Here is a 69,590-nt window from a genome sequence, read left to right as displayed (position 1 = left end):
AAGGGCCAGATGGTGCTCAGCTTTGCTCGCCATGCAGGCTGTAGCTACTGCTCCACTCTGCTGCTGGAGCTGGAGAGCAGTCAGGCATAACAAGCACACCTATGAGCATGATTGTCTCAATAAAACTTTATTTATAAAGACAAATGGTGGGCCACTTTGAACCAGTGGGTCATTTTGCTGCCCTCTACTCTAGAGTGTTCGTGTGAGCTCCCCCAAGTCTCTGCTTTAATGCTGAGAGCAGAAAATATAAGAGTTCTTAACAGAAGCACTTAACTAAGAACTTTCTCCAGACAGTGGAAATGCCACTGGCACCCAGAAATACAGTCTTCGTGCAACAAGAGTTTTGGGGAAGGATGGGTGGCAGGTGGGCAAAGGAGTCTGTGCCTGTGGATGACTGCCCACCAGCACTGAGCAGCAGAGGGCACAGGGCAGGAGGGAGCTGGGAAGCATACAGCGGTCACTCCCTTGAAGCCCTATTTCCGACAAAGACACTTTCTCCTCCTGCACCTCCATCTCCAGGAAGAACACCATGACACACTCCTTGCTGCCAGCCAGGTGACCTGCCCCATCCTCCTCCAGGTCCCCACATCCAGGTGATCCTGTCTCAGAAGACGTCTCTAACTCGTTCTCTCCATTGGCTGCCAAATTCCTGTCCCACCTGGACGTGAGTCTCCAACCCAATTCTCCACAGTTTCCCCATCCCCGGGGGATCTTTCTTAGAGGCCAACAGCATCATTGCCTTTCTGTTCAAAAGCCTTTGATGGCTTCTGGTTGCTTCTAGATTAAAGCTCAGCCAAAAGCGAGGAAGAACGAAGTGAGCCCCAGCCTGGGTTTAAGCCCCTTCCCCCTCCTGACAGATACATTCAACCCCCACCTCCAGGGGCCCCCCATGTGACCTTGTTTCGAAAGGATGTCTTACAGACAAACTGTTTTTTTTTTATATATATATTTTTAAGATTTATTTATTTATTTATTTATTCATTTATTTATACAAGCACTGGGTACAGTCAGAAGCGCGGGAGGGTGAGAGGATTCACCAGAGCCAGAGCGGGGAGCAGAGCAGGCAGAAGGACCGAAGGACACTGCTGAGGGGAGCAGCGGGCGGCAGGAGAGGTCTGCGCGCCATGTGGGACCCTCCTCTGGTGGCCGGGGAGCAGCCGGGAATCGAACCGGCGCTGCAGAGGCTGCGGGCAGCTTTGCAACCCAGCGCTCAACTGCTGCGCCACCGGGGAGGCCCCAGACATGCTGTTTTTGGAAAGATGAGAGGCCCCCCTGGTTTTGACCCGCGTTGTTAGGTAAGGAGGGCCGACCCGAGGCCCTGGAGGGTCTCCCCGCTGACCGGGAGCCAGCGCGCACATTATCAAAATGTGGGGCAGGGGCGGAGGTCCCACCGCTCAGGGCACCGTGAAGCCTCCAGGACTGCGTGTCTCCGTGGGAGGCTCTGTCTGACCCACAGAATTGGCCCAGATCACAGCAGAGGCCCTGGCACTGTGGCTGTGACCGCGTCGCCTGCCGGTCTCTGGGAACAGTGTCACTGGCTCAGGCCCTCCTGTTTCCACGACTGTGATTAACCCATTCATGGCCTTTGTGACCACTCCATTGCACTCCTGCTTCACACAGCACCCGGCACAGCACCCAGCACAGCGCCCAGCACAGCGCCCAGCACAACACCCAGCATGGCGCCTAGCACAGCACGCAGCAACGGCACCCAGCACAGTGTCCAGCAACGACGCCCAGCACTGCGCCCAGCAACGGCACCCAGCACAGCACCCAGCACAGTGTCCAGCACAGCGCCCAGCACAGCACCCATCCTCTCGCAGTGTGATGATTCCTCCCAACTCGTAACCCACTTGGGAACCCCCAGGAGCTGTGGCTCGTGACGCTCTCTGCAGCGTCACGGTGATTGAGAGGGCGGGTGGAGTTAAGGTGGCCAACACCAGTCCTTACATGGACACCTGGCCAGGCCAGCGTAGCTGTAGGTGCCGACTGCAGGAAGGGGGTGCAGGGGGTGTGGGGGAGAGGAGACCTGAGGGGGCTTGGCTGAAGGGGGCCTGAGGAGAGAGGGGGTGAGCTAAGGAGGCGGTGCCAAGAAGCGCAGGGTGAGCGGGTCCTCCAGCACCGGAGCTGACCCAGAGCCGGTGCTGCCCCGCGTGGTAGGTCTTGGAGCCCTGGATATGTGCGGCTGCAGGAAATACAGCACCCGTGTCTATTCCCCCTGAATTGATGAATACGGAGCGACGAGCAGCCTCAGCCCCTCGCCTGCTGGTCCCTGCCGCGCATCTGGGCCCCTCAGCACATGGGCCCGGCTTGGCCCCTCGGCACCCCGGCCCCCCGCACTGTCTGGCGGGCCAGGCGGCGCATCCCATGGCCTCTCACGGGTGGCCCAGACATTAAGGCACACGTCCGGGTGTCCACACCCGTCCCGCCACGTCCGCCCAGGTGCCATGTGTGTCCCCTGAAGTCGAGCTACAGTCATGTCAAGCCTTTCCAGTTTGCTGTGAGCATCATCTGGACACACTCTCTGGGGAGCATGAGCGCAGCCATGGGGTCCGCAGGACAGGGATCCATCAAAGATGGTCACGCAAGCGCCATCCCGCAGCTCCGTGACCGCCGTGGTTGTCTTAATAGCCTCACTTCACACAAAGGGGCCGACGTGTCATTTATTGGTTTATTAGCTAGTTCACTCGTTCCTCTTCCCTTTACTCACCCCTAGTGAGTCCTCCTGCCTGCCCGGAGTGAGTCCTCCTGCCTGCCTGGGAGTGAGTCCTCCTGCCTGCCTGGGAATGAGTCCTCCTGCCTGCCCAGAGCGCTGAGTTCAGAACATCCCACCCTGCTGCTCCCTGCTCGTGCCCAGCAGCCACAGACAGCTCTGGCGCCCCAGCTGTCTCCCCCAGCCCCAGGAGACGAGCAGGTTGCTCAGACAACACCACAGCTGCAGCGACAGAACACAAGGCAGTAACTCACCGGCCCTGTTCTCGGGCGAGGACTCGGTGCTGGAGCTCCCCTTGGGGAGGGCATCAGTGGCCATGGCCACTCGGAGCGTAGACAAGCTGCACTTTGGGCAGACGTCGGGTGCCAGGCTCCTGCCACCACATCCGGGAAGGCTGGTCTCGGGGACTTCCTTGAAATACCCCTTGACAGTTAGAGTGACATTGTCTCCTGACCTGTTTTTCCAGTCCCTCAAACAGCTCCTATGGCTCCCTCCAAACCATGAGGTGCTGATTTCCTCAGCGACTCAGGAAAGCCCCGTCCAACCCAGGGCTTCTTGACCTTGACCTTCGACCTGACCCTGTCTAGGCTGGGTCATCCTGGGCATTGTTCAGGGCATCCGTGCCCCTCTGTGCACACCATGCTGGTGGCAGCCTCGCACCCCCATCCCATGTCCTCACCCCCCCACCCCATGGTGACAACCAAAAATGCCTCCAGAATTGCCAAGTGTCCTGGGGACAAGGTCACCAAGGGTAATTGCCATCTCTGCGCCTCTGATTGGATTAGACCAAGTGATGTGTGTTCTTTCCTCCCAGACTGAAACCCCCGCGTGACTGTAGCATCCACTGTCTGGCCCTCGTTTTCCAAGGAATGGGGGTAGGATGGTTGATTAATGGTTGTGTTGAAGAAGAGGCTGGTTTTCATTATGGCCGCGTATTAGCTTCCAGAAAGGCAGGCCCAGTAGGCTAGAAACACATGGCGGCGTCCCGGGAAATCTGTGGAGGTCCAAATCCACACTGTGCAGGCTGGAGACCCCGGGCATCGCTGCAGACTTGCCTCTTGCTAGAGAGAGGTCTCTTTTCTCTGCACACCTTCCCCTGAGGCTCACCCACACCAGGGAGGGCAGCGTGATTTGCTCAAACCCACAGAGTTAAGCACTAATCCCATCCCTAAGAGACCCACCTTCACAGAAACATCCAGACACTTGACCCAACACCTCGTCTCTGTGGCCCAGCCGAGCTGACACATCGAGTGAGCCATCACAGGAGCAGTGGATGGGTGAATGTGTGATAAACATGGAGGCTGTGCTGAGCTCACCTGGAGCTCCCGGCCAGGCACACAGGATTTGGATGAAGTGTCGAAGGTATAGACGCTGCACTGGGGCCGCGTGGGGGTCAGCCGTGCCCCTTACAAGAAGCTGGGAGCTCTGAAAGGTGGGATGTCAGGTCGCCTGGAGGAGCCTAGCCCCTTGGGTGGAGATGGGTCTTGGGCTTGCCGAGCTGGTGAAGGCGCTTGGCTGTCCCTGTGTGCGCCGGGTCCAGGACCCTCGGGCTGAGCGGACGGCCGGTCCTCCCTGGGGCTGACCAGCAGAGACGAGCCCAGGTCTGGCCGCAAGGCAGGCTGACCTGGAGTCACACGTCCCGTCGGTGAGTGGCGGGCTGCTGGGACAGCCTCCTCCCTCCCTGGGCTGCAGGTGACATAAGAGATGCTCGGCGAACCCCCAGCAGTCACCGCGCGTGGGAGACACGCAAGGTCACAGGTCAGCTGGTTTTTGACAACCGGGTGTCCCTTCCCCGATGTTTTCATGTCAGTTCCTGTTAAGTAATAATTATGCTTAATCCACGATGTGCTGAACTTTGAGACAGACTCTGTGCTAAAAGCAGATACTGGATCTGTTCCTCACAATGACCTTATGAGGACGATTCTCTGATGACCCCAGGTTATGAATGAGGAAACTGAGGCACGAAGTGGTTAAGCAACTTGCCCAAGTAGATGCTGACAGTCTGAGCTTTATCTGACTCTGAAGGGACTTGCTTCTGGAGACATAAATCAGGGCATGGAACCAGGGCATAACAAATCAGTGTATAAATTCACTAGGAAGGAGGAAACAGAAGATGGCGTGCCTCCCAGACGCCGCCATTGTGTACCAAGAAACCTAAGAAAATAGGAAATAAGAATTCTTAGAATTAATATGGGAGTTTGACAGGATCAGTCATTTTCCTGGTTACTAGCAAAAGTCAGTAGAAATCATATTTAAACACGAGTCTTTTTACGACAGGAACAAAACCATGAAATACCTAGGAATAATTTTGATACATAAATGAATAAAACTGCCAAACTTTATTAAAGCAGATTCAACCCTTGGTAGAGGTAGTAAGAATGTCCATTATTTGCAAATTAGTTATAGGCTAAAATGATTTCTTTCTTCTTTCAAATCAAAATTAGGCTGTGAAGTCATTTCTAAGCAATTAAAAAACCCCAAGGTCGTCGTACGGGGAGCCGTCTGATTCACGGAGACATCATATAGCTCAGAAATAAAAAGTCACCCTTCTGAGTCACTTCCAGATTTCATTTCAGACATGACTACCTAAGGCACTGAGATTCTTTTTGCTTGGCAGAACCTGGGCACAGATCCAAAGTAACTTTTCCAAAAGCACTGCTTCAGTTAAAAAATTTTAATTATAAAACATAGGTTTAGAAACATTGTGTGTGTATATATAGCATGCACATATGTACAAACACACACACACACAAACAACTTCACAAATAATTGAGCATCCATGAAACCTGGGGTGGGCTGACTCTCACGTGGCCCTGTGGCCTGGTTCTCAGGTACTGGCATGATCCCCTCGAGAACGGTTTGGACCCATCTGTGCTCCGGACTGTACGCTGTGCTGTGGGTCTCCCAACGGAGAAAGCTTCCTGTGGGTAACTGGCATGGGGCGGGGAGCAGGGGGCGGGGGTTGCTGCTCCAGACACTGCAGGACGCCAAATGCTGCAACAATCACTCTGCTGGTGCTGGGGAAAAGACCCTTCCCCAGCCGAGCCTCAGATGCGACCACAGCCTGAACAGGCACCTTGACTGCAGGCTCCCAGAGGAAACAGCTGAGCTGCGCCAGGATTCCTGACCCACAGGTGCATGAGATGATAAGGAGGCATTTTTTAAGCTGCTGAGTGTTTGGTAAAACTGTTATTCAACAACGGATAACCAACGAGCCACGGCCCAGGGGAAACATGGTTGACTACTTCCTTTGGGCTCCCCCCTCTTCCCTTCCTTTTCACAGAGTAACACCCTCCACCAGCACCTCTTTGGAACAAATCTCTGCAAGAGAAGGGATTAGGGTTACAGAGACAGAGAGTGAAAGAAAATCTGAGGACAGGGAGGGGAAGGTGAGAAGTCAGGCTCCATCACCAAACCCCAAACCCCCACCCCTCCAAGCTCCAGCCACCCAATGTCCACGTCTTTGCCGGTAGAAGGGCCTGTTTGGACCTTGGGCTACCCCCAGGGGGAGCACAGTCTCTTCCGCTCATCTTACAGTGTGCTCGTTCTCCTACCGGAGGAGGTACTCGGCGGAGAAATATGAGGTGGCGTTTCTCCCTGCTGGCCCAGCAGCCCGACAACCAATGCTAGTTATGGGGAAACGAACCGTTTCACAAGGACTCGGCCAGGTTCCCTGAGCTCAGATGCTCCGGACCTGGGCCTCCTCCTGGCAGGGGCATGGCAGGAAGAACTGCCCAGTACATTGGCCAGTGTGTGGCCTCCTCGGGCCCTCTGCCAAATTCCAGATGCCTGCCTCCAGCAGGCTGACTCAGCCTCCGGCCGGCTGTGATCTCTGCTGCTTTGTGCGAGCACTACACCAGGGGTCTCAGGAACAGATAATAGAGGGTCCACACAGAGGAGAGGGTTTCCACAGGCAGGCAGTTGACAGAGGATGGCGGGTCTTAACAGTGCCAGGTTCTGCCAGGATCTCCTGAAGCCAGAAAGGTGGGTTATAATCCCCACCCGCCCCCCCAACCTGGGACCAGGGCTCATGGCCCTCATTCAGACCCTACAGCTCCCCAAGTGTCTTTTTCCCAACACCACTCCACTGGGGCCCCTGTTAAACTCTGCCCCCTACTCTACAAACCCAACGAGACCAGCCAGGCGCAGGTCAGAGCAAGCTGAGGGTGTCTCCAAAGCTGGAGGTGCTAATAAATGATGGAAGACATGATGGAACGTACGAGACTCAATGTGCTTCAAGTGGAAACTGCCCAACTGGCAGAAGCAGAGAAGAGCCTGGCATTCGGGGATTCTCACCTGGATCCCCCTTCCTTCCCCCAGAGAATGTCCTGGAACAAAGTGGAGGAAATGGTCAGAAGAAGAGGTGATGCAGGCTTGGCATTGAGTGGCTCCCGAATTCCCTGGAAACGGCCTTTATTTCTCACCCAGCACAATAATTATGTTCTTATTTTTAAATGGCGGCACAGGTAGTAATCGTATGAAACTCTTTTGGGGGGCTAGAAATTCGAACAGGAAACGTGCCTCCTCCATGCTCAGCCACAATCTGGCAGGTAAGACAGGCTCCCAAGGAACAGCCCAACCAGGGGCCTGGAATATTCCTTAGCAACTGAGTGCAGTGAGTGCAAGAGCACTCACATGCCGTTCCTGAGACTAGCGGTCGTCCGAACACATTTGACTTTTGAGTATTGTACGAAATGTGCAAACTCAGCAAACCAGCACATTTCAAATAGTAAAAGAGTGTAACAAAATCATGCCTTGCTCAGAGCCCCTTTTAAGGTAGAATTTAACACAGTGGAACACACAAGGTTCAATGCTAGTGGTTTCAAGTTCCACGTTGCAGGCAAGTAATCTTTCCGAGGTTTCTATTTGTCGGTGGGCATGGGTGGATGTTGTTGGCTGGGGTATGCTGTCTCCTCCTCGAGGTGGTGACAAGGTGGTCCTGGCCAGGCGTTTCTAATCAGTTTAGGTGGTAGTCTTGACCAGGCATTGCTAATTGGCATCAGATCCAGGCTCTGGCCCAGGGCAGCCGATCTGGTCCCAGATCCTACACAATGGTCCTAAGTCAGAGAAGGTCTGCAAAAGGAAATGGAATGGGCAGGAGCAGGGAGGGAGGGGCCTTCAGTGTCCTGCCTGCAAAGGCAGCTTCTCCCCTCCCCAAGCCAGGATGAGATCTGTGGTTTAGGTTGTGACCGAAGATGACAGCCAACTGCGAGCTCGCAGATGCTACTGCATCCTCCGCTTGCTAGAGAGAAGTGACTTTTCTTTTAAAGTTAACTCAGAGACCAAAGATCTCCTTCCTAGAAATGGGGGGGGCGGGGGGGGGGCGGGCAGTGGGGCGAGCAAGAAGTGTCCCAGAGCCGGTGGTCTGGACAACACCCTCCTTCCCCGGGCTGACTCCGAAGCCTTTGCTTTTCAAGTCCAAGCCTGAGGCCTTTTCATAACCGTGGTTGCTCAACTTGCATTATTCTGTCAGTTTTAAACATAGGCACGGACACACAGTCCCCTGCAAACACCCGGCTCGTGCAAGGAGTCACAGCAACCATCACACACACAGCCCTTGGTCCAGCGTGTTGGCGCATTTGTGCCTTTTGGCACAGTTGACAAGTTTATGGCAGGCTTTTCCTCCTTGAATGCAGATTAAAAAGTCACAAGCAACCCACCTCCCTCAGTGCTCCGCGCCCAGCACGCGGAGCTGCTGTGACCCGGAGCCCTGGGTTTGCCGGGGTTCTGAGTCCATTGCTCAAGTCCCAAGTTGGATCTACTTTGTTTCCTGAGGGCACGGTCAGCAGCCTGTTCTCGGGCCGTGGCCCAGCCTCACCGGGTCGGCTCCCGGGCCTCCAGGTCTCCGAGCGCGGCTGCTCCGTCGTCCTGGCTGAGCACAGGACAAAGTGCGTTTCCTGTGCCCCGAGGAGGCCTGTGGTGATTGTGGCCTAACGTTGATTTTTTTCCCTTTTTTCCGTCCTCCAGCTGTAGGAGCAGGATTAGGCCGGCGGGGAGAGCGTGTCCCATCGGGGCCAGGCTCACAGCCGCGCACGGCTCTCTCCAACCAAGACCTCGTTCACCGTCGCTTGGGCGCCTGGGAATCCAGCGTTTCCCAGCACCCCGAGGCCGCTAATCCCTTACTTTTGAAGGCAGTGCCAGAAAGCTCGGACTGCCATAGAACTTCACAATCGGGGGTCTAGAGAGCACGTGGTCCACTGTTAATTTGCAAATGGAAGGAAATTTAGGTCCCAAGAAAGGGGTGACGTGGCCCCGGTCACATGGCGCCGGGGCGGGAGGGTGCGCTGATGCTGGGGTCCCGGCCCTCCTGAGGCTGCTCTCCACCTGGTCATCTCACAAGCTGGGTATCCCCCACTGAGTCTGCAGGCTGGCGAGACACCCGAAGCCAGACGACCTGGGGCAGCTTCCCACGTGCCCTGCCCCCCGCATGCCCGCGCCACAAAGCCAGCCAGCCACGGTCAGGAGAAAAGATATTTAATGATTTCTCTCTAATCTCTTAACGCGCTTAAAGTGTTTCCACAAGTGCAGGGAAGGGGGGATTGCTCTCAGCTGACACGGACCAGCAACTGACACACACAAAAAAACTCCAGATCACCGTGCTTTATACTTACTTTTAATTTCTGCACTGGAAAAAGAAAGGCGGAAACAACAGGTTAGTTGACAGTGACTCCACCTTCGCCTTTAAATTAAACTTTGCTCTCGGGGGCAGAAGGGGGCAGAGAAACAGAACAAAGTCAGAGCGGGAGTGTGACGTGGCCTCCGTCTAGTGAGCTAGGGCTCTAGCCTGCCAGGGCGCCCTCGGGAGCTGTCAAGGCAGACAGGCAACAGTTAAGATACATAAAAATAAACCCAAACCAGAAGAATCCCACGATTCCATTGCGAAAACCAAGCACAAGAACTGACAGGGAAATACGAGGCAGACGAGGGTGCACCCACACCCTGGAGGTGGCACAGGCACGGCGCCCTTGGAGCGCGGGACACCCACCCGCACGCGCCTGTGGTGGGTGGCCTGGGGCCCCCTGTGGCCCCAGGCCGGTGGGGACTGGGCCCTAACCTTGGGGTAGACAGCAAGCGCCGCGGGGCGTGGGGGCTGTGTGCTTGCGAGGCAAGGCCTCTGGAATGTTCCGCCCCCCCGGGCAGAGCTGAGTGGTGGGATTTCAGTGATGCTCCACGCGTGGTTTAAGTGCTCGCTTTATTTTTCATGTGCAAACTGTCACTGTCTAAAGCTTTCAAAGGACATGTATAGGTCTGAACACCCTGTAGAGACGAGGATAATTTCGGTTAAGGCCCCTCCCTCTGGGGTGGGGGTGGGGCGGCGCGGTACAGGAGTATTTCAAGAAAGGACGTGTTCGGCGCGGGTAAACTCTAGTCCCTGATTCGGTCTGTCCCGAGGCGCGGCCCTCAGTAGGCGATTGTCCACTCTTTGACGGAGGCGTCGTGGGAGGTGGTGACCAGCGTGTGCTCGTCCAGCCAGGCCAGGCTGCTGACGTGGTGGAGCCGGTGTGCGTCTGCAAGACAGCGCTCAAGGTCAGGGGAGCCACTTCTCGGGTCTCGCATCTTTCCCGGAGCATGGGACCCTGTGCCCTGCTCATCAACGCCCGAGGCCCCAACACCACACAGGGGGCGAGCAGGAGTCTGGGTGATAGCGGGGGGTGTCAAACGGCTGTGCCCACCAAGGACCGGGAAGCTATCAAGTCAGGAGAGGCCACCCCCATACTGCTGTCTGCAGGACCAAGCAGTCCTGCCCCGCCCCCTTCCCGGCACAGTGGTCTCTTCTGCAGCCCCACCAGTCCCATGAAGCCCAGGGAGGGAGCCCCCGGAGCTGCCGTTTGGGCGCTGTAGAAAGGTTGGACCCAGTGGGTATGGCAGTCACCTTGGATCTTGACCCTGGTCTCAGGGTCACTCAGGGTCCAGACGTACACCATCATGTCCATGCCGCCGGAGGCAAAGTGCTCGTTGTCTGGGGACCAGGCCAGGCAGACGATCTTTGCGTGGTGTCCGTAGAAGATATTGTTCTCCTAGACGCAAGCCAAAGCAGAGGTGGAAGGTCAGGGCTCAGCAGTCAGTGCCCCAGCTCCGCAGGCTCAGTGGTTAAGTGCCCTCTCCATACAGGTACCTCCACCAGCTCACTGGCCACTGGAAGGCCCACCACTGCCCGCTACTTGAAGGCCAGAAGGTGTGGCCTCTGATTAAGCAGCCAGCACTGTACCCAGGAGCCCTGGCACACAGGGCTGCACACGACACCGGCCTCCAGGGCTCTCGGCCTTGTGAGGGGACAGGTTACCCCCACCCCACATGCCCAGTGTGGGAGCAGGTAGGCTCTGCCCGGGGGATGGGCGTGGCCACGGGACACATCTCCAAGGCTTTCCTTCAAAGCGCCTCTTCTCCACAGCGGTGGTCAACGTGGCCACGACTTCCTTCTCAAGGTCTGCCTATTCTGTCCTTCGCCAAGTCTGCCCTTATAGGTGACATGACGTGTCCTCAACGAGACCCCTGCTGTGTGCAATGAGGCCACTCAGCATGACACGTGCAGAGGCCGACACGTGTGCGGGGGCTCGGGCTCTGGGTGCACACGCCGTCAACGTCTGACTTTGTTCACTTGGGCTTTTGTTACACGTGACACTTACAAAAGATAAAACTAAGCAACGACTGAATGAACTCTGGCTCACGGGGGGTGGACGGGTCATGTCACGCAGCGAAATGTTAGGGCGGAATCTGGTCCCTAGTTCTCCCAGCTTCGCTGTAGGTTTCAAAACCGTCCCAGTGAGACGGTGGACTGGGCAGAGCCAGGAGCCTGTGCCCTCTGCCCCTGCAAACCAGCTCCTCACACCCAGTCCCTCCAAGGCCGTGCCCCTGCTTGTGAGAAGGGGCCGCCCCACAGTTCCCATGGAGGGGACGGGAGTGCTGGCCACCTCAACCCCCACACCCCTTTTTGCCAGGAATGGGCAGCTCCTAGGTCTCCCTGCTGCTGGGGCCTCCCTCACCTGGCACAGGGCAGGGTCTGGACAACCAGCACTACAGAGGGTCTTAACTGATGAGGCAAGAGGTAAACTGAGTCTGAAACCTTGTCAGAGGCGAGAACTCTGGCCCAGAGCCGGGAGCACCTGACCTGGCCGCCCAGGCCAACCCGGCGCCTGTCTCCACAGGGAGCCTCGTGGCTGCCGCACCACCCATCCTCCTGGAGTCACTCGTTCCCAGGAGCAGGGCAAGAGTCCTCGACCCGGAACTCCCCACCTGAGAGCAGGGAGCCACCGGTCTCCAGCCTGTGGGAGGGCGGCCAGAGAGAGCCCACCCGCCACCTGCTCTGTCCGGTGCGGGGACGAGGCAGGCGGCTCGCTCACCGAGTAGCCGTCAGCAACACTGAAGACTGTGACCACTTTGCTGGCGTCGGACACGGCCAGGAAGGCGCCATCGTGGGAGAACGCCAGGTCGGTCACGGGGCCCTTGGCCTCCAGGAGCTTGCCCTCGTCCTTCAGCGTGGTGCCCAGGATGGAGTAGAGGCGGACGTTCCCATCCTGCAGGGGCCAGGGGCAGTGGTCAGCGCATGCATAGGTAGGCACATGCGCGCGCACACGCACACACACACACACATGCACACTCTCTCTCTCTCCCCCCACCCTCCCCCGCCCCTTCTCTGCAGGGAGGGCCTGGCCCTGCAGCAGCTCATGGGCTTCTCGGTGTGGGGACAGCAGTACAGTGAGTCACGTTTAACAACATTAACTCAACACAGAACCCTCGCCGCCCCCATCTGATCCTGTATGGCTGGGTCCTCCTCATGAGTCTGCATTTTCCACCCAACTCCAGTGAACCCCAGGGCAGGTGTGCACAGCACAGCCCTTTCCAAGACGCCCGCACACGCGTCAGTGTCCAGCAATGTCCTGGCCTGGCAGACCATCCCTCCACCCTCAGGGCCTGGGCAAGTCCGCTGGAGGCCCACACTGAGCCTGGGTGGGAGCCAAGAAGCACCCTGCTTGGACAAGCACCCTGGGGGCCGTGGTACCAGGGGGGCCTCTGCAGGTCAGTGAGGGCAGCTCTCACCTCCTGCCCGGCCGCCCCAAGACAGACGACACTCACACAGCACATGTCACCCCAGTCCCCCAGAGCCCCAACAGAGGGTGTGGGGAGGCACCTCACCGAGCCCCCGACAGCCACCGTGTCTCCACTGGGGTGCACCGCCACGACCTCAGGCTCATAGCCAGGGTTGTCGATGCTGAAGCACTTCTTCTGGTCCTTGAGCAGGACGATCTACGAGACACGGATTGGCCATGAGAGCCGCAGAGGCCCCTCGGCTGCTGCTCCCTGCTGGGCTGGGCTCTGGCCAGCCCTAGCCCTGCTGGGGGACATGCAGGGGCCAGTGACTCCGAGCCTGCAGCGCTCCTCAGCAGTCAGCCAGGACACTATTGCAACAAAGGCAGGCTGTCGTCGCCACCGCCAGACCCCACAAAGGGCCTCTGCCAGCCTCTCTCGAAGCTTCCCCGGAGCCTCGTGTCATGCCGGCTGCTCCACACAGAGACCTGGGCCTGGTCTGCGCATGCCCCAGCCCAGCCCCTCCATCCTTCCAGAACATCTCCTTCCAGTCCCTCCTGTGCCAAGCCATCTGGTCCTTTGCACCCTTGACCATCCGGGGTGTCTGCAGTAATTGCTTGGCAGCAAGCATTCGTACCTAGGATGCACAGAAACGTGCCCTCCCCCAGGCATCCCGTGTGCAGGAGGCACAGGGGCAGTGGGTCCTGAGTGGCAGCCTTCCTGCGGGGGTGTCACTCCTGTCAAGTGGGGGCTGGGGTATCCCCGCCTTTTCCACTCTATACCCCGGGAGCCAGGCCTGCTGACACGACATCTGCTCGGGGGTTCTGTACGAAGCGGGTCAGGTCTGGGCCTCCATCAGGGCGCTCCCAGAGAGGAGGCAGCACTGGCCTCGCCGTCTGGACAGAGAACCCAGGCTTCAGACGGGGCCCCAGCTCCCTGCCCCAGGTGGCTCCTGGCCACCCCCTGCGCCCTCCATGAGCTGTGAGGGACAAGGAAACAAGCTCAGAGAGGGTAGGGAAATGCCTGCAGCCACGTGGCTGCACGGCTGCCGGGCTGGATCGGGACATGAGGGGCCAGGCGGCTGTGCCGCACACGCCCCAGCACTGATGGGCGGCTCGGGCGCAGCTGACAGAGCCTGGCCATGTCCTGCTCTGCCTTCTCGCAGCCAGGCCTCAGCAAGTGCCAGACCCGCCCGTGCCTCTGCCTCCCGGGCTGTGAAGGGGCATACTGCGCCCAGCTACAGCGTGGCTGAGGCTCAGCTCAAGAGAGCACGAGGAGCTCGGCAGAAGCCTCGGGTGGAGAGAGCAGCCCCGCACGCCTCGAGCATGCATTGCCCGCCTACCAACCTGCTGCGCGGGAGCCTACCTGCCCGATGCACACGACCACGGTGTACCCTCCAGGGCCCACGGCCACGCACTTGGGCTGGACGTCCAGCTTCACCACCCCCTGTCCGCTGTTAGAAAGAAAGGAAAATGCTGGGATCGTGCGGGCGTGAAACGCACGCTCGAGCCAGGCCACGCCGGAGAAAACCCTAGAGCAAGCTACAGCAAGGAGCGACTTGCTGGAAATGACCCCCGAGCTCAAGAGTGGAACCTGGAAGGGGTGGCGAGAGGACGCCGCGTCTGTGGCAGGCACCCCCGCCAGTCTCCGCCCTGCCCCCGTCTGCTGCCAGGTTTTGGTGCAGACCTGCCCCAGCCAGAGCCCATCCTCGCAGCAGGGCGACCTGAGGACGCTGCTGACAGCCACGCGTCCACTTTGGGCCAAGGCGAGGGCCACAGCCCGGACAACCGCGTGCAGCAGCAAAGCAGGCCGAGGGCAACGCCACGTGACCAGGCCTGGAGGCTGACGGACCGGGCCCTGCAGACAAGGTGAGGGTCGGCCGGCCCAGCCCAGAGGGTAGATTCGCGAGGGCTGTGCTAATGCCCGGGGTCACCACGAGGCAGCCAGAAGAGGGCGGAGCCTGAGTGTGGGGTTCCGGGGCGCTCAGGGACAAACTCCCACGGGCCGGGCAGGTGCCGTCCTGGTAGCGGGGGTTGTCCGCCGCCTCACCTGTAGTCCCTCAGCACCAGGCTGGTGTAGCGCACCGTGTCATCCATGCTGCAGCTCACCAGCTGCCCTGACTCGTCCACGGCCATCCTGGACACCTGGTTGGTATGTCCCTTCCCCGCGAAGGAGTCGTTCTCCCCCGTCTCAGAGTCCCAGTAATGTGGGCGGGTTAAGGAGCAGCCTGGCCTTGGGGACTGGGGAGGAAAGTGAGTGCCCAGCCTGAGGGGCCGCCTGGTCACCTCCAGGTCTGAATCTTAAATTCTTTGAGAATCTCTTCTCAAAGGGGGACTGTGGGTCCATCAGGAGGCCTTTCCCAAGTCTGGCAGGTCCTGGGGTGGCACCCCGACACCGAACTGGGGACAAGTGGGGAGAGAAAGGGTAGTGTGCTGGGGGTGCTGCTCCAGGAGGTGGTTCCAGTGCTTTCTCTACCCCTTCTTGGGGTTGTGGGGAGCCCAGGCTGGCCTGGAAGCTGCGGGGACGAGGTGCACTGGACGCCCTTCAGCAAGGCCACAGCATGGAAGCGTCTGCACAGGCCAGGCCCTTACACAGAAGGCTGGTCCAACACTGGAGACAGTCCCATGAGAGGGGTAACAGGCCCCAGACCACAAACAGCAGAGCAGGGTGCATAAGGTTGCCACACACGCCTCCAGGGGCCATCTCAGACCCAGAGAACCTCACAGAGGGAGCAGGCGACCAGCCCTAGCCCAGCAGTGATGTGGGGAAGGCGCTATGGCAATCTGAGCTTGACCTTTCATTTTTAGAACTAGGGGGCTCAGCCAAAAGCTCCATGTTCTCTTAGATTCCAACACGAACGGATTCTGCAGCTTGGGCACGAGCAGCAAGGCTCCGGGGGCTCACGGACCATGCAGCCGAGGCCGCAGCCCAAGCTGGAGGCTCAGGGGGCAGCTCTGCAGCCAGGGTTGCGTGTCTGTCCCACGGCCTGGAGCCAGAGCAGGGAAAGGATATTAATGTGCCCGTCGTGGCTCCCAGAGTAGATGTAGGACTTGCCGTCATTTTTGTGCACCGTCAGACACTGGATGGACTTGCTGTGACCCTGTGGAGACAGACGGGGGTGCAGGGTGAGCCCCAGCCATCCAGCCTCCTGATCGCCCGCTCCAACACCGCAGCCCTTCCCCATGACTGGAAACACCTTCCCTGAGCCCCGCCAGCTTTCCCCCAGCACCCTAGGGCCCGGCCCCCCCAACCTCACCCCAGCCGGGCACCCACCCTCCTCGCCAGGCCGTCTCACCTTGATGACACGCAGGGGTTTGCTGGGGTTGTTCCTGTCCAGGTAGTTGATGTACCCGGACAGCGAGATGCTGAGCAGATGGTCCTTCTGCCACAGGCAGCCCAGCTGCTGGTCCAGGACATTGGAGCCCATGGGAAACGTGCTGACCACTGAGTTCACGTTGACGTCCCAGATTTTAGAGGTTTTGTCTCCAGAAGCAGAAAGCAAGTGGGTGCTGTCAGGACTCCAACTGACCTGGTTAGACAAAGAGGCGTGTCAGAGGTCACAGCCCTGTGGAGCAGGGAAGGACCCCGGGAAGCAGCAAAGCTGGGAGGGGGTAGGACTCGAGGGGTACACCCCTCTGCAGCCAGGGCTGTGTGGCTTTTTTAATATCCTTTCCCTGGTCTGGCTCCAGGCCGTGGGACAGACACACAGCCCTGGCTGCAGAGCTGTGCCCGATGCCCCCTGAGCCTCCAGAAGCTCTGATGTCCAGGCTGTCTGTCCAAGCCTCGGCACCCTGTCCCGCATCACCTCGAAGTGCCCCGACCACCACCCCAAGCTTCAACCTCCATTTCAAACTTCAAAACCACAAACGGCCCCACAGCGCCACGCCAGGAGCGCCCCGACTCACCGCGTAGATGCCCCCGTCGTGTGCCTTGTCTCCCCCCAGAGCGCACACCTTCTCTCCGGTCTTGCCGTCATAGATGTAAATCTTCAAGAAAAAGGAACGTGTGTCACCATGAGCGGCGAGCCTGGGAGCCGGCCTGTGGCTGGGCGTGGCCCCACTGGGCCGCTCGGCTGTCCGCTGTGTGACAAGGGTCTTAACAGACAGGCGGCCAGGCCGTCCCAGCTCTGTCTGAAAGGACAGAGGGTCCAGAGCGCCTGCTGATTCAGCCGGGTGAGGGCCGTGTCCGAGGGGGGCAGACTGTGTTTAGCCAAGTTGGTGCTGGGCAGCTGCAGGGGACAAGGAGACGAAGCCGCCTCGCCCTGCCCTCACCTGGCCATCGGCGCTGGCTGTGGCAAATCGGTTTCCGTCAGGAGAGAATCGCACACAGTTGACGAAGCGGCCGTGGTCCTGGGGGAAAGCAGACAGTCACCACGGGGTGACGGGAGGTGGGAGGTTCCCAGAGAAGCCCACGGCCTGCTCTGAACACCAGCTCAGGGCTCCTGGGAGCTGCCAGCCCACAGGCGCCATCAGAGGTGACACAGCAAATCCCAAGCAGCCTGGTGTGGGGGCAGGCCGAGCTGTCCTCTGCTTGTGCCCGGCCCGTCTCCCGGGGGACGTGCCCCATCCCATGCTGGTGGCCTCCCCTCCCCCTGGGCCCAAGCCAGCTCAGCCCTAAAGCTCTGATGGCAGGAGACTGGTTCCCTGGCCTGCCCTGGCTCGGCGCAGTACACGGCAGGGACTGGAGGGCATCCGCGGAGGGAACAATGAGGTTGTGAAGAAATTAAACAACGTTTGTGACCTTCCGGGGGCAAGAGTGAGCAGCTGAGGGGAGAAGCGCGCCAGGGGCGACTGACTCACTCACCGAATACGAGAGTGAGCTCATCCTCCCCAAGTGAGGAGGACTTGGCGTCAGAGACTGAGCCTCTAAAAACCCCAAATACAAGGCCCTAGGCACAGTGCTGGACCACCCACGGGATCGTCCACTGCAGGTAACGCTCACCGCTCCGAAGGGGCGAAGTTGGGGTGAGCTGTGTGGCGGGGGGACCTGCCCTGCAGGCAAACTACCCACGGACGCTGTGTCTCCAGGCCCCGGCCATGGTGGGAGCTGCTCTGAGGTCGGGCCAACTGCTACTGCTCTCGGCCACCCAGGGCCGGGTGGGGGCGAATGAGTCACGGGCAGAGCTCCTGGAGGCTGGAGCCGCTGCCACTGCTCCGGCCGCCCACGTGCCCTTCAGGCTGCAGGCCCAGCTGGTCCTGACCTCGCCCGTCCCCGCTGCTGCTGCTGCTGCTCGTGGTCCCTCAGGCGAGGGACAAGGGTGGTGGCGGGTTCCCTGTGTCTGAGCGAGCCCTGGGCAGCCCAAGGAGAAAGGGCTCCCTCAGAAATGACGCCAGAAGAACCCCCAGAGCCCAGGTGCAGAAGGACGTCAGGCTAAGGGGGTGCTGTGGTGGGGGTACTGATTTCTCTCAGAAAAATATTCAGTCGCCACCCGATTCCAACTTGCGATCAACTCGAGGGTCACTGGTTTGCTGAGACAGCAAGGGCCCCCTTCCCAGCCCAGCTCAGGACCAGTCTCCTGGGGCAGCCCCAGCCGTGACCCCGGGCCACCCCATTTCCACTCTCCAGGAAGGCCCCCCTCCCCACCAGCCTGCTGCCCCTGTCTCGGCGGTACAGCGAGTCCCTCCTGCCAGGACTGTGTGGCTGCACCACCGTGGCCCTGCACCAGGAGTCCAGCTGCGCGGGAGGCTGATGCCTGGCCTGAAACAGCCTGTGTGAGGGTGGGGCAGAGAGCCCCGTGCCCGAGGCGGTGAGCCAGTGCGCAGAGGAACGGGCTTGGGGAAACATTGTGAGGGGCCCCAGATTGGGGGCTCTTTATGGCTGCCAGCTACGGAGCTGGAGCTCCCAGGTCTGCCCCACCCCAACAGCCCAGAGGACCCACACCTTGGGGCGTTTCCTGGCCCGGGGGCCCCCGGGAACATGTCTGTGGATTTTAACTGGAACAACCCACCCTCACGACCTCCTCCACCATCACCTCCTGTCACCGTCGAGAGCCTGTGGTGTAAAACAATCAGGCGACAATGAAGCCACCACTGGGTCCAGTCACTGACTCCAGCCTCAGCTGCCCCGGCGTGGAGGACTAACCCTCAGGCCCAAGTGACCTGCATCCAGGTCTGCTCAGCTGCGCAGCACCATGGCGCCAGCCTCACTTGCCCCCCCTTACAAGCCCCAACAGAGCTGCCCACTCACCACTGTCCCCGGTAGAGACAGGGTCAGATGAAGGGACAAAGGCTCACTCTGGCCCTCCTTGGGCCTCGCCCTGGTCCCCACACTCCTGGGCACCCTCAGTCAGCACATACCCCACGGGACCAGTGAGGCCGAGAGAGGCCAGCTCAGTGCAGGTGCCCAGCACAGGTACCCAGCGGCACTTGGCAGACACCTGAAGAGCCTCTGCTGTCTACCCTGCCAAGAGTGAGGCAACAGGAAACTGCCTGAACACCTGGCACGCGAGTGCCCAAACTGACTTCGCTGTCTAGGAAAGCAGCATGTCTAATAATAGCCCAGATGGAGATTTCTCGCTCACGTTACCCCCAACTGTTCAGAAGGAAGTGGGAAGGCCCGTTTGGAGGTGACTGATGGGGAAGACCACAGGTGGGGTGGCAGGCGCAGCTCCCCTCCTGGGGAACAGACCAGGGTGCCCGTCCCTCTCGAAGAGGCGAGCCCTGACCTTTGCTCCTCCGGAGTCAACTTCTATTCCACAAAAACCACCTGCTGATGGCAACACAGGGGGCCTGGGGCGTGGACACAGCTCTCAGAGCGGGCGGCACCCCAAGAGGCGTCCTGCTCATCCATGGGCCCACCGGCTGAAGAGGGCGTGGCGCCCAAGTGCAGGACGGGTGGGGCGTGGGCAATGCTCGGTGGGGCCTGCTATTGCGCCTCCGACCCCGATCCCAGAGCGTGCGGGCAGGGGCCGACCAGGTACAGTGGACGCTAGGGAGGCCACAACCTGCCCGGGAATGCTGTGCCAGACTGGGGAACAGCTCGTGACCAGCCCACACCCGGCCTCCTGTGATGCTGGGAGCCACCTCCTGGGCCCACCGCCCTCCCAGGCAGCACCATAAGCCCGCCCTTTGGGGCCACTGGCCCTAGAAGGTCAGACAGCCCCCCACATGCTAGCTGACTGTGGAGTGTCGAGGGCTTAAGGCAGGCTGACCCCCATAGTCGGCCACACCTTACATTTGGGGTGAGTGTGGGGGGCTGAGCACCCCCTCCTTCCTATGCTCAACATGAGTCGGCAGAAACCCGAACGCCTCCTCATGGTCTCAGGCCCCATGAGCAGGTGCCCCCGGCCTCGCTGAGTCTCACACGGGGTGCAGAGGCCTAGGGGGTGAAGCATGGCCCGTTTCTCTAGGAATAGGAAGGACCCTTCCGTGCCTAGCCATTATGCGTGTCAGGAACCTTGCCCGCAGGGGAGCTGGGGCACTGCCCTTTCTGGCTTCACCCTGCTCACAGTGTATGACTCACTGGGAAACCACCCAAGTTAGCAGCAGCGCCCTGAGCCGCTTTTGGGATACTAGCTCATCTCATCCTGAGGTGGCCACCGGCCCGCCACCACTGCCGACCCCAGGGACACAGTCGGCCACAGTGTTCTGTGTCTCTCTCCCACCGCTGGTGCCAGAGACGCGGGAAGAACCAGGAGGGGCGGTTCAGAACCTGCCCTGCGCTGGGGCCCCAGGACAGGAAATGTGCTGGCAGGGGGGGGTCCCTGGGCCTGCAGGTGGTTGTGTGGGCCCCAAAAGCACAGCTGAGGGGCTCTGATGCCAGATGGCCCCACCTACTTGGGCAGATAGAAAAGTGAGGCTGTAAGAGCTTCAGGCCCTTGTCCCTGTCGGATAGGCAGGGAGCTGGGTCCAGACCCCGGGTCACCTGCCAGGGAGCTGAGCGCACACACTTCACAGTCAGCACCCACTTCCCTCTCGGGTCCTTGCCCTCCCATATGCTGGGGCCCGCAGCAGACCAATCCAGAAGCCCGCAAGCTCTGCCCTCACCATGTGAAATGTGACGGCCCCGGGCTCCCCATCCCGGCAAGGCACCTCCAAGGCCAGGGTACTCGCCAGGTCTCGCAGCCCCTCAGGTATGTTCCAGGGAAGTCCTGCCCTGCACGGGGCCCCTTTGCACTAGGACAGTCAGGACCCCCGGTGTGGGACCACAAGGCCGGGGGGACGGTGCGTCTCCCACCCAGGGAACCTCCTTCCGCCTATACGCCACACTGTGGCTGGCATCGGGGTCTCCTGCCCAGCGCCAGCATCTAACAGGCACGGGTGCTCAAGTCACCAAGATGACCAGAAACCCCCCTTCAGAGCGAAGTGCACTTACACCAATGGTGAACTTGAACTTGAACGGTGGCCCCTCAAAGAAGGCGGCGCAGTTGTCGTCGCTGCCAGTGGCCAGCCGGTACGGCCTGCTCTGCTTGATGTCCACACTGTTGATGACTTTGTTGTGGCCTGTGATCTCGCCCACCGAAGAGCCGCTGTCCCACAGGAAGACGGCGCCAAACCTGCAGAGAGAGCAGTCCAGCGGGTCAGCCCTGTCCTGGGAGGGGCGCTGGGCAGTCAGAGCAGGGGCAGCAGGAGGCCTTGGTCATGACCACACGCCCCGCACAAGACACGCTGGGTCGGCTCGGCGCTTGAGGAAAGGCCCCGAGATGGTGCCTCTGGGAAGGGACTGGACGTCTGCGTCCAGTGGCTCAGCGCTATGAGCCTCTGCGGGGAAGGGCAGGGAACGGCCTGTGGCCTCCTCCATTTGCCGACAGTTTTACCAGGGGACCAGGAAATAGACCCGTTACCCCAGGGGGCAAGCGGCCTCGCTCTCGGGTGGCGGCTGCTGAACAGGACTGTTGTGGCTGCCATTTGCAAACCAGCCATAAGGACTGTGAAGGCACACGGGCGGCTTGGGCCACCGGGGAGGGGATGCCCACAGAGCCTCCGGGTGAGGGAAGTGAAGAAGGTGCCTGCCAGGTCAAGTGCCGAAAGGCCGTCACACTGCCCTGGAGGGGCCCCGGCTGCACCTGGGGCAAGAAAACCAGGGCACACTCCCCGAGACCCAAGAGTGCAGCAGACACTCAGGGCCCCCACCCAAGAGCCCTGACCCCTTCCCTTCTCCCTTAGTAAGAGGCGTTCGGGGATGTGCCATCTCGGGGTGTCTAGGCTCCCTTGCAGCCAGGTTGGCAACTGTGGGGGGCACCAATAATGCTTTCCTGAGCGCCCTTGCTTCTGCCCTTCCCCTTCCTGCTTGCTACTGCCAGGAAGCGTCCAGACCCACAAGTGGAGTCCCAGGAGGAGCAGGGGCCAAGGACACCCGAGATTCCTGGGCCCCGGGGAGCTGAGGGTGGGGGCTACCCAGGCCTGTGTGGAGGGAAGCTCGACACCCACCAGCGTGAGCGGCTGGACATCACCCCCCGCCCCACAGGGCACCCAGAGGGAGTGAAGCCAAGGGCACGGGCAGGGAGGGCTGGGCACACTCACTTCTCCCTTCCTTCCCCGACCACTGCGATCCTCTTACTGTCTTCTGTCCAAGCAATGTCCTTGATCTTCCCGGCGAAGGGCTGGTACTCATACTTGAGGAGGTGCTCCTTCTGCGTGGTGTCCCAGATCCGCAGCTTCCCAGACACGTCTGCGGGCACAGCGGGCAGTGAGAGGTGCTCAGGCCTGGCAGGGCAGCCCCCGGCGCCGGCTCAGGAGAGACCTGGGCTGCAGCTGCGCGTCAGGCCGGGGGCATGGGTACAGCTCAGTCAGAGGTTTCCGCTTGCACCAGAGGCCGCTGAGCTCAGTCAGAGGTTTCCGCTTGTACCAGAGGCTGCTGGGACGGCCAGCTGGGCCAGCACCCCACACCAGGGCACAGGCGGCAGCCCCCTAGGCCCTGGGGGCGGTTCTGTCTTGCTAGAACCTGCCTCCACCGAGGCATGTGGGCTCGGGCACCTGCGAAAGGGGGAGCCAGGCCTTCACTAGTGAAACCTGATGGTGCGAGCTCGCACCTCCCGCCACGCGCAGCCGCGCCCGCCCCACTGGTGCGCACTGCTCATCTCATCCCAGCAAGCTCGCTGCCCACGGCGCCTGACTGAGGCACGAGGCGGGAGACGCGCCGTGGGTGTGGAAGTCTTACTACAGAGCGCGCGACACCCAGCTCGAGCAGTGGGGACCACGCCCTCCTTCCCCGCCACGATCCTGTCACTGAGATCCAAGCACCAACGCCTACACGCCCCTTCCCAGGGAGCACAGACGCCACGTCAGGAGAGGTGAGAAGAGGTGCAGCACTTACGCTCACTCTGGAGTCTGCCAGTGTCCCAGGACCCCGGCTCACCACCACAGCCAGCCCCGGGCAGGGGCGGAGGCTCGCAGGCAGTCCAGGGAGAGGTGGACCTGCCCTGGCCTCTGGCCACCTGGAGGGCTGCCCCCAGTGGGCGGTGCCACCAGGAACGCGCTGTGAAGGTAACACGAGCTGGCACAGAGAGACCTAGATAGGCCCTCAGTGCACAGAGGGCACTGGCCACCAGTTAGCCCCAAGTAGGCTTTGCAGAGCCACGGCTCAGAGCAGGCGTCTCCACTGGGCAGAGGCTTGGAAAGCAGGTGGGGTGGCGTCCAGTTGTGGGGCAGACAGGACAAGCCAGCTTCCACATGAGCACAGGAATGAAGCACAGGGAGGCCCTGGGAGGCCCTGGAGGGCTGCAGGGCAGGGGCTGAGGTGAGCAGGGATGGGGACCTGGGGCTGGCTGAGCACCCTCTGTGAACAGCAGGCCAGCTGGGGAGGAAAGGGCGTGGCAGTGAGGCGGAAGCCTCCTCCCTCCAGTCTCTTTCTACACTGGGAGCCACATCCCCGACACAAACAGCATTCTCAGTGCATCTGCCCCTCCCTGCTGCAGTGCCACGGGCACCAGCTGCTCACCAAAACCACTGGGTGGGTCGGGCCACCAGCCTCATAATCTCCAGAGGAAAAAGTTGCTAAAAGGGACCTGGGTTTGTCCCAGAAACAGCCCTGCCCTGAGCACCTTCACAAAGACTGTGGACTCCTGGAGAGGCAGAAATGGACATTTTGCCCAGGAAGGGCCCAGGCCCTAATATGTGCTCCTCACATCGCAGGGCTTCCCGAAGGTTCAATCTCTCAGCAGACAGGAGCCCGTCTCCCTGGCACCTAGTGAGCCCACAGCGCGCTGGACCCCACCTGGGAGTAGCTGCAGGCTGCCCGAAGTACCAGACCCTGCACTTGGCACCCAGGGACCCGGCCCTGCCCCCTCCAGGTGCCTGGTAACCCACTTAGCCGGCCGCTTCAGCCGCTGCCGCCTCTTCACCACAAGCCCCGCACACGGCACTGGTTTGAGCCCAGGGTCCTAATTGCCACAGCCAGCGCTTCCTGGTCTTCCCTCGGCCCCAAGGACCGCGGGGAGCTCCGCGGGCTGTCCTTCATGGCCCCGATTTCTGGGCGCTGCCCCTGCCAGCCAGGACGGGACAGGCAGTTGGGCACTGTGCCAGGCCAGCCGCGAGGCCTGCCAACCACACCGCTCTCCTGAGAAGAGAAGATTAAAAGGCACCGGGCCCAAACCCTGGGACTTTAAATGAAGAGGCATCTTGCTGGCAGAGCAGGGCCAGACGGAAGAACTGACAGGGTGAGAGACCCTGGGACACGAGACGTAGCAAGTTCCACAGACGCAGGTGGAGCGGACACCAAGCCTGGCCTGCCCTAGCGCTGGTCACGGCCGCCGAGACAGATAATGAGTCGTCACCTGGTCCACGAGGACAGGGTGCCCACTCTCACACACACTGCCACACTGGTCCCCCCAACTGCTCTGGAGGGCACCAGAGGCCTGGAAGGAGGCTACACGGCCAGCAGGGGAAAGCCCCTGGGGAGGCGCAGTGTGGTCAAAACACCCCGAGTGGGTCCTGCCCCCCGACCTGTGAGAATAGATGAATGAAAGAATGGGGGGAGCGGAATGAGCGCCTCTAACGTCTGTCTCCCCCTTCTCATCTGCAGATGGTGAGAGATCTGCTTCAAAGGGCCAAGCGAGTACAGCACCCTACAATGCCAAGGTCTTCGTGCTAGGAGGGCCCCCTCTACCCAGCCCCCATGGAGCTGCGCAAAAGCCAGCTGAGCAGAGGCCCAGCCCACAAGCGAAAGGGCCTGAGGCCGGCCTTGTGCTGGACCAGGACGGGAGCAGCCGGTGCAGGTGACCCGAGACCGGGACGGCCCAGGTGTGTGTGGACACTCATGTGCACAGCACGAGGCCCCACACGTGACAGCACAGCCCCAGAGGCCTCTGGCCAACCACACGAGAACCACTGCTGACCTGAGTTGGAGCTCCCTTGTTCTGGATGGAGCTTTCCCCCGTCAGCCCCACCCTGTACTCAGCACACGCTGCCCCGCCCGCTGCCCGGGCCCCAGCCCCGCTCAGCACAGGTACCTCCAGACGCGATGTAGAAGCCGCTGGGCGCATACTTGGCCACCACCACCTGGTGGGCGTGCTCCGTGTAGATGTCGGCGATGGCCGGGTTCTGTGGGGAGGAGACCAGGTGAGCACGAGGGGTAGAGTAGTCGCGTAGAGCCCAGACCTCCCCAGAGAACATCCCAGAAGCACAGCTGGTGCCCGCCTCTCTCTGGGTGGTAGAATTCTAGGCAATTTAAACTTTCTCTTTTAGTCTAAGATCATAGAACTCGGGGTGACTTCCTTTCCGTGGTTTGTTTTTCTGGGCTTGCCCCAGTACAAGCAAGTGTTTGCAGGCCACACACAAGATAAATTCCACTGAAGAATCAGATTCTGGCCTCCCAGGTGATGGGAGATGCCCATGGTGGCCTGTGCCCAGCCCCACGCAGCCGCGTCTCCCCGTCACGCCACCTCTCCACCCAGGCCACCAGGCGGAAGAAGCTCAGCTGTAAGGTTGGAGAACATGGTGGGCGTGGAGTGAGGGGCCCATCCTTGCCACCTGTACCTGTCTCCCCTCTGTGCCACAATGCCATGGACTCGCCCTGAAGCAGCTATGACATGACGCTGGACCCCATGTCCCTGTCACCCCCTGCAGCTGAGCCCCCCGCGGGTCCACAGCCAGCACTGAGCAGAGTCCACACAGTCCTTGGCTTCCCCCGAGTGGAAACTCAGCACCAACACGCACAGTAACATGTGGGGCTTACAGATGAACCCCTCTCCCTGCACAGGCCAGCGCACTAAGGAAGCAGAAAGCTACCCATGGCCACCATGCCTGGTGAGGCTGGGCAGCGCAGGATGCCCGTGCTGCTGGCGGAGGGCAGAGGATGGACGGGGAGAGCCCAGCAGGCTATTTATGAAGCCACGCACACCACCTGTGGCCCACTACTGGGCATCCACACAGTCCCCAGAAAGATGCCGTGTCCCTGGAAAGCACCCTAACCTGCCCACAGGTGGGGAGCAGACCTCTTGCACCCAGTGAGGGGGCGGTGGGAACAAGGCCCTCACATGCCCACAGCACGAGGCTCTTGAGAGCAAGCTGCCTGGGGAAGACACACGGCTTCTCGGACCATCTATGAAAGGTGCCCCAAAGCGGCAGAGGGAGGTCAGTCCTTGCCGGGGACAGGGGCTGCAGGGAGGCGGCTGTCCATGAGGGTCAGAGTGCACTTTCTGGAATGTTCTATATGGTGGTGATGACAAGGCTAGGCTGACTGTATCTGTCAAACCTTAAGGTTTAAACTTATAGCAGATGAGTTTTTTGTACCTAAGTTACACCCCTGTAACGTGTCCCTTCACTCCTACTGGCCCCTGGCTCCCAGTGCTAGCACACTACTGGGGCACAGCCCCGTGCCCAGAAGCCTGTGGGTGCCCCCATCCCCGAGAGCCTTGCCCAGGCCTGTGGCTACCCGGGGGTCTTACAGCCCACCAAGTGAGACATACTGGACACACCACACCCAGGGCAGTGGGTTCCCTCCCTGGCACTCACTGTCTGAAACCACCAGGCACCCACTCAGAAGGCCTTGGGGGAGGGACGGAAATGCACAGGCAGAGGCCCCAGGAGTAAGCTCCGCCCTTACAAGTCCCTCCCCACAACGGGCAGCAGACCCCAAGGCCCAGGCTGGCTGCAGTGCGGTCCAACCCGCACGGGCCACGGCAGCTAGGACCTGCGGCGCCGGAGTGCCCACCCAGAGGGGGAGACACCACCAGGGAGCGCGGCTCAGGCGCGATGCAATGCAGGTGACGCTCCGCAAGGGGCTGGAGGTGATTAAGCCAGAGGCCGGCACTGGGCGACTCCGTGTGCAACAGGAGGAACCAAGAGGACGAGACACAGTGAAGTAACCACAGAACTGAGGTCACAGCATGAGAGGGGGACAAGGGTGTCTAACTCAGACATAAACCAATGGCAGGGCAGCAAGTGTGGGGCGGCGGAGGCCCCACGGGATCTGTCTGGGACAACTCCTCCCACTGCCCGTCTCCGAGTAGGGGGACACCCTGTGCCCACCATGTGGGCTGCGGGCCGGGCCCATTCCAGAGCAGCACTCCGTTCCCCCAGGGGCGCAGCCCCCCTTCCTTCCTCTTCCGTGGTCTAGGAAGGAGAACAGGATTTGGAAGGAGTCCCCCATTTGGGGAAGGGAAAATGAGAAGGAAGCCAATTCTAGACACACCCCACTGTGGCAGGGGCTCCTGCTCCCTTGGGGTGTCTCTTCTCTGGGACGTCCCTCCTGTGCTCTGCAGGCCATGCCTGCAGTCAGAGAGAATGGAGGCGCTGGGCCCTGGGTGGATGTGGGCATGCCCTCAGGGAGGTGCCATCTTCCCAGCCCACGGCCTCGCCCCCCACCCCCCAATCCCTCACACCCTCCTGGGGACAAGACCGACTTTTCACCTAGTGCTGCCCATCCGCCCACCGCAAGCTCTAGGCTTCCATTGGGAGACCTTCCCCCGGGGGGCTGGGGGCTGCCCTGCCATACCCCATCAAGACCCCCAGCTCCCACCCCACTCAGGCCTGCTCCCAGCTGCCCATGGTGTCCAAGAGCCTTCAGAGAAGCCCTGGGCTCCCTCCCGGCAAGGAGGGGCCAGGTGAGCCGAGCTTCAGGACCCAGGGCTGCCTCGGGGTATCTCACAGCTGAGACTTTGCAAGAGGAGCGAAAAAGGCCTTTCAAACTCCAGAGCAGGGCGTCATCTGTGACTAACCACCTCATTCCCGGGGTGGGGACCGGGCAGGGATCTGGATGAGCACCCCCAGGCGTTCCGGGGCAGGGTCAGCTTCCACTGAACCAGACAGGCCCTCCCCTCACCAGCCTGGGGTTCAGCTGCAACCAGCACACAGGCTCTGCCGTCTCCCCTCCCCACATGTAAGAGAAGTGCTAAAACCTCAGTCCCTGAAGGCCAGAGGATGTAAATCATCCCCCTCACCCTCAGGGGCCCTGTGATTCCGCCCTGCTCCCCACCCCTGCTGTCTCCATCTCCTTCCTGGAGAGCTCCCACCGATCCTCCAAACCCGACCCAGACATGAGCTCTCCCCAGGAGTGTCCCTGCTGATGGGACAGGGCTGGGCTTCTCACCAGCAGGCCACACAGGACACTCCTCTTCATGCATGCCAGGCGCCCAGGGCACTGCCCCCCAGGGTCTGTCAGTGTGGGCATGACGGACGCTTCGTGCCAGGCAGTTTTCAGGAGTGTCCTGTGCGCCCTGAGGTGTCTGCCCACACCCACCCACAAGGAACCAGCAGCACAAAGACGTCTCCTGATGTTGCCAAATTAGCCCTCAGGGGTTGAGGGCCAGATCGCCTGACAACCCTGATTTAAACTTGAAAGCTGTGGCTGGAGATGGGGGCTTAGTGGACCCTGGTGGGGACCTTAGAACTGCAGCTGGGTGCGCGGCTGAGCACTTCCATATATCGGTGAGCAGCTTCCCAGCCAGTCTCCTGTCTTGAACCTCAGACACAGTGCTCTCTCCTCAGACCTGATCCTGTCGAGGGGCTGCCTGAGCGCACACCCAGCCCCTGCCCCCAAATGTTCTCCAGGTCCCTCCACTCAACTTGTGAACCTCCTGGGAACCTGCTGCTGCTCAGCCCCTGGGGGCCCTGTGGCCACTCTGCTCCCTCTGGGGTTGGGCCTGAAGACTGTGTCCCTCTTCCCTGCCAGACTGGGGGCTCCCCTAGGAAAGGCCCTGGAATGAGTATGTCCAGGGCTGGCACAGGCTTTGCTATTAAGTGGATGCTTGAGAAGTTCTGGTAACAAGATTAACAAGCCAGGAGGGCAGGGTGTGTGTGCATGTGTAGAGACATAGAGATGCCTGTGCTGAGCCAGCTAGGATTTCTGTGACTGGCAATGGGACACAGACACATCGCAACCGAAATGCCCACATGTGTCCCCATGTGCTCAGGCCCCATATGGTTCGAGTCTGTTTCCTTCCTCAAGGGAGCTCAGCCTGTAGGGCCCATCCAATCCTCTCCTGGCTTCACACCTGTGTGGACAGCTGCTCTGTCAGTTGGTACCCGAACATGACCCCACAGGGTTGGGGGCTGTCCTGGACACACAGGTGGCCTTTCTGCATGGACGAGTCACTGCAGGTGAGACTCTGCACTCAAGCGCCACATCCCAGCCCAGCCCATGCCGGGAGCCCACTGTCGCCATGCTCACAAGCACAGGATGCCAAGCTGCCCCTGGCATGCCACTCCTGGCAGCACATCAGCCCCTCACAGCTGCCGCTTTCTCAGGTATGTAGATTTTAGTTCCGGGATTGGGGTGAACCCTATGAAAAGCCAGCCCTAAGCCTGCCCCTGTGATGCACTCACTGCTTAGCCGCTGGCAGGGAAGCGGGTCTGTCCCAGCACTGGGAGTGACCCTGCCCTGTCTGCAGGGGGTGGGGGGTGGGGTCGCCAGTCTCCCAGGCTCTCTCTGAGGGCGGGTCTGGACAGCCACATTCCCCGCAGACCTTTAACTGCATTTCTCTCTTCAAGGTGTGGCAACAGGTGGTGTTGAAACGAACAGATAACACCATCCTACCAGTCCAGAGGAGCCCTGCCGCTGAGCCCAGCTTTTCCGTCGAGAGAGGGAGTGAAGCCGTGGCTCCAAGGGGAGTCAGCAAGGGCCCTGCCTTCCGCATGATGGTGCCGGGGGACAGGAGACAGCCCCGGTGCAGGCTGTGGGGCCAGAGACTGGCTGGTTTGCTCCACAAGTATTGGGGCACTACTTGAGTGCAGAAGGCTGGGATGGGGTACTGTTCAGGAGACCCCCCCCGACAGGGTGATATCTAAACAGAAACCCAAAGGAAGATGGGGCCAAGGTGTGCCACGACTGGCAAGAATAAAGTGTCCAGACAGAGGCCCTGGCAACTCCAGAGAGCCAGTCACACAAGTTCCAAGAAGAGCGGAGAAGCTGAGTGACAGGGAGGACATGAGGAGACGGGAGTAGCAGCAAGGCGGGGCGCCCAGGGGGACAGCAGGGTGCTGGCTGAAGGCGGGGTGGAGCTCCCTGAAGCCAGTGCCGTGCAGACAGAGCAGGCTGGAGAACAGTCGCGGAGGAAGCGGGGAGACCAACGTCCAGGCGGTAACTGAGCCCACTTTTCTTACACTTCAGGCAAGAGACGATGGCCGCTTGGATGGTGGTGGGAGCAGAGGAAGTCAGGAAAATGCCAGACTCTGAAGAAACTTTGACTGCAGTCACTGGATTGGCTGAGAATTAAATATAGCAGGAAGAGAGAGGGAGGGGGAAGCCACTGGAAGTCCCAGGTTGGGGGCTGGAACAGCTGGAGGGTGGGCACTGCCATCTGGGGGAAGCATGCCCTGGAAACCCAAATGTTGGGGCGTGCTGGGTGTGAGATGCCAACCCAGCTGACATCCTCGGGTCATTGCAGGAAGTGGCCCGGCCTCCCGTCTCTTCCCTACCACAGGCCTGTGCTCTCACTACTGCTTCCTCCTTCCCGTCTGGGGTATCCAGCGGCTTCCGGTCTCACTCTGCCCCCAGCAGAGTCTGGACTCGGACAGGTCAAGTCTGACTCATCTTTACCTGACTGCCAAGGGCCCACCAAGCAAACAGGGGCCTAATGCCTGTTTACACCCAGATCAGGAAAGCTCTCCCTGCTGAGGCGGGGCGGGAAAGCAGGTGTGCCCTCTGATGAGAAGAGTAAGTTCCGGGGCACTGAAACCAGGGAGCCCAGAAGCAAGGAGCGATGGACTTCATGGTCAGGGAATGTGGCCTGTGCGGGGTGCTCGCCCGTGGCGTTCATCAGCTTCTCCACTGGAGGCAGCTCGTTGCTGGTCTCCTTTGCCTCTTGGGGCCCAAGGGAGGGTGGAAGACGCTGCAGTTCAAGAATCTTTCACAGCGTGGGACCCACAGCAGGCACTCTGTGAGCCCCCTCCCCGAGGGGGTGCAGGCTGCCTTGCCACGCACGTGCCTCGACAGGGCCAGCCTGGCCATGCTGCGGCCCTGGTTCCCCAAGAGGACTGTGGGGCATTCGGTTTGCCAAACTGAGTGAGAATCTGCTTAGAGCCACCTCAACTCTTATCTTCTCAAAAAATCTCAGGACCTTATTCTGGAGACCCCCAGGCATCTGGATCCTAGCCCTCCCCCCACACCCTCGGGGGTGGACTCTAGGCCAGTCCAGCTTTCAAGGGATCCGTGTGACTATTAGAGCGGCTGTTAGCACCTTCAAAGCACAATCGCACCCACCCCAGCATTGGAGGTGCCCGGCTATCATGGGAGGGGAGAAGCCACCAAGGCGTGCAGAGCAAAAGCAACCGGCTGGCTGAGCCGGAGATGGAGGCAGAGCCAACCCCTACCACGCAAAGGCCTCTCTCCTGTTATGATGGGGGGGAGAGGCCCCCAGAGCCCCCTCCCTTCCCCTGCCAACTGTGAGCCTCCTGCAGGCGGAGGGCATCTGTGCAGCAGCAACCCTTACCCACGGCGGGCGACCACTCCTCACATGTGCATCTAAGCTGACAGCCCTTGGCAGCGCGGCCAATCAAAACCACCTCCACCCTGGGTACCAGGCACAGCCTGGCACAGCTTAGGAGAAGCCCTCCCAGCCGCCCGCTGCAGGTCACCTTCCCTCCCCGCCACCCCCAGGCTGAGGAAGGCAGGATTCCTGGGTGCATCCCCGAAGTGAGGGTGACAGGGGCCTGGCCCGTGGCTCATCACGGGGGAGTAAAGCGGCTCTGTGAGGGTTTCCCAACAAGTTGGCCCCAGCAGCCTTCTCAGCCCAGCGCAGGGGGCCCGCCCGCGTGATTCATGGGAATAAACCGGTTCCTGATCTTGCACTGGGGATCGAATCCCCGAGGGGACGAGCAGGCTGGGGGCCAGGGGCCCGGGATCCCGCATGCTGACCTGGGCTGCGGGCTGGAGAGCGCGGGGGCCGGGGGGCCCAGGCGGCAGAGGAGGAAATGCCGGCTCACAGCACAGCGGGGAGCCCTCCAGCACCCCAAGGTCAAGCCGCAGGTAACCGGGTCCGCCGCAGCCCTCGCGCCCGAGCCCTGGTTCTCAGGACCCGCCTCGGGCTCCCCGAGAAGGCGCGACCAACTGGCAGGCGCTTCCTGCGCCCCGCGGGGGGCCGGCGGGGGGGCGTGGCGAGCGGGGTGCGGAGGAAGCGCCGCCGGTCGGGGGGCGCCCGGGGCGGGGCGGGGTACTCACGTCGATGTTCCTCAGGATGACGCACTTGCCATTGGTGTAGAGGAAATTGTTGCCCTTGGGGTCGCCGCCGACGATTTTGGAGGCGCCCCGCTCCACCTGGGGGAGGCTGGCGAACACCCGCTCTGCGGAGACACGGGCGCGCTCAGGGCCGGGCGGGGGCCGGGCCGGCGGGTCACCTGTTGCCCGCGCCCGCGGGGGGCCGGCCGGGAGGGGCGCGGGGGGCCGGCCGGGAGGGGCGCGGGGGGCGCGGGGCGCCCGCGGGCGACTTCCTGGTCCGCGCGCCCGGCCCGGCCCATCCGGGGCGCGGGGCTCGCCGGGCCCGGCCCGCGGTGCCAACTTTGGGGCCCTCCGGGCCGGGGGGGCCGCCGGGCGCCCCGAGGGCGGCGGGAGCTCGCGGCCGCCCCCCCCGCCCGGGGACCCCGCCGGCGCCCGCGCCCCGCCCGCCCCCCCCCGCGGGGCGCCCCCCGGGGCCGGGCGGGCCGGGCCGGGCCGGGCCGGGCGGCACTTACTGATCTCGTACGGCATCCTCGCCACTCGCGCCCGCGCCGCGCCGCCTGCCGAGACTCCGGGCCGCCCGCGCCGCGAAGCGAAGCGAAGCGCACGTCGCCGAGGCCGGGGCCGGGGCCGAGCGGTCGGTCGCGCGGGCGGGAGGCGGCGCCGGGCGTGCCGGGGGGGCGGTCCAGGCCGCGGCTCCAGCCGCTCGCGCCCTGCCCTGCGCGCCGCCGAACCCGGAAGCGCGGCCCCGCGCGCGGCTCGCCCCCCAGCTTTGACCATATATAGTCAAGCGCTCGGCTCGGCGGCGGCGGCTCGGGCCCCGCCCCGCGCGCCCCTCGCGCCCCGCCCCGGAAGTGACGCAGCGCCCGGGCCCTTGAAAAGGCGGTGCCGGCCGCGCGGGGCGTCAGAGCTTCCCGGGGGGCGCGTGGGAGCGTGAGGGGCGGAAGAGGGACGGGGCTGCTGGGCGCGGAGCTTGGGTTGGGGGAAGGGAGGGGTGCGGGCCGGGACCGCCAAGTGCCCCCCCGCCCCCACTCCGGCTGTTGCTTTCTCATTTTTCAAGCCCTACGCGGGGGGAGCCGGCCTCTCCGGGGCAGCTGCTGTCCGCGGGGCTTTGGGGACGGGGCCTTGGCGGGAGCCGAAACTTCTCTCAGAATTTCTCTCAAAAAGCGAAGACGAGCAAGGGCGGGTGTAGGCTGTGGGGAAACTGTTCTTCTAAAGCGGGAAAGGAAGGGAGCTTGGGCGGGGGCCTCCCTGGTCAGGCCGCCGAGCAGCCGTGGAGCGCCCGTGGGTGCCTGAGGGGCCGGGAGCCGGGGCGGCGGGCCTGGCGGGCTTTCCCCCTAAGCTCTCCCAGTGGGCTGTCAAGATCGGGGTGGGGGCGCCTCCTGCCCGAAGCCCAAGTTTCCTCTCATCTCTCCCTATTCACTTTCAAAACGGGGTGTGGGGGCTTCTCTCTTGCCTGAGGCCCAAGTGCAGTGAGCCCTGGCTTTTCCTCTAATCTCCCCCCATTCACTTTCAAAATGGGGTGTGGGGGCCCCCTCTTGCCTGAGGCCCAAGTGCAGTGAGCCCCGGCTTTTCCTCTCTAACTTCCCCCTTTCAAGACCGGGTGGGGGAATCCTCTTGCCTGTCACTTCTGCAGAGTTGGCTCCCCAGGGCTGACCTGGGTTGTTGCTGGCGTTTCCAGTTGGGTCTGGCTTGCTCTACCTCCCTGGCGTCTCCCCCAGACCTGTCTTCCAGGCCTCTGCAGCCTGAAGACTCTAGCTAAATTCTTAGCTTAAAAATTAACTACCAGTCTGAGTAGAAGCTAAAGTCCTAAAAGGGTCCCGCTGGGCCCTAAAGTTGAGTGTCTCTGCTGCCTTCCTTTCCCGCCGCCCAGGGCCTCTGACATGCACGAGAAATTAAACTCCGTCCTGTGCTCAGGTGTTCCTTACTGAGTCAACTACTCCTGCCATTTAAACTACCAACCTCTGCAAAACCTTTGCTAACACCCCCTCCTCAGCTTCTCACTTTCCTTAGAAACCATCCCTGGTAGATGATACTCAAATGGATGGCCCCGCACCCCATGTGCTCCCCTCAATCAAGGAACCACTGGGTGAAGTGGGTCTGGTGACCCAGTGGGTCTAGAAACGTGCCGTGCAGGACTGAGATGAGGCCAGAGTGCAGTACTCACGTGGGGGCTGTAACTGGCTCCGAGGAACCAGCGTTTAATCATAAGCCCTTAATGGGGCTGGAATTAAGGGCAGGTGTGGCAATTCAGAGTTCACCCCTAGGGCGTTCGTGTAATGGAAAGACCGGTGGCTTGAGAAGAACTAAGGCACTTTCAAGCACTCGAAGCTGCTAACTGCCTGTAAAGCCTTGTTGGGTTTACGCCCCTAATAAAAAGGGACCATAAAGCAAACCCTGCACCCCACCCCCTGGCAGAGTGCTAGGCACCTTGACTTATTTTCTGCTTGAGGGAACTGCTTGTTGGTCTGGGGGCTTGAAGCTTGGGTGCCGACAGATGCTGCTGCCTTGCTAAAGTCGCTGCTCCTGGAGATGAGGGAGGGTAGAAGGGACAGTGGGGAGATACTCCTGGATCTTTCAGTGGCTTTTACATGTAAGGGCTCGGTAACACGAAATGTGAACTGTGCTTCTAGAACGTGCCTCTGGCTTCTCCCTACCCAGGCCTTTCAGGGTACACATGCCCTTAGAGTATAGGAACAGTCCCCAGCAGGCCCAGAATCTAGGTCCAGACTCACCTGACTCCCTCACTTCTGAAACCAACTCTGCATCTGTGGGAACATCTCAAGGCACCTCACCCCATTAAGCCAAAACCTGCCTGAAACCAAACACCTCGCCTGTTCTTTCCCCCGCCCCGCCCCCCATGCGTGAGAAAGGGTATCCTCAGGGCTGGATATCCTTGCAGGGATCTACACCCCTAAGCCCGGTAGCTGCCCTGACCAGCAGCCTCCCTGCTCCCACACCCGGCCTTTCAAGTCTTTGAACGCCTCACTTCAGAACAGGCTCTGCCACAAGCTGCTTCCTTAGCTGGGCTGCGTCAACCACCTCCGTGTCCACTCAGGCCCTCGGTGGCAGCCAGAGGAAACCTCAAAAACCCCATCAACCCCCTTCCTACTACAAACCAGCTTCCTCCCAGACCTAGGAGACCCTGAGGCACCTGCCTGCCTCTTGAGTGCTCTCTGGGCCCTTGTGCTGGGGATGCCCCCAGGCCCTTCTGGTTCTGTTACTTACTCTGCACCTGTTTGGGGGGCCTTCCTGATCCCCCCAGCTCGACACTCGATGGCAGCCAGAGGAAACCTCAAAAACCCCATCAACCGCCTTCCTACTAGAAACCAGCTTCCTCCCAGACCTACGAGACTGAGACACAGGGACCTGCCTGCCTCGAGTGCTCCCTCTGGGCTCTTGTGCTGGGGTTCTGTCACTTGCTCTGCACCTGTCTGGGGGCCTTCCTGATCCCCCCAGCTTACCCTACAGAGGGTGGGATTGGGGATCAGAGGCACGAAGGGGTGAGGGGGCTGCTGATGAACAGCAGGAGCCTCTCCTGGCTGCAGTTGCTTGTCTGGGCATGCTGCTTGAGGCAACTCTAAACCCGAGCAAAAGCAGGCAGCTGTGGGTGCACGCCTGTTCAGCCATGTGAGGGGAGAGGAGGCCTGGCGGGAAGGCACTGTGGGGGTGTTCAAGGGGCCCTGAACCCTGTTTTTATGGGGCAAAACTAGCCTATAGCTACCTTCCTGACCTTAAACCTGGGGTGGCGCTCTCCCAGGCTGTGCTAGAATTGTTGGGGGTTGGGACTTCTCCCGAGAAATAACTGCTATCCTCCATGTCAACACCTAGTGGACAACTGTGCTCAGGTGTGAGTCCTTAACTCCAGCCCTGAGCGTGGGCTTGTTTCTTGGGGCCGGCCCTTGGCTGCTCAACTGAAAACAAATGGGATTGGAGAGGATCAGCAAGTGCCTCGCTTCACTGCCCCACCACCCCCTCCAGCTGCCCAAGGACACAGCCTGAGAGAACACGCGTGGCTGGGGCCCACCTGGCTGGTGCACAGGACTCAGCCCAGCTAAAGCCGCTAGAAACTACTAAGGTTTGGGGGCAGGAGAGAAAAACTCGTGGATGCCCAAGACAAGAGCTTTCTAGGTGCGCTTTAGTTATTACAAGAAGCACCTGCCAACACGGCGTGGTCAGCCTCCTCAGCCCAGAGACGGAGGGTTCAGGATATACCTGGCTAGGGGACCCCTCAAGCATCAATGTGACCCATAGCCCCACGGGGTGCCAGGGGAACAGGCAGCCAAGCCACAAACTCTGGGTCTCCAAATACTGTGCTCAAACCCCATCCCACAGAACTAAACTTCCAGACTGAGGCTCTCCGGGAGTGCTGGAACATTCCATAAATCTGTCCCAGCCTCTGCTGATGCTTCCATCCAGACCTCTGGGCTGCTTCTGCGGGCATCACTGACATCTTCCAAACCCCCTCTACTGTTGAACGTCTCTCTCGCTTGCTGCTTTAATGCGTGAGCCGGGGCTCCTTTGCCAAAGCACAGAAAAGTAGTTTTTTTTTCTGCATGGGGGCTTGTGACCCTTCGCTGCCGTTGTTGGGGGGACGCTGGTTAGCTGGCAGCTCCCCTGTTCAGCCATGTGAGGGGAGAGGGCTGGCGGGGAGGCACTGTAGGGCCCCCAGGGCTCAGCCTTCTGGTCCTGACAGGTCCTATGGTAGGTAGCCATCACCCCCAAAGTGGGGGCTGCACAGCCTCTCGTGCTGCCTATGATCTTTAGCTGATCCTCTGCCTCACTGGCGTGGCTGTGGGGTACTCCTGGGTCCGAGTGCATGAGCTAGAATGTGAAGTAATTCTTGGTTTGTGTTGTGCCTGCATGATGCAAACATGCCTGAGCCACGGCCAACTCTCCCTCAACTAGGAACAAGACCCCATGCGCTCAAGTCGAGGCCTGAGTCCAGAGCTGCTTCCCTAGAGCTGATTAAGAAGCAAGTCAGCTGTTTCCTTGGGGCTGGCTCAATTACGGAGCAAACTATGCTGCCGCCTGAGGGGAGCCGGATGGGCTCACTCTGCTGGGGATAGTTGGCAAAACCAGCCCCTGTTAGACGCAGGGGGTTAGTACTGGCTGTAGAGACAGCCCTTCCCGCCACAGGGCGAAGTCAACTTTGACGCTTAGGCAGTTGGGTGCAGGGTCTGTAAGGCCCCAGGTGTGGGCGTGTGCTCCGAGGCGTCAGCTGTTTGGGGGGGGGGTCTGTATGGCTGCGGCCCCTCCCCTTGTCCCGCCAGGAGCACAGTTCAACTTCTTTCCTTAGCCTGTTCTGGCCCGTGGCTCCTGGCGCCCACGGTCGTGTTTATCCTCAGGGATTATGAATTCCTGGCTTGAGAACCACAATCCAAGATTGCTTAAAAATGCAACTCTAAACTTGAACCCTTTTGGGTGCTCAACCCATTCCTCAGTTCTCAGAATCACGGGTGCTCCTGCTTTGTGCCCAGAGGTCAAGAGGCGCGGGCTGGGGTCCTGTACCCCGGCCGGTGCTGGCGGGCGCTGACCTTTCAGCGTCGTGGCTCTAAGCGCGGTCAGTCTGGAAATCACGCTGGGTGTAGATCTCTGGGTGTGGATCAAGCTCCAGGAGCTTCCTTGACTTCTGTACTGGAACCTTAAGGGAGGAAAAACCTCTGGGGGAAGGGAGTAGCAACCGCTCCTCCCGCACCACACCCTGGTGGGGGCAGCTGCTCCTGTCTCCCTCCGGAAGCAGGCGGGGCCCCAGAGCCGGGTCGCTACGCTGTGGTCCTAGCTCCTGGCGCCAGTGTCCTTGGTGTGGGAGCTTTTTGCCTTGGAGTGGCCTGCAGAGACCGTCTCGCCTGCGCTCACGGGTCAGCTGTGCTGGGCGGAATGTGGGGCCCAAGACCAGCTCTCCCCTCACCCCTCACCCCTCACCCCGAGGTCTCGGGAGGCAGGAACTCGGGGACTCCCTTGGTCAAAACTCCCTGGTAGGAATGCGGCTCCGCAACCTGTGGGCCCGCAGAGGGCGCTCCCGGCGTGGCTGTGCTGCCCATCTCTGCTGGCTTCCCGGCAGGTGAGGGCCGTGGGTGGGTGGCTGGGGGTGGTGGAGGCAGTCCGTGGCTCGTTGGCGGCTGCCTTGAGCCTGTGGTGCTGTGGGCTTCCAACAGCTTGAGTAGCAAGGGTGGCTCTGCCGGGAGTCGTCCTCCCATGTGCCAGGCCTCTCACTGGGGTCTGAAGAGATGTAAGGGCTGCTGGAGGTGCCAGGACTCAGCACCACTGCTTGGCCCGGGAAGGACTCACCCCCAAAGTCCCCAAGATGCTGCACAGCTCACTTCCTGGGCCTGCTCTGGGGAAATCTCACATTCGGGAGCAGGATTGCTACAAGGTGTGGCATCCTGAGACTGGCCTGGTGGAAGGTGCCAGGGGCCTGTGCAGCCAGCTAGTTCTCTGAAAAGGCTGCTCAGGGTGCACCTGTTTACCCGTGACAGGCAAACACAGCCCCCCAAATCTTCAGCTGCCTTCTCGCACTGGTCTATAAGCACCATCCTCCGCGGCTTGCAAGCAGGAGCTCCAGTGAGTGTCCTGAGTTGCAGCTCACTCCTTTCATGTAGCAGCAAACCAAAGTGACTGAGTTGCAACAGGCCTGTTGACCTAAGCATGACGGGAATGGAAAGTGACAAGCGGAGTCCCTGGGTGTTCAGGGGAGAGCTCCCTTCTGGCTGTGGGGGGCACAGCGTCATACAAAGGTGTTAGTTTGCCCGCACAGAACCCCAACCTGCAACAGGCAGGTTGCATTCAAATTACAGTTCATGTGTTGAAACGGCTTGTGAGCTCGGGAGGGGGCCCTCCATCCCGGCACTGTCTTGTGATGCTCCCAGTGTGCTGGGGGAGGGGGGCTTTCTCCTACCCCTGCCCCTATTCCCTGGACGTGGGCTGCCCTGGGGAGCTGATGGCAAAGTGGAGGCCACGGCCGAGTCCCCGCCCTGAGCAATACTCGGGGTAGGCTGGTGTCCAGGGTATCTGTGTCACACATTGCTGCGGTTTGTCAGCTGGACCTACTGGAGCCACCTCTGAAAATGCTCAGTTAAGGCATCCCAGGACAGCTTGCAGCTGATGTCCGACAGGTCCTGCCGTGGTGGTGTGCTCAGTTTACCATGTGAAGTGGGTTGCGTGGAGCTCATGGGCGTGTCTGCATCAGCTGGTATCAAAGCCCTTGGTGCCAGTATAGCCCTGCGTGGACTGCCCGGGCGCAGACAGGGAAGCCAGAGCCACATCCGTGGGGGGGGGGGGGCGGGTAGGGGAATGCCTGCCCATCCAGGGCAGAGGGGTGGTGTGATGCCTAGCTAGAGGCTGGACGGTGCCATACGGATGGCTTCGTTTCCACTGACAAGCTTGTGTTCTAAAGCAGTGTTCAAAATAGACCAGCTCTGAGAGGGAGCAAGTGATAAACTCAGAGTGGGATGCCCCCCTGTAAGTGGGGGGGTGGCCGAGCGCAGAAGCTGGCTGAGGTCCTAGACAAGTGATGTGTCCACCCACGCACACCCTCCCAATCAGGGATGCTCCGGGAGGCCCTGTCCTGCCCTGCCAGGGGAGAGACCTTGGGCTTGGTGCTTACCTCGTCAATCCTCCTGCCCAGTCCTTGGTCTCTCACCTTATCCTGTCTTCAGGACCCTGACCCGTTATTCCTGTAACGCCATAATTCTGAAGCCCCACTTTTGCCCTGTTCTGTTCCATGAAACATGACCAGGTCCATGTCCGCCTGGAGGATTTCGCCTCTGTGGTGCGAGGGCGCCCTCTAGGGAGCCATGGCCACACAGCAGGGCGGTGCCCACTTGGTACCCACTGGGCCAGTCCCCCTGGGAACCAGGCTGGAATTCCCCAACTAGGGATGTCCCTATGAGGTCACAGGCATGGGCTGACAGTTGCACGGGATCTGGGCCCCAAAGCTACTTGTAACTCAGATGTGACCAGATAATCTTGGCCCCCCCTCATAGAACGTGTGGTATAAAATGCGTATCCTGCCCATTTGACGTCACGCTTCCAGCCCATAATGGAAATGCTAAAGGGTGGTTGTGTGGCTCAGTCTCTAAGGCCCACAGCATGCTTGGAGCCGGCTTCTGAACTATAATTAGCTTTCCAGGGCTAAGGCAGCGGACTCGCTCTCCGGCTGCTGCAGTGTCCTGCATGGGTGTTTGGGCCCAGGGCACTTACAGAGCCCTTTTGTCCTGGTCCTACTTGAAGCTTGCGGCCTTCAGAACCCCCTAAAAACACCGGCTGAGCGGTATTCCCGGGCCCGACAATGCGTCTGTGATCCAGTGGTCTATGCGCCTGCGGGTGTCCCTGGACTCCTTACAGGAAAGCAAGCCGAGGGCGGCCCACCCTAAAATCTACAAACACTGCTCATTCTCGGTCTTCTGACCATTGACTGGGGACAGGTCCCGAGATGCTCCCCCCCCCCGGCCTTCTGAGGACGGCCTTCCGCTCGGACCCCAGCCCACTGGCGCCGTCTCTGGGATGCCTTCCCTGGCTGTTGGTGCTGAAGTCTCCACTTCATGACGGTGATGCTCTCCCCTCGCCCACCCCCAGGTCCCTCTGTTCCTTTGTCTTCCCCCCTTAACCTCACAGAAAGTGAACTCAAAGCTTAGCCAAGGAAAAAGGGCACAAGGGAGGACCCAGAGCCTGGGACCTGAGGGCTGCACCCAGCACACGAGGGGCTGGCCTCGGCAGAGGGGCAGCAGGTCTTCAGCCTCAAGTTGTCAGGTGGGGACTACATGGTGTCCCCATAAGGGAGACAGCCGCTGCCTCTCACCTTTACCTTTGCTGTCCTGGCCAAGCCTTTAGGCAGCCACGCATGGCAGAGAACGGAGGGGGACTGTGTGGGAGGTGGCTCTCCTCTGCTCCGGGGCGCCGAGTGGGAAGGATTTATTACAAATCTTGGTTTAACCTATGCAGCATCCAGTCTTCGCATTATTTGAACTTAGAACCTGAGCAGGAGGCTGGGTGAGGACTCGGTCATCGGTGTGGATGATCTTGGTGGCTGGGCGCTGGGTGGTCTGGCAGCACACGTCTGCTCCTGCTTAGGTGCGGGCAGCCTCCCTTAGTTGTGACCAACATCTCCCTTTATCTCCCTTTGCCCTGGTGAGCACAGCGCCCCCTGGTGGAGCACCCCTGAGCCTCGAGGTGGGGGAAACCTGGCCCCTTCCTGCCTGGGCCTTGTGACGAGCTGCGGGTGCTTGAGGGCTTCCCCCCAAAGGAAGGGTGGGAGAGACTATCCTGGAGAAAATTGAAACTCCCTCTCACTTGGCTAGTTTGCTTAGCTTCTATAGCCTGGGGGTTCTTGCTGAGGAATCCTTTTGCCTCTTGACTCTTGCCATGAAACTTGACGTGTTGGGTCTGCCATCCATCCCGGTGTGGACTCGGTTGGCAGGGGAGGTCTGAATCACTTTGGGGTCCATGCAGATACTCAGTTTATCTGGTGACTCGAGACTGGAATGGCCTGTGACTGCCTGGGCAAGTTGGGCATGAAAGGAGGAAATGCTGTTATGAGTTTTCCCAGGGGGTCTCTCATGGGTGTCTCAAGGCCCAAGTCCCTGGTGCAAGCCCCAAGCTGAGGCCGATGGCCTGCCTTCCTCACATGTCTGCTCTGTGCATCTCCATGTCTTTTGAGACTCTGGTTACTTCCCGCTCGGCTCCACCTCCGCCTTCATTAGGTGGGGCAGAGAACATGGAACCCCCTCTTAAGGGGACGGCATGGTTGTAAAACCTCCCTGAACTTGGTGGCTGGGTGCACGCAACCCCCGTGCTCTGGCCACCTGGGTTCCTGCGGTCGCCTGAGGACGCTGTGGAGGGCTGGCCTGGGCCTGCTGAGGCTCGGCCTGCTTGAGCAGGTGCGTCGTCTTGTAATGCTCGGAGGTGACCCAGGAGTGAAGACCTGGCTGGGGCGAGGGGGCATGGTGACGAGGTTCTTCTCACCTTGGTCATGCCGGGTGAGCATCCCCACCTGCCGGCTCTGCTCCAGGTGATGGTGCTTACAGCTATGAGGGTGTCCCTGGCGGGGAGCCTCAAGGTGGACCGGTGGGCTGTTCAGACTCTAATTGGCAGCCTGGATACCACTGAGGCTCCTGCATCGGTGGGTCGCACCCTCTTATTAGGTGAGCTACTCCATGAGGCGCTCCCCGGCTTTCCAGAACACCCTCCCCAGAACATGCTCCAGCCCCTGCAGTCCTGTCTCCTGAAATTTCACGGAGCTTGTTTTCAGGGGCTCCCGAAAACCAGGTGGAATGCCCAGTCTGGTGCTGACAGGGGTGATGATAGGCCCAGACCTCTAGCCTCAACCCTGAACTGTGGCTGAGCACTTCTGCAGAGCAGGGGAAGGGGTTCGGGGTTGAGCTGCGTCACAGGCCAGGACCTGTTCTCCAGCACAGCCTCGCTGGGGGCGCTGGCTCCGGTAAGACCCGGTGCTCCCTGGAGGGACGGGAATGCTTGGTTCTAACCGCTATGGCCTGGGTGGGGTTGGGGCAGGTGCTTTGCGTTTCAGAGCCTCGAGCTGCCAATAGCCCCTTTCTGAGGAGCACGGCTGATCAGGCTGGCTCCCAGCTTTGCTGGAGTCGGCGCATCCCCAGGTCTACGCCCCCACTAAGGTGGCAGTGTGTGGTGGGCTGGTCTTGGGGACGTCTACGGTACCTCACCTCTGCTCTGGGGAGCCAGCGCCAGCATCTTGCCTTGCCTTCATGTCACGGATATTAAGCTCCTGTAGGTTTTACCTGTGCTTCTGGCCAGACGCCCAAAGCTGAATTGTTCAGACTTTCATGTCAGCCTCAGTGCTGTTGACCTCTTGGGCTGAGGCACTGTTTCCTGAGTGTCACGCTGCGCAACTTGGGATTTCAGCAGCCCCCAGCTGCAATGTCATTGATGTGACAGGTTCTCATGCCAAAAGCATGGTTGCCTCCCCCTTACTCTGGTGCTTATTAAGCCTTGGGCTCCTGCTGGCCGGCTCTTTGCCGGCCATGGGCCAGAGAGCTGAGATGGGGAAGGAACGAAACTTTAATATGTGCTTCTGTTAAGTTAGCCAGCTAACGAGAAGGGCCGAGAATCCTGCTCCAAAGAAACCATGGCTGCCTACCTGGTTGTTCAGAGCTAGAAATGGTGGACCCGTGGGCAGCTTCTGGGCCTTGGGTACCTGTTTCCCCGCAGCTCTGCTGGCATCTGGACTTAGAGCACCTCACGCCTTCTGGGAGGGCTCCGTCTGACAAATCCTGTCCATGACTTTCCAGGCGCCTCCTGGACTGGACAGCAAAGCAGTTAATGTGCAGATTCCTTGCCCTGCAGGGGGTCTTCACCCTCCTCAGCTGCTTTATTAAATCACCACCCCTTTGTCCCCTGCGCCTCTCCCCCTCAACCTCAGAGCCCTCAGGGTGTTTGCTGAGATCCAGTAATTCTCAGTCTACCTTTATCGAATTGTTACCTGAATGGTCAATGTTTGACTGCATGTTTTTTCAAATTCCCTCCATTTTGTTGAAAACAGCATTTCATCCTTTCTCGTGGCTGTGTTAACAATCCATGGTATGTGGAATATACTTTGGATCATCTGTCCACTGAAGGGGACCTCCTGCTACTGGCCCTGCTGGAGGGCTCCCTGTGGGCCACTGGGGGTCTGGGCCGAGTGCTCAGTAGGAAGCTGGTGTTGTGGGAAGCCCGCCTGACAGAAGCTTGAAACTGAAGCAAGAGCTTTGTTCACTAAGAAGCAGGCTACCCGAGTGAGGCTGAAGTGCCTGCCTTCCCCGGCCCCCTTCCTGCTGGTGCGGAGAATTCTGGGTGGGGAGGATGTCGGCACGACCCTACCAGTGTGCCCACTGGGGCTCAGGAGCCTGCTGACTTCAGGGTTACAGGTTGTTGCCAGTTAGGTCAGGTGGACCTGGGTTCCTGCTGAAGCAAGTCTGGAACCTCTGGGGCGTGGCCCACTGACGCTTAGTGTTCTCGGGCCCTCGAGGGGCCCCTTCATGATTATAGTTGACTCAAAGGCCCTTTGGAGGCCTCACAAGTAGGATGCCAAGATGTTCTGCAGGTGAATTCCTCTGCTTGAGACCCTCCCCTGTCTTGGGACTTGCTGGAGTGGGCGTCTCCACATCTGCCCGGCAAAGCCGCCTCCACTTCAAGGCAGTGGCTGAGCTTGTCACTCCTGGGTGTGTGGGGCCGAGCTTGCCCCTCCCCCGCCAGCCTGCTCTGTGCTCATCTGTTGTAAATGTACGAGCACATGATCTGAGTTCATGGTTGGGTTTCCAAGGTTCTATTTCTCAAGAGTAGAATAGTCTGTTCCTCAGGGGTCTGGGACAGTGAGTTGAAATTTTCGTAGTGAAGAAACGCATGGTCAGAAGCCTCCCTAGAAAGTGCTGCGGGGCATGGGCCTCCTGAGCCAAGATGACTTGGTACCAGCTGCCTGGGATTCATTTTCCTGAGAACTGAAGTGGGCTCCTGGAGGGATGCCCTGGGCACTTGGTGGCCGCCATGGACCCAGAGCAGGAGAACATTCTGGCCGGGCAGGGAGCTGTCTTTTCAAGAACTCGGAGACCCCAGCTGCAGTCCTGGAGAGCATTCACCTGAGGGTGGGGCCGGCTTCTCAAAAGGTTCTGCTTGTTCCTGCTTAACAGGAAGTGGCCCCGTGAGCATTCGTGATGCAGGGAGCCTGCAGCGCTCCCCTTTCCTGACACTTCCCCTTTCTCGAAAGCAAAGAGATGTGAAACATCTTATTCTTTCGAGTTGCAGGAGAGTTTGGGGTAACTGAATGCCTCCTTCTGACCCTAAACTTCTCTAGAAAGGCATCTGCAGACAACTCAGTGCCACGTGAAGCCGCTTGGCCACCCCAGAGTCTCACCCCGCAGGGCGCGTCCTGCAGCTTGGCTGCTTTAGGTCTTAAAACCAAAAATTAAAAAAAAACCCTCTGCCATCCCATATGCCTCTTCACCCGTCCTGCCCCCCATGTCTGGTAACCTGCTTGGTTGTCGGGACTCACGAGTCATTTGTCCGCGGGGTGCTGACACAGCCCCTGCGTGGAACACCGTGGATCTGCCTAATGCCCTTAGGTTTGAAAAGCCATAAAAACTTACATGGGAAACTGATTCCCTTACTGGGTTTCCTTGCTGCTCTTCATGCCAGTGAAGACATGAGACATTTGTGGGACAGACTTGAGTTCAAGTGAAAGGGCAACGCGACAGACTTCAGTGGAGAAGCAAACAGGTCTTGACTGGGGTCAGCAATTTAAGGTCTCAGTGTTAAAGCAGCGAAGGATGAGACCTCTAACCTGACCAGACGTCACTTGAGCATCTCCGGATGATCAGACCAAATCCTCCACCAGGGGCTGTGCACGCTCAACTGGGCCCAAGGCCATGGTGGACTCGTCCTGGGTTAGGTGGGCGAATTGGTTTCATGCTTATGGCTGCCCGGCTGGAGCCAGGGGCGCCGGTGAACTGGCCCTGAGAAGCAGTGGTCAGTGACAGTCATGGGGGGAGGGAGTACATGCTGGAGGCGGCTCCTGGAAGAGGAGTAATTGTGTAAAAGTCACTGAAAGGTGATCAGAATAAGGACAAGAGATGACTAGTTCTAGTAGCAAAGAACGGTTTGGAATTACAGGAAGAAAATGTCGATTCAGTTCAGCAGAAAGCTGTAACATGTGGCAAACGGTAAACACCGGCCATGGTGAACTAGTTGACTTTGTGGTGGCATAAAAGTGAGAGGACAGGGGTGTGCTCCCTCTGCCCCCAGCTAGAGGCGACACAGTGACTTCTTGCACGTGCCTTGCTTATCAAGTGTCTGGGAGGGCCGCAGCTGCAGGTTCGGCACTTGAGGGAGATCTGCAGTGTAGACTGGGTGGACACCCGAGGACGCAGGCTGCACTCGAGTTACCTGTGCTGACGTGTACCCTGGGTGTCCACAGCCTGTGTCCTGCCATGGTGACGGAGGCCTTGAACCTCTTGCAGAGGCTGCCCCTTGGGCCCCGACAATGTCAGGAAGCCATGAAGTCTGTTGCAAAATGAGTTTGCCTCTGTATGGGACCCCAGGCCCAGCTGTGACCTTCTGGTGAGCTGCCACACTGAGCTGCCCACGTCCACTTTGACGCCATGGATTTGCTAAGGAAAGGCCTCAGGTGTTAGCCCTCCATTGCGCTGGCCTTGGTCCCCTTCCTCTCTCCCGCCCCACCCCGGGGAGCTGCTCTGGAACAGCTGGGTCTGGCAGGATGACCACCGGCTGCTTGTCCTGGCTGCCTCGCCCGGGGAGGGGAGGTTCAGCGCCCGGCGAGGTTGGCTGGGGTCTATATGCGGCTGCATCACAGCTTGAGTTCTCCCTCTGCTGCTTCCTCCCTCCTGCTGGGGGATCCCAAGAGCCCTCCCGGGTGAGCAGCCTCTGGGGGTGTCATCCCGGCCTGCTCAGAGGTGGGTTCCACTCCAATCTGGCAGCTTAGGGATATATACCTGGTGATGAGTCCTGGGCACTTGCCCATATATGGTCTGTGGTGCTGCCGAAGAAAAGGGCACCGAGAATCAAAAAGCCTGCTCCTGGTGGTTAAGCACCAGGCACAGCAACTTCCTCACCTTTAGGGGAGAGTATTGTGATGTGACCAGGTCGCTAATGTGATGGGCCTGAACATGGGGTCCCCAATCTGGTGCACACACGTTACCCCCTCACCTATGTAGGGTGCTGGCTTCTTGCCCATCACATGCCATGGAGCACTGGGGTCCAGTGACTCCGCTGCAACAGAGCAGGAAGGTGGGCGTGACCATGGACTTGGACCATGAAGGCAGCCTCAGTGCCTGCGACTACGGAAGCCAGGCCACCTGCACCTACCTGGGTCCTCACCCCAGGTGAAGGTGAAGCCTTGGCAGCATTGTCAAGGCATCGGGACCAATTCTTGGCCTTTGACATTCTCTGCTTTATCTCCAGAAGTACGGCCATGTGAGTGTTTGTCCACCGAGCATGACCCTCCGTGTGAGCAAGGACAGGTGGAAGGCTCCACTCTGGAGTGGACCAATGGCATGAGATCAACACTGCCTTCTGCTGACCTAACAGCAGAAGACCTGAACACCACAGTACAGACTAGACATGACGCCCCAGTGTCTCGGGAGCTCACCCTGTGCAAGTCAGGCTCGTCCCCTACGGGGAAGCCCCGTGGTTTCTCCAGTGGCCTCGTGGTAAAGAAGGAATCTCTTTTGTCCAAGTCCACAGGTTATTGCCAAGTCCACTGTCAGCTCAGCGCCTTGGTTGACATGGGGGGGGGGAGGTGGGGTGTGCAAGAGGGCTTTCTCCAGAGCTGTTCTGTTTTGACTTCTGGTCACAGGCCTTGTGTAGGGCGAGCGTGACGCGCATCTGAGTCACAATTACCTTCCTGCCTTTCCCACTCTTTGGTCTCAGAAGGGACTTTCACCCCAGAGCACCGAGGACAGGCAAGGTGACCTTCCTCTTCACTTGCTGCCCTGGAAGTAGCGTGTCCGTCTACCCCCAGAGGACGGCTACTGGAGCAGTGGGGATTAGGCCGTGACGCTCCCCAGGGCTCCCCACTCTGGTTTTGGCTCCAAGGCCCTGTGAAGGCTCAAGGGCGGCACCTGCTGTCCACTCAGAGGAAGCAAGGGGCTGAATGCAGAAACCCTGTGTCTTTGCGATTCTTTTTCTCGAGGTTTCTAGCAGAAATATGTTGTCCTGGACTGGTGAGGATGATGCCCAGAATGGGGAAATTCAACACCTTCTTGGAGAAAGATGGTGCCTGACCCAAGAGACAGAGTAGCCAGTTCTAAAACCATTCCTTTGCTTGCTGTGCGGTGAGGCTCACCCCTGGCAGCACATCAGATCTGTGCCCTTTGAGAATGTAACCAGGGAACGTAACAATCCCCTCAGGCCTTGGACCGCTGTATGCCGGGTGCTGTCCTGATGACCCCAAATGAAGACCAGTTTGGCCTGAAAGTTAGCATGGTGGGGGGTGGGGGGTCAAGATTTGAGGTTGAAACTGGGTCTTTGTGATTCTGAATTTTTTGGAAAGTGCTACAAACTAAGTCAAGTCAATGGTGGGCTGCCACAGCTGCCTGCACCTTCTATAAATGCACCCTTGTCAAGGCTGACTCAAAGGAATATGCTTTGTGCTTGAGGCTGAGCAAAAACCCAAAGGCTGGAAAAAGACTGAAGAAAGTGCTGGCAGGGGATGCTGGCTGTGGGCATGTTGCTGCCCAATGCAGGAGGCAGCTCCGTCTCTCACCCACTCCCTCCAGAAAATGGTGGTCTTTTAAAGAGGGGTGTGCTGAGTCCCTGCTGGAGCAGGTGGAGCCCACAGCCGAGGCCTGGGCAGCTCCCCCTCTCCTGTGAGAAGCCTGACCCGGGGCTCCCTCCAGTGCAGCCTCCACTTCTGCTTCTCAGGAAGCCGGCCGGAAATGTCTCGCAGCTCTGCTGGGGGAACGCTTGACCTCCGCTGGCTTGAGGCCTGTCCTACTTCCGTCTCAGGCTTTGAAAACCTGCGGGGCGCATGTGCGTGGAGTAGATCTGCTGTTCCATCTGCCTTGGGCATTGGGAGTGCCTGGTGACTCCTACCCTGGAAGAGAAGAAATGTTGGCTCAGGTTCTACTTGCACATCGGTTACTTTTAGTGGAGAAAACACAAGTGCTTCCCTTTGCTATTTAAATAGCATCCTCAGAAGTTCCTAGAATGATCTGGTCATTTGAATATGGGCATTTTATGCTTTCGTGCGTAGGATGTTTCTTTGGCATTCTATCTCCCTAGGCTCCCGTGCCGCCTCACCTGTGAAAGCTAGAGGGGCATTTCCTAACCTCCTGTCCGGCGACACTTGGCTGAGCCAGACCCAAGAGACTGTTCTGACCCTCCAGGAGTGATGCTTCCAGAGCTGCCTGGCTTGGCCGCCTGTGCTCCGGGGCGGGGGGTGAAAGGGGCAGCACATCACTCCACTCGAGAGCTCTTTGCTTCCCCAGACCACGGAAGGGCCGCGGAGCCAGGGGCCGTGTTGAAAGCGGGAGAAAGGACCTTGGTGTAAGCGCAGGAGCCTGAGGCACAAGCAAAGCAAGTCTTCATTTGAAGCTACAGCTGCAGAGCAGCGCCGGTTACCAGGAGGGGACGTGACTATGGCCATTGGTGGGATTCAGGGGGCTGCTCTTACCTGCTAAGGTTCTGTTAGTCTTTGTTCTCCCTTTTTGGGGGGGGGTTGTTAGGGAGAAGTTTCGCATTCCTGGAGCTGTTGTCCACTGGCTTTGGTCATACCTGGCTCATGCCCACCCGCTGTTCAAGTGACTAATTTCCACAGGGAAGGGGCATTGTCTCTTGCTAGCTGCTTCCTGCTGTCTAGGGGTATCAGTCACTGAAGGGGGGGTCTTTAGGGGCCTCAGGAGGTGGCAGCAGCTGTCATGGAAGGCTCCACTTGCTCTATGTCCCTTTAACTGAGAGTAATTGTGGCAAAGAAGGGGCCTGTTCCCCTCACCCCCAGCCAGGCGGAGGTAGGCAATAGTGGGAACACAGTTTGCACTAGAACTTCAAGATGGTTTGGGAGGGTACCCAGGACCACCAGGTGGGCAGCCTTCGCAATAACCTGAAGTGTTACAGCCAGCAGTAATTGAGCAATTTTGCACATAGGTGTGATACCAAACTAGGAACGCAAGGCAAAGGCTAACGGCACACGCAGCAGCAAGTCTGGGCGGGCCAGGGCCAGTGCAAATGTCCCTTTTGAAAGTGTTTTGATCAGCAGTCTCTGGACGGACTCCATGCGCTCATGGGCGCCACTGCCCTGCTACTTGCGGTGTTTGTGGATCGGCCTTTAGGTCCCATCCCCGGGAGGCTCTCGGGGCCGATTAGCACAGAGGGGAGCCCCTGTTGCCTAAGGCCATACCCAGTCCAGTTTGTCCCTGGTCAAGGCCGGCAGCAAAACACTGCCCTGCCGCCCACACCCAGGCTTGAGTGAGTCTGGCCGGAGTCTGCTTGCACGGGAAGGGGCAGCTGCGCAGGGCAGGCACGTCCCCACAGGTGGGGCTCTCCCGGCCAGTGCCGATGGGAGTTGCAGCTCAGTCCTGGTCTCGGGTTGCCATAGCGTTTTGAGGCCTGTTGCCTTGGGATTGCCTGCAACGTCCATGTCCTTGGCGCACTGTTGTACCTGGGCACCGTGAAACGGGTTCCTTGGTCACTCCACCAGCAGGCATCCGTTGGCAGCACAGACAAGCATCAGTGTCGTCAGAACTGCCTTCTGATTGGATGGGGCGGGCAGGCCGGTGGCGGTGTCGACAGGGTGATGGCACACCAACCTTTGCCCATCTCCCCTGCCTCTGATAGCTCTAACTGCAGAGGGTGTTGGCCCCCCCCCATGGGCCAACTTTTACCCTCTTCCAGCCTAGACTCGGGCCATGCAGTATTGGAAAAAAACACGCCTTTCTTTGAACTCGGGTCAAACTGATTCCGATGCCTGTGTACCCTGTAGGTGCCTCTGGAGAGAGGTGAACCCCATCTGCAAGAGAATGCATCCTTTGATTCCTCCCCGAGAAGGGTGCACTGAAGCTCTCCCGAGGATGTCTGGGGGCTAAGATGGGGGCAAAGGCCACATTGTGGAAGCAGGTGGCTGCACTATAGCCATAAGCGCGAACCGGGTGGGGAGGCAGGACCTAGCCGCTCACCCCTCTCCTGTGCTCCGCCTGGTCTACCTCGACTCTGCTCCTATCCCCCCCTCCCGTGGTCTGGTGAAAGGCCTAAAGCTGATGGTTCTTAATCGCCAACTAATGGCAGGTGGCCAGCACCCTGGAGAGTACACCAACTCACCCCAAGAATAGCTCAGAACCCAGCTCCAGAGCCAAGCCACAGCCCAGGCGAGAATTGCATGATGACCAGCTGCTGTCAGATGCTCGAGCCTTGGCTCACTTCTAAAGTAGGGGTTGGCCACCCAAGACTTAAATCTGCCCCATGGCCCCAAATATGTTCTTCCCTGAGACTTAACTCTCACATGAATCATTTCCAGAAAGCTCTGTGTAGAGGCTCCCAGTGGTCAACCAGCTAAGGGCCAGGTGAATTCTTGCAGCCAAGAGGCCAGTGGAACTTGCTGGGAGGATCCTGGGTAGCTCACCACCCAGCTGCCCCAGCAGCTCCTCCTACTTGAACACGATTCCTCAAGTAGCTGCACGGGTGCAGGATGCTCCCGGCTGGAACTGGCAATGCCTCGGCAGCCCAGTTCAGAGGTGAAGTCACTCCTCTCAGGCAGCCTGCGCGGTCACCTGATTCCCCACCCACACTGACCTTCATCCCAACAGGAAGAGCCTGGATGGAGACTTGAAACTGGCCCAAGAGCAGTTGCCTTGACAGTTTCAGGGGGGCTGATCAGGACCCCATCCTCATTGACCCCTGCTCACCTGGGCTAGCAGGTGAAGGGAGCACTGGGAGATGCATCTTCTGATACTGACGCATGGGCTCCCAGGAGGAGGGGCACTGCTCCCCGATGCCTGGGAGCTGATGTCCCAGTGTCAGTACCAGACAAGCCCGCGGGGCTCTGTCTTGGATACTGTTTAGTTCCCCATGACTGTTGAGCAGAATAGGGATCCCCCCCAAGTCCCCACTGACCTTGAAAGGAGCAAGTCTTTGGGGTGACAAACTGAAATTGCCCCTCCAGCTTCTCAAATGTCAGAGTGGCAATAAGCCTGGATGCAGGGAGCAGCGTGGGTGTCTCTTTGGTGCCAAGTGAAACGTGTCCTAGAAACGCTGGGGGCAGTGCTGACTGTGGTCACAGCACCTCTGGCAGGAAGGGCCCCATCCTGGTGTCTACTTCGGGGCTGGAGTCCTGGTCTGCTGGGCCCCTGGGACCTAAGTAAGCCCGCCTGCCTCTGTGATGTCACAGAGCCCTGGTCTTGTCCACAGGGGAGTGGTGGCTGGAAAGCCTGGGAGCGGCTGCTCTAGGAGTTGGGGGGCAGACTCCGGTGGCTCAGTAAGAACTTGCTTGTGAGGTTGGCGAGGAGCGGACGGCCTCCCTAGAAGCTGTGCTGATCCACCATTCCATGAAGCAGGGACCTCATGGTTTCCTCTGACATTCCTCCTGTAGCCTCCGCTCTGGGGTGAGGAGTTGAGTGAGCCTGGCAATCGGGCGCCCCACTTGCTCACCGCGGAAGGCGCCCTCTTAGAGCTTTTTCAACAGCATGGACTGGAGCATCTTCTAGAGGTGCTGGCAGCAGAGTCCTACTGGGAAGCTACCTGGGCTCAGAATTCCTTTGGGGAAGGCTTGTGCGTAATCTGGGATAATTTCCTTATCCGGTCAGCTGATGGGAAACCTCTCCCTCTTCTGTCCAGACTCCCTCGTCTCATTCCCATCATGCAACAAGTGTGTTCCAAGGATTGGGCTGTTGCCTTTCTCCTTCATGGCGGATTATCTGGCAGTGACGGAGGGGCCAGCTCATGGCGACTGGGGTGCAGCCCTCCTGGGGCCCTTTGAGATGCTTGCTGTCCTCCTGGTCGAGGCTGGCTGCTGGGCTGCTCACTCTGCTGTGCTCTTTACAGTTGCCCTCCTGGCACCCATCGGCTCCCCTGCAATGCTGAGGTGTTCTGCGTGGACACAGCAGACCAAGATGGCAGGGTTGTGGCTGGGCCGCCCACCCCCTGCAGGGCAATGCCCACTCCTGGGGTTGCCTTTCAGCAGAGGCGGCCCCGTTCAGAGCCCCCGGCAGCAAGCAGCTCTCCGTTGTCACCTTAAACACCTCAGGTGTGTTCCCCAGTCCTGCCGGGTTGATGATTGAGACTCTTGCTCCAGCATTTCTTTTATGGCCCTCAACAGCTGTTGAACTGTTTCCTTTTCTTAGCAACTTGGCTTCACTTCCCTGCTTACCTCGTCCTAGGGGCTCTACCCAGGCTGCGTAGATGTTATTCAGACTGAGGCCTCTGCACCTGTTCAGAGGGCCAGGGCACTGATGCCAGTAGGGTAACAGGTAGAGGGGCCCCGAGTCTCCTCCCGTGAGTATCAAGGACTGTTCCCACTGGGTGGTGAGTGCCCATGTTGTGTGCAGGGGGTGCCATTTGAAAGGTGCGGCACGGTAAGGAAGAGCCACGCCTTCCCTAAAGGAAGGGAAAATTTATTGCTTCCAGGCAGAATTCATGGACCCGAGATGGGGGTCGGTGGACTCGCGCACGTTATCAGGGGACGACAGACTTCATAGAGTGAGGAGAGGTGAAGTAGTAAATTGGGCGGGGAAAGAGTTTGTGGGGCAGGTGAGGCTCATTGCCCGAATCCTCCAGGCAGAGTTCAGCATTCCTGCTCCCAGTTGGGCCTCCTGGTGGGCTTTTGCATCCAGGCTTCTTGCGTCCTGCATCGACTTTTCACCATTGATCTCTAGGAAGGCTATGTGCCTAGGATTAAAAATAAAAACCTCCAAGGACTTGTGAGAAGGGGAGCGGTCGATCCTTCTCTGGGTCCCTGGCAGCCCCGGCGCCGTGCCTGGTGGCTCAGCCCCCAAGCTGGCTCTGAGCAGTGATGAATTTTCTGTGAAACGGTCTTCCTTCAGTCCTGAGTGATAGTCCGGCCAGGGACTGTTGGCTGGCAGGCCTCTTCTCTGGGGACTTCAAATATTTCCTGCTATTCTCGCATGATTCCCACCTGGTAGAGTGGGTGACGCTCCAGGTGTTCCCTGGTGAGGAAATCTTCCCCGATGTCCTTAGGGGGACCAGTTCTCAGTAGTTTAGAATGGGCTGCCTTGCAAGTTCCAGTGGGCTTCTCATTACCTTATTCTGGGCGAGATTTTGGCGCCCCTGGGTGTCAATGACAAGACAGGATTTGTGGCTCCGGTCATCATCGGGTCACTCGCCCTACCACCCCTGTGGGAGGTCCACGTTGCAGTTTTTAGCAGTGTGCTTGGGTGGCTCTGGGGTGGCGACGGCCCTGGCGATGTGCTGTTTGCAGGGCTGTGCCGCTGGTAGGTGCCCTCGTGGAGCGAGCACAGCCCAGCCCCTGCGGATGCCAGCTGAGTGGAGTTGAAGGGTCGGCCCTACTGGGAAAGCTCCTTGCCTGATGCTTTTCTGTGATGCAGTCACAAGTTGTCACCTCACATGATCTGGACACGCCACTGTCTGCCTGGGGACCCCACCGTCCATGTGTCACTTGCCACAACCGGGCGGTGTGCCTTGGTACCGACCCCTCCGAGAATGGGGATCTTGTTAGAAAACATACCACCTGCAGGTGCAGACCTGGGGTAACTTGATTTCAAGGTGTGTGTGAGTGGCAAGTGTTAGTCCTCCTGATTCTGAGCGGCCTGATGTGAATTGGGAGTGACTAGATCAGAAATTTAGCCCGGAATGTTCCAGGTCTCTAGTCCTCATGATTGAGGATGGAAGACTGAACTGTGTTCCCTTTAACAAGGATGTTTCATCCTGAGACATGGATTCTTCTGTAAATAAAATCACTTGCTCCTGCTCCTCCTAACCTCCTTTTCTGTAACTGCCAGGTGAACCGTCCGCGCGCGTAATCACAGTCCAGGGCTGTGGAGCGGACCCTAAATCCCAATCCCTGAAAGTTGTGCCACTCTCCAGGAATGGTTCTTAGAAAAGTGGGGGCCCCTCTAAGAAGGGGAGCGGTAAAATGTGTTGACCTGCAGTCTCTGTCGGCCTTCCATGCTGTTGGCGTTTCCTTGCCAGGTGCCCTGAGTGGGTTCGGCTGACCCTCAGTCACGACCTCCCTCGCCCACTATTCTGCAAAGCACCTCGCTCCCTCGTCACCTGCTGTGACGTCATGTTCACCAGCGAGGGGCCTCCACTTGGCCAGTCTCCACTGTGCCCCTCCGCGGAGTAGTTCAGCTTCCTTAAACTGGTGTCCTTGGGTGACCAGTGTCTGTGCGTGTCGTGAGCCTCTGCCTGAGCACAGGCGGGAGACGGCTGAGCTGCCGGCTGGGCATCCGGCTGTCCCTGGTTGAACGCCCATGCGGCCTGCTCTCCATGGTGACCTCTACAGAAAGAGCCAGATCAACGGCGTTTGGACCATTTTTGCTGAGAGTTCAAGTTGCTCCCAAGCCCTGGGGAGCCGAGTGCTGAGCCTGGACTTGCTATTCCTGTGCAGCTGTAACTTGCTCTCCTTTTGAGAGCAAAGCTGTAGCCTACTTGCGTCTTCCCTGGCAGCTGTTACGCTCCCATCCAGACGGGCTCCGATTAGGTTGCTCTTGGGTCTGTTTTATACTGACGTTGTTGGCAGCTCACTTACCCCGGACGAGGAGTGTTCGGACAGCTTGGCTCGGGCTGTCCTCACCGCTTGTTCTCGGTTCTGCTGGTGACTAGTCACCTTGGTGTGTCCCGCTCCAAGGTGGAAAGTTGCTCGTGTTAGTGAAGAAAGGCTTCATGGTCTCGGTTACATTCTCACTATGTGCGTGTATTCTCACTGCCCTGGCCCCAGAGCCGCCTCTCTGTTCCCTCTGGTAACCAGTAATTTTTTCCAATAAGTCCAAGATCTGGTTTGCCAGTATTGGCTTTTAGGGAACCCGCCGGTGTGTCAAAATCGGCTAATTTTGACTAATTCTAAGATGGAAGGCTGAGTTCTATCTTCCCGAAAATCCATTCCAGGCAAGGGTCCGTGTGTCCGGGCGTGGCTGGAGCTGGCTGTGAAGGGCGTGGATACTTCAGGGAAGGTGAGGGAACGGGGAGCTCACCCCCAGCCCTTCAGTTCAGTCCCTGCCACGCTCCCGGGGCCGCTGGCATGCTTACCTCACGACTGCCTGGACATGATAGAAAGGCCAGTGGTTATTGTGGCTAGTCCCGCAGAGATGGGGGCGGGGAGACGCCAACCCCGACCAGCATCCTGCGTGCCCTTGGGGTGTCTGATAGCACAGGGTCACACCACACGACTCCCCCTGCTCGCCGAGCTCCCAAACACGTGTGCCCAGGAGACTTGGTCTGTGTTGAACAGCAAAATGTCAGCCTTTCCTGCTGGATGCTGGGTTTGAATCTGGCATCTCTCCTGATGTGTCACCAGGGCGCGCTCCCGCCTGGAAGTTGTACACGAGGTGGCTACCTGCCGAGACCGTTTGCTAAAGCAGCTCCCCATGCAGGAGCGAAGTCGTCTTTCTCCCCATCTAGTGTGAGCAGAGCCTCCCTCTGCCTCCGCCACGCACATCGCGGCTGGTGCGGACTACGGGGAACTACTTGTCCTTGTCCCTTGTCTGCTTCCTCTCGCTTGCGACTGCACCATTCAATTTTGCAGGGACATCGGCACCCTGCTGGGTCTCCCGGACAGCCGCTTGATGGAACAACCCGAGGAACAAGGGTTGTTCCTTGGTCAGTGTCTGATGAGCCCTCTTGAAAGGTTTTAAGCGGATGAGGAGTCAACTCTCTGAAGAAGGGGTGATCAGAGGCCTGTCAGCTAAGCTGGCAGATGGTCCGGGGGTGTCAGTGGTGCTGCTGACTGTGCCCGCGCAGGCGCGGGTTGTGAGTGGGAAGGTGCAGTCGATGCCCGTCAACTGCCTTCGTGACCTTTACTGCGGTGACGTTGGTTCACAACACGTCACCTCTTGGGCGTGTCTCCACACCTGCCACCTAAGGCTGAGTTGCCAACGTCCCATCCAAGCCAGCCCCTCCACCTGCTGCAGCTGCCCCACCCTCGTCCCCTCAGGCAACGGTCTCCCTTCTTGAACTCCTGGTACCGCTGGCCATGAGACAGGCTGTGGGAAGTGACCAGAATTGACAGCTGCTCTCACCAGTGGCCACGGCTCTGTCTGGAGACATGGAATGAGATGGGATTGGCTTTCTCCACCACGGTGTCACCGTGTTGGGAGGCGCCGACCTCACTTTTCCCCTAGGAAGGAAGACACAGGCATGCTCCTCACAGTCCAGGTGTGGTATCTGGAGTAAGCAAAGTTTCCTCAGAGTGGGTGCCCCTTCTCCACAGGGGCCAGTGCTCACTTTGAATAAAGCTGACTTCCCTGCTGCTTGCATAAGTACACTGCAGCCATTCTGGAGTTCCCAGGGGTTAGTCATCTCTGACCTTCAGAGTCTTGTCTTGAACCTGAGCTGGTCACCTTCAGATGTGGAGATGGTTTGGCGCCTTCTCGGTGTGGGAGAGCAAATGACCTCTGCTGGGCCTGGGTAGGTGCGTGGGTCTGCAGGTGGTCTCCGTGTTCAGCAGCACCCATTGTCTGTTCATGTCCTGGGTAGTGGAGGCCCGAGTCCACCATGTGCCCAGAGCGGGTCTGTGGAGAAGGGGCTGGTGTTTGTGTGGAGAACCCCCAGGTGCTGCACTTGAACCTCAAGATATGAATCCTTGACATTCCTGGGGACCTGCCCCAGGTAGCCTGACATGGGATGTTCTGTTCTCAACCACCCACAGCTCTCGGGGCGCAAGAGTGTCCTCTACTCCCACCTTTAGTTGGGCGGCCCCATCACCGTGACTTTATTTTTGCCTCCTTCCGCCAGGGTCCGTGGCTGTTTTCCTGTCTTGATAGTGAATCTCCATGGAGTAGGAGCTGAGGAATTTTTTCAGAGCTTTGACCTTTTCAGCCTAGACCTAGACAGATATTGACTCCCCCACTCCCAAACTTGCATGAAAATTGTTTCAGAGGAGAAACTTGGCTTTCGGGGGAAGAGAGATTTTTCGCTCTAGTTTTTTCTGCTGTACTAACCTGGCTCACACCCCCTTCTCCTAAATCTCAGGAGACTCCCGAGTGAAACCTTTAAAAGCAGGCTCGTCTGCATGGGCATTGGGAGTGTGGCTTCCTGGCAGCCCCTACTGCAGAAGCTGCTCTGCTGACAGGTGCTGCCTGAAGAGACTGGGCAGGCAGCTGTCCTGCCAGGGGCCACAGAAGCTTGGGCTCCAGTGACGTATCTTGGGGGCACTTGAGTTCCTGGTGAGTTGACTTGCACAGGGATGACCTATTCCAGCAGCAGTCACACAGCTATAGCTGGCCACTGCTGTAAGGGGCAGTGATGACCAGTCTTCAGCATCGTGCCACCTCTGAAGTGGCCTCTCCCTTCCCTGTTCTCATGGGTTGATGTCAAGAGTGAACTCCTGGAACGGCAGAGCCAAAGCTGAAGAAAGTCCCTTGAGCTTTTTCTGTGCTGGCACACTGCTCAGAATGAATCTTCTCAGAAAGGAAAGTGGCCTTTACAGGCGTCCGCTGGGCTGGGACACCCCTGCTTGGCCCTGAGAGACGTCTGATGGGAGAAGATGGTCCTGGAAGGGGGGCTAGGGTGGCTGTCACCCCCAGACCAGGGAAACGCCACAGCCTGTCTGTGCTGGTTCTCCTACAAAGGAGTGTTGTGTTTTGCTGGAAACACATTGCACTGATGTTTTAATTGCACTCCGAACCATTCTGGACATTAGCTACCAGCTACTCGACGCTACTTTGCTGCGGAAACGTGCATTTACAGACCCTCGTATTATTTAGTATAATTTTGGAACCAAGTAACGTATTATAATATTGGACTTATATGAATTGGGTGACATTGAAGAATGTATATTTGCAAAAAAAGTTATAATTTTGTACAGTATAAGTTTTGTAACACTCCCCAATATGCATTGCAGGCTGATTAGTGCATGTTTGACAGTAATAAGTGATTTGATGCCTGCCACCAGGTGTTTTCCTGTTAGAACACACAATGCAGTCCTGTTTTCTTTGTCCCACATCGGGAATATGTAGTTTATTGTTTAATCTATTGTCCGCAGAAGATGTGGATGGACGCGTTCTCGATACACGAAAATCGCCCTTTAAGTTGTCCTGGAAGCTTGCAATGTCCTCACATCCTGCGTTCTCCTTCAGCTCCCCTTGTCTCATGAGGCCATGTGGTCCTCACTTTTGAAATTCTCTGAATCCAAAGAGACTGAGGCTTTGAGTATCAACAAACCTTGGCAGTGCCGAAACCAGGGTCATGGCCTGACTAGCCCCCACACTGATGCTCTAGGGGAAATCTCTGGCTTTGCGCTGGCTTCTGTCTAGAACACTGTATGGGGGGATTTTTTTCTATAAAAGTAATGTCTTGAGCACTGGCTGACTTGGCCTCAGATGCATTACAGATACTCGGAAGTTGCAACCAGTCCATCAGCTGTTTGGATTAGAATCCACACTAAGACGGGGGCCGTCTCCCACCAGATAGAGCATCGAGGAAGAAAAATTCCCTGGTGCTGGGGTCATTGTCCCTGGGGAGGGTGTAGGGTTGTAGGAATCGGGGCCCTGAGACAAGGTCTGGAGATACCAGACAAGCTCACCAGGGCCGTCCCGGGATGCTCTCCTTCTGAAGGACCAAGTGGAGGCAAAAGGTTTCAGAAGGTTCAGGCATGTTGGGGTTCCAGACAATGAAAATCCAGGACTGAAGAGCGTCTCTTATCTGTTGTGCTCCTAATTGGGTCTCTTGAATTTTGCCTGGCCTTCCACTTTCTGCAACCGTGCTTTAACCTCCCTGCTCAAGGTTAGCGCTGAGTCAGCTCCAGGGAGCCCAACTCAGGTGGGAGGGGCTGCTGAGCACCTCATGCTACAGCTGCAACATGGAGCAGCCCAGATGGGCACCCTTGGGAGTGCCCCAAAGGAGTCTGCCGGCAGAGCCTAAGCTGCTCGTTGGCCTCAGTGCTCTCGTGTGGCCTTTGAAGTCGCCACCGTAGACCCCACATCTTGTCACTCTGTCTACATGCAGATGGTGTTAGGGTGCACTTGCTGTGGTAGGCAGGATTCTGGGACGGCCCCAGGATCTCTGCCTCCTCTCCCCCATGTTAGGACCATAATGTGTATGGCAAGGGCCAGGGACTGCAGCTGTAGTCAAGGTACTAAATCAACTCTGCCCAAAGGGGCAATATCCTGGGTGGTTCTGAACTAGGGAATGAAGATCTCTTTAAGGACAGTCTGATAAGTCACAAGGGGATGAACGCTGTCAATAACCAGAGCGGGCAGCGTCTCACCCAGTAAAGCCTCCAGATGGGAACAAAGCTCACTTGCTCCCTAGTGACTCCTCACCGACCAGGCTGGGCTCGGCCTTCCTAAAATAGTGCCTCTGCTGCTTGACACCCCAGGAAACCCACAATACGAGCTCCCGTGACTGACATAAGCACTGCTGTGAGCTACTGAGTTAGTGGTAATTTGTTAAACAGCAACAGAATCTGACATGCTTAGCTGTTTTTGCTCTGCCTGAGGCAGCTGGTTCCTAGCGCCGTGGACGCCATGTGGAGCGAGTCATCGCGTCCGTGGCCATTTCACAGGAACAAGAGTGGGGCTCGTCGGATGAGCTGTCGTTACTGATGAGTCCGTTTCTCTTGGCTGGGGCAGCTGGTCCCGCCCGACCTACCTCATCGCACCTCGCTGACCGCACTGTTCTCGTTAAGGTCTTCTGCTAAATGGGGTATTTGAAGAGATTGATTTCCTCTAAGCACAACAATCACACCGTGGCTCTAAGTGGGGTTACATGTCACCCCTGGGTCTGGTGTGTGGTGGTTCTCCCAGTGGATACAGGTCCAGGCTCTCTGGTTTATTGGCATGGCTGGCCTGTCCAGGAGACAACTGTGGTGGGACATGCCGAGGGTGAGGACTGTTGTGGTCAGTGACTGGAGGGGACCAGTGTTCCTGGGATTCCTCCCTGCAAGAGATCTGCCATTCACCACCACCAAATTTGAATGGGAGCAACACAAAAGAGAATATATTATCTCTGCAGGAGGCATTATTAGTGAAGAAACCATTTCTTCCCTTTCTGCAAAGCAATCCCCACCAAGCCGGAAAGTGTTATTCCTTCCTGAAATCTTAGCTTGCAGTTTCAGTGAAACCTGCAAAAAGTCAGCAGGGCACATACTCAATGGTGTGGCATGGATTTGTGTGGGTCCACTATTTCCCAACTCCCATGCAGCCTGATGGGGGGGAGGGGATGTACTTGAGGTGACATGAAAGGGGGCGCATAAGAACTCTGGAGCTCAGGTGGGTGCTCCTCATGACTCAGCTCCGTGAGGATGATGTCCCTGTTCTCCGTTATCAGCTCAAGAAAATGAGATCAGCTTCTAGCATGTGAGGGAAGAGAAAACACATTTTAAAGAACGTAATCTTGACGAGCCATCTCTCCCTACCGACCAGGCCGCTGTGGCCATTGCAGGAAAGGCCGCACCAGGTGAGTGCCTTGCAGGTACTTCCTAGGTGGTGGTGTGGCCTGGCACCCTGCAAAGACGTTTTCATACATGGCTATAAGTGGTGGAAGATGATGCCCTGACACCCAGACTAGGGTCTGTCATGGTGTCTGTCCCTGCAGGGCATCTGTTCTCACGGCCAGCATGGAGGGTCCTCGGTCAGTGGCCACACAGGTAGAATGGAAGGGGCTCAGCTAGCCTAAGAACAGCCGCCCCAAGAGACACAGGGCTCCAGGTGTGCCATGACTGTAGAGGAAAGTTTATCTTCCATGTCTTGGTTGCATGTTTCCTTTTCAACGAAAGCCTCTCGCTGCTGTGCTGGATTGGAAAAATGGTCTAGAAGATGACAGAGCACCCCAGGATCGGCAGACATTCCCCCCCATTCCTGGAAAGGCCAGTGCTCCTGGGTTTTCAGCAGGAAAGATGCAGGTCGGCCCTGCTGCAGCGAGACCACTCCCGCATGTAGCTTATGCCTGTGGCACGCGGATTCTGTGCTGAGGTCTCTGTCCCTTCCCCGAGAAGCGGGCTTAGCGTTCCCCATCCTCTTCCAGCTTCTTCCAGCTGTTCCTTTCAGGACTGTCTGCCAGAGCCAGGTTCCTTGGAATTCTGATTCCTGGAGATTCTTGCTTTCATTAAATTTTCTGGGTGACTTGGTTTAAGGTTTTGGAAGCCTGGGGGGCAGGGTTGACCCAGCTGGTGGGGTCTCACCTGTACGTAGAATGCAACCCAAAGGCCAACGCACAGGAAGGAACAAGAACAGGATTTATTTACACAGGCAGTGGAAAGGGAGAGCTGAGGGTGTGGACTGGCCAGATGCCCCCTCCTACCCAGAGAGCATCTGCTGAGCAGAGTCTGCAGTCCAAGCTGAAGCCACAGGTGGCACACTGAGGGCTGACACGCCTCAAACAGCTGGGATTGGAGCCCAGTGGCTGCTGCTCGGTGCTGGCCTAGTTCCAATCAAATTGGTTCATTTGACATCCCAGAACCTGACGTGGAAGGGAAAAACCTGGCCAGAACCGGCCGGCGCTGCGGTCAGGGAGCTCCTGGGCTGGAGGGCTCCGAGGTCCCGCGGCAGGGGCCGGCCTCTCTGGGGCCAGCGGCAACTGCACCCGATGCCCTTCAGTGGGGCTGGGTCTAGCTTAGGGGCCTCAGGCTCATGGTTTGGGGCATTTTCTTATGGGGGAAGGAGTCGGCCGTATCTTCTGGGTGTTCGTCCCTTCCAACTCTGATCAGGAGTGGATCAGTCTCCTGTGAGGTGGCTGTAATGAGACACAAACGCTGCAGAAAGGTCTCCATTAAAACTGATGAAGCGTTCGGGTGAAGGGTGGCTCAGGTAGGTCCTCCCTGGATGCGAGACGTGCAGAGAATCCTGCCTCTCGGCTGCTCTGGCAGGGTCCCTGGAGGCTGCTTGCCCGCAGGCACACGGCCACTAGGAATATGCTGGTTCGATGCTCCACGGCAGGTGACAGCTCGTTAGGACAGTCTTGCTGGGGGAGGGGGGCCTCCAGGTGCTGTGACTGAGAGCAGACCTGGGGGCTAGTTGTCGCCTCCTGGTCTCTCGGAGTCTTCTCCAAGGTGTGCTGTGATGAAGCCTTGGCAGGTGATGGCCCAGTCCCTGGGCTCCTCGTTCGCTCCTGACGAAATGCTTCCATTTTCTGATCCTCGGCAACAGAATATTACTTGAGGGGCTCTCACCCCTGTGGCCGGGGCAGGGTCCTTCTGTGAGGTGATCGGCACCAGGGAAATATCTAGATTTGAAATTGACTCGTGTCTACTTCCTCCTGTAGGAGGAAGAGCTGAAGGGCTCCGGTCTTTTGCTAGGGACTGTCATGTCTCTGAGAGCCCCCAGTGCTGTCAGTGGGGACAGCTGAGGGTTTTATTTTGCCTTATTTTCCTTGCATCTCAATGTCCCAGGATGCCTTGAGGTCTGGATTTCTTGGGACACTTTATCACTGGTCCTTTGATCTTGGATTCTGTTGCTGGATGTCATAATATGAAGACCCTTCTCCACAGAAGGGAGTGGAAGTCCTCAGTACAGGCTGGAGGGAGTTAGGGTCACATTAACTCAAGGGTGTGATCACCCCACTTTGCAATCTGAAACCTCTAGCGGCAGGTGAGGGCAGGACCTGCTCCAGTGCCCAAAGCTGGCAGCGGGGAGCTGTGGGTGTCCTCGGTAGGAAGGTAAGCGCAGGGGCCTCACCTTAGTCCCTCCAAGTCGTCATGAACCCACATCCCTGGGGCTGGTCTTGTGAAACCCTGAGTCTCGGAAGGACATCAGTTGCCAAGAGTGGCATATTGAAGTCGAGACTGGGTGTGGAACTACCTACCTTTAAATATGGCTTTTCTAAGAACCAGAAAGGCCTGGATGCCCGGGGTTTGATTCCTGATATAGTCAATCCTGGAGGAGGGTCAACTGCAGGAGGAGCGTCAAAGCCCCCGATGCTGCCGCCTCCTCCATGGTCTCAGCGCCGAGAACCACCAGGCTCGCTGTGGAGCAGTCTCGGCTGGGAGTTGGGTTCCCTCCACTCCTGCTGAGCCTCGCTGGAGTCGTGCTGGCAGGAACACTGAGGGAGAGCAGGGCCGGAGCCTGCTTGTCCTGGGGAGAGACATCGAGTGCCCATTCTGCTGGGGGAGGGTTTTTCCAGGAACCATGACTCTGGGAGCTGGCGGTCGCCTCCTGCTGCTTGGACCTCTTCCTCACGCCTTGAGCAGACCCCCAGTTGGCGTCTGTTTACGCAGCCCGGGATTGTAGGCTGTTCCTCCAGGCTTAGGATTCATGGTGGGCTGGAGGAGACTGTCCCTCCCAGGCCCCTGGCCGCAGGGAGTGTCATTGGCAAAGTCCCTACTGCTGGGCTCTGCAGTATTTCTGAGAATGTTCTTTGGCTGCTCCAGCCAATCAACGAGTCCCACGGGGATTCTAAGGCACACCTGATCCTGGGGGTTCCAGAACTCCAGTGATGGGCAACCTGGGTGGGAACTCCCTGATGGCCTGGTTAAGACCCTTGGGCCTACTCTGCCGTGGAGCCGCTGAGCGCTGGACTCCACCACCGCCTCTCTGAAGGCTCCACGTTGCAGAGGCTGAGCCCAGAGGATTGACCAACACAGACCTGCTTTTGGGAAATGGACACACTCACCTGAGAGCCAATTTTTGGCTCAAGGATTCTCCAACGGTCCTCCTGGGCCACTGGACACCACACAGCCTCTAGGAAGCCCTTAGACCTCAGTAAGCCCAACCTGGCCCCACTCCCCGCCTGTTTCTCCCCCACCCGCCATCTGAATCTGTAATTCCATGTTGGCTTGTTTCTTGGAAGCCCTGGACAAACATGACTCAAGTCTGACGCATCATTCGGTCCTGGCTTTCCATTCAGGGCCTCGTGAGGGTGGCCGCCCACTGTGCTGCTTCAGGCCGTACTTCGCCAGAATCCACCAGGCTGTGAGGGAAGATCATGTCAGAACGCAGTGCTAAGGCAGCCCCCCCACAAGCATCATAAACTGCTCATATTCAAGTGACTGCTTTTAGGAACTCAAGCAATGAGGATAGGAATCTTTCAGTTTAGTAGGTAAGACTGTGCTGGTGGCAGGGAATGTTCCAGTTGCATGATTAAGACCCCTGAGCAACATGGAACAAGCCCTCCAGGAGTGTGGGGCGATGGGCGGCTGCTACGTTGCTTTGGTGCTAAGCTCGCGAGGCTGGATGTCCTCGAGCATTCGGCGACTGAGTCGGGAGCTGTGACAATGTACAGAAAGCGCCTCCCCTCCCTTTAGAAAGGCAAACAGACTAAATACCAGCTGCAAGATTTGCAGACCCTCTGGAAGGGCCAGTGGCTCTGGACAGTCATGGCATGGAGCGGCGGACAGCCTCTGGGGAGAACCGCAGCCCAGGGCCCTGCTGCGTGCCCCAGGACACTGCCCCTTGGGAAGCCAAGGGGTCCTGGGAGAGACGAGATACTTGAGCACCAAACAAAACATGGCACAGCTGGTGCTTCTACCAGTCATAAAGGCAGGTATGTCCCAAGCAATCCATGTGGCCAGACTCAGATCCATGAGACCTAGCAGTGCTGTTCAGCGCCCCTACCCCTATTTGTACTTCTGGCCTTGCAGGGGTCTCCTACGGCTACTCGGGATGACACATGGGCCTTAAACTGTGTTCATCAAATCCTGAAGTTTCCCGTGGGTGTGCTGTTTCTTCCTGGATCGGGGGAGGGGTGTGTGTGCCTATGAATATAGCCTGGGTTAAATTTTCAGAAGTTGCAGGAATTTTAAGCTGTGCTTTGAGTTGTCCTTTGACCCGAGCTTGTCATTGTCTTAGGAGTTGTGCACTCGGTTTGCTCTTGTCTGTAGACTTGGGACCCCTGAGTTACCATTGCTCCCATCTTTCAGATCACTAGCCCCCCTTGCCAGTGTTTCACCTTCCTGCTGTTCATGTCAACTCACCGCTGTGGCTCTCGGTGACCTTGCTGAGTCTCCTGACATCAATGGTCAACACCTTCAGGACGTGGCCTGGGCACAGTCACGGCACACGTGTAGTATATTGGTCAAAATTAAACCAATATCAAAATGGTAACTAAAATTCGTATATTAAATTTGGGTCTTTGGGCAGTTCTATAGGTATTTCAATTGCTAATGACACAAAGTTCACCATTAGTGTCAACTGAAATAACCTCTGTGAAGCAAATTCAAAGTTGAGTGAAAAAATTGATTATTCATAGTCAAACTGCAGACCAGGCTTGGGAGACCAATACTAGATTTCTGGGCGATTGGGCCCAACCTTTGTGGCCTCAGTTTATATGAATAAGAAATACTTGTTTTTTTCTCAAAGGAAAAATGTTAACTTCTAACCTTTCAGTTAACATTCATAACTTAAAAGCAATCCCTTGCTTTTAGAGTTAATTAAAAGTTGCCCATTTGGGAAGATGGGAGGACAAACTGCCATCTCACCCCGAAAGTATCTGGGTTGAGGTATTTTTGCATCAGAGCAAGATGTAGAACTTTCTTGATTCAAGAGCATAATGCTGAAGGGCAAAAAAACTTTCCCCACCGACTTGAGGCCCCCCAGTTGGGGCTGTGAGGATGACTGTCCGATACCAGATCAATAAGGAGTTGCTGTGCACACACTTGGGGTGCCAGCGAGCATCGTCCACAGGCATGGGTAGAATCTGGGATTGTGTCCTTAGCTGTAAACAGGAGGCGTGAGTTCCTGAGACAAGGAAGCCTGTGGCAAGCAGGGCTGTTTGGGAAGCTTCATGCTGACTCAGGTCCTGCCTTCTCCCTGGTTTGAGTCTTCTCTTCCCTGTGCAAGAGACCTTTCTACACAAGGCTGTTTCCTCTGTAGATGTGTCTTCCTTCTGCGGAGGAAACGTGCGCGTTCCGTTTCTAGCTTGTCTGCATCTATTGGTTCTTGTGGCCTTTATGCAGAAAAATCCACCTGGTAAAGGGGTTATTTGGGGTGGCATATTCTAGTGCTCCCCAGTGGGATCCGATCAACTGGTTTCATTGCCCTAAAAATCTCTTCCACCTCTTCGTCCCGGTCCCCTGGCAACTGCTGGCCGTGGGACTCCAGTCCTGCCTTTCCCGCAGGTCGTGGCAAGCCCAGCACGCGGCTTTCCAGACTGGCTTCCTTCTCGCGGCCTTCGCTTCCATGTCTTCTGACTCGCAGCTCGCTTCTTACAGCTGGGGCTGCCAGGGCTGTGTTCCTTTTTCCGCTCGCCTTTGAGGGATGAGGTGTGTGTTTCCAACTTAGGTTGGGGAGTCATTCAGCCACATGTGGGGGAGACAAGATGGCCACAGAGCTGCCCTCCACAAATGGTCGACAGGTTCTTTTGGAGCTGCCCAAAGCAGCACCCACCATACGTGCCGCCTTGGTGTGCACAACTAAGTCCAAATTCCACAGCCTTGGGGGAAACTTGCTAAACATGAAGACTGCAGGTGGACTGGGTGACTTTTTTGTTCACATTCAAGGGGCTCAGTGACTTAGTGGTGTTGGGACAGGACAGGCTGCTCCCATGTTTCTAAGGGGTACCCTGACTATTTGGAATTGAAAGAAATAGGGGCAAGAATGTTTTACCTAAATTCCCTAAAAGCAGGAAACACCTGGTCACCAAGGTGGGAGACAGCCCTGCGGCCTCATTGCCCCAGGCTTGCCACTAACCTTACTGCTTGGCCAAGTTTCATTCTGGGTGGGTCTCTGCATGGCAAAAGTTTTTTTGCTAATCTCTCATATCAACTTTGTTTCCCAGATTGGCTTCCTCCCCAGCATGGGAAGGAGACGCTTATAAGCAGGTCTGCAATGCATTCTCTAGCGGGGAGCATTTCTGGGCCAAGAGGATGCTAATCTGGTCAACAGGTTAATGACACACCTCCTGGTGAGTCACCGAGGGACTCTGCTAGTGGATTTATGGAAACATGGGGCAGACCTGATCTATCTAGAGCTGCTTATGCTAAACCAGAAATCTGGGTGCATGGGGCATGCAGAGAAGCTGCTTAAATGTTTCAGAATGCCATGAGAGAGATTAACTGGTCAACGCATCCTACCGGTAGTGCTCTCCGAGCTGGGACCCCAAGAGCACTGTGAAGGCAAGCCCCCAGGCCCACGTGTTGGTTTGATACCAAGTGTGGCTGTGTCACTCCACCCTTGGCTTCCAGCAACCTCCCCTTCAGGGAGTCAGTCATGGCAGATCCACGGCATGATGGGATTTGTAATCCTGGGTATCTGGGATCTCATGGAGGTGTGAGTGGAGTTCGTTCAGGACATACTGTTTCCCCAACAGGTTCATGATGGAACAGCCCCTGTCATGGCCACATGGGTGTACACGTCACAGACCTTGCCACTTAAGCCTTGGCCAGAGAATGCCCAGCCGTAGCAAGGGAAGGACAGCGGAGGTTCTGAATCTTTCCTTGCAACGTTTGTGCCTTGTGATTTTTTTGTGAAAATACTAATAAAGCTTGATGCTGGGTAAGAGCTGGAATTCTTTCAAGAATCCAGTTGGATTACCCCATTCCATGTATTTCAGCCTGAGAACTAAAGCACCAAAAACTGGGCAGAGCCAGCCCACCTGCTGGGGCTGAAGGTTAAGCTGAGAGGCTGAGGCTGCAACCTCCTGAGTGCCCGGGGACACTGGCTCCCACTGCTGCTGCCTCAGGGCTCTTTCAGGGACAGGCTGCAGCAGCATGTGCCCAAGTAGCGAGCTGACCCTTCTGAGTTGAAGGAAATGGAAAAACAGCAGATCCAGGACTGGAGCTTTTTCTAGTTACCGACCTCCCTGAAACATGCGCTGTATCTTCTCTCCCTGCTCCGGAAGGAGAGAGTCTTATCACCCAGAATAGGGCCGGGAGGTCTGTTTTCATATGTAGGTAAGCTCTGCAAAATTCCATCTTAAATTGCAAAGTCTTCCTTCTGCCTTCCCTCCCAAATGCATGGCCTGCTTTCTTAAACACGCCGCCTCAAGGCCAGAGTATGGGCTCCATTATTCTCCAGGCTTCTGTGAACACCTAAGTAAATTTGCCTTTTCTCTGTCCTGTCTTGTGTCCATCTAATTATCTTCCATCCACGTGAACCTAAAAAGGTAAAGGAAGATCGGCTCCCTTCACAGCAGAGGACAGACCATGTGGGTCGTTAGAACTGGCTCATCCATGCAGGTCTTGGGTGCAGCTCCATTGAAGGTTTATCCGGGGCTCCCCAGCTAATGGACTTGGTGATTTTTTTATTTAAACCAGTTTCAATTGTATTTTCAAGGGTCTGTGAGGCTTTTTTCAGTGTGCCAGAGCAGGCCTGTGCCTTGATTTGGAAACTAGAGGCTCTTCGAGGTGCCTGAGTCGGGGAGATCTATCACCATCTATAAAGAATGTAGTTTATTTGACCTTAGGGCGGCATTTTAGCGCTTGCCCTTTGTCCTAATCCCAGAAGCGATCACTCAAAGAATGCAGTGTGGGGAGTCGTGTCCACGTTAGGGTTATCTGTGAACACAATCTCTTTACTCAAAGTCAAGGCGAGGTCACCCCCTCCTGATCTATCTCACGAGGCCTCCCTCTCCTTGACCGCCCAGCTCCCGAAACAGAATATTCCCGGCCTGCCCCGTTCTCTAGGATCTACGACCGTGTGTGTTCTCCTTGCACGTCATTAAATTGGCTTTTCCTTTCCTAACCCATCTGATGCTGCTTTGATGTCTTGTCCGGCCCGGAGCCCAGCGCGCGTCTGGAAGGAATCTGGGAATGCGCTCATTCCTCCGGGCCTGTTAGAAAACAGACTCGCCCGCAAGTCCCGGACAC

At 58.4% G+C, this 69,590-nt stretch overlaps 1 protein-coding gene across 2 annotated transcripts; it reads right to left on the bottom strand.

Moving 5' to 3' along the window:
• Nucleotides 1–10,111: 10,111 nt before the first annotated feature.
• WDR1 (WD repeat domain 1) lies at nt 10,112–32,797 on the bottom strand (the record flags this gene model as incomplete). 2 transcript variants are annotated; one of them, XM_084233505.1, is made up of 15 exons in its annotated part: nt 10,112–10,218; nt 10,584–10,728; nt 12,052–12,225; nt 12,845–12,955; nt 14,102–14,189; nt 14,786–14,940; nt 15,747–15,836; nt 16,032–16,265; nt 16,642–16,722; nt 17,008–17,085; nt 21,050–21,230; nt 22,198–22,345; nt 25,125–25,215; nt 32,273–32,394; nt 32,782–32,797. In XM_084233505.1, 15 exons carry the CDS (start codon nt 32,795–32,797, stop codon nt 10,112–10,114), a joined length of 1,821 nt encoding a protein of 606 aa, XP_084089631.1. The 2 variants fall into 2 exon arrangements, with proteins under 2 accessions (XP_084089631.1, XP_084089632.1); XM_084233506.1 differs by lacking the exons at nt 21,050–21,230; nt 22,198–22,345; nt 25,125–25,215.
• Between the last annotated feature and the right edge of the window lie 36,793 nt (nt 32,798–69,590).

This window comes from Talpa europaea (assembly GCF_964194135.1).
Source record: "Talpa europaea genome assembly, chromosome: 5".
NCBI lineage: Eukaryota > Metazoa > Chordata > Mammalia > Eulipotyphla > Talpidae > Talpa > Talpa europaea.
This window is presented reverse-complemented; position numbering and strand designations above follow the sequence as displayed.